The 71,895-nt window shown below is 46.4% G+C and overlaps 1 protein-coding gene and 1 pseudogene across 3 annotated transcripts; both read right to left on the reverse strand.

Annotated features, from left to right (window-relative positions):
* Nucleotides 1–2,608: 2,608 nt before the first annotated feature.
* LOC115083550 (zinc finger protein 271-like) lies at nucleotides 2,609–40,071 on the reverse strand. 3 transcript variants are annotated; one of them, XM_029587439.1, is made up of 4 exons: nucleotides 39,993–40,071; nucleotides 32,972–33,313; nucleotides 18,400–18,532; nucleotides 2,609–6,510 (listed from the first exon to the last, which is right to left on the reverse strand). In XM_029587439.1, the coding sequence occupies exons 2-4, from the start codon at nucleotides 33,296–33,298 to the stop codon at nucleotides 3,527–3,529; spliced, it is 3,444 nt and encodes a 1,147-aa protein (XP_029443299.1). In that variant the 5' UTR covers nucleotides 33,299–33,313; nucleotides 39,993–40,071; the 3' UTR covers nucleotides 2,609–3,526. The 3 variants fall into 3 exon arrangements, with proteins under 3 accessions (XP_029443299.1, XP_029443300.1, XP_029443297.1); XM_029587440.1 differs by lacking the exon at nucleotides 39,993–40,071 and adding an exon at nucleotides 39,869–39,992 and having other exon boundaries at nucleotides 2,609–6,507; XM_029587437.1 differs by lacking the exon at nucleotides 39,993–40,071 and adding an exon at nucleotides 39,869–39,992.
* A 30,062-nt stretch (nucleotides 40,072–70,133) lies between these two features.
* Nucleotides 70,134–71,895, reverse strand: part of LOC115083549 — a 14,778-nt pseudogene continuing 13,016 nt past the window's right edge.

Below are 71,895 nucleotides of genomic sequence, written 5' to 3' on the forward strand. Positions count from 1 at the left end.
GCTGATCAATCTTTATCTTTAAGAAGAGATACCGCCCGTTAGGATCCGCTATATGAGACAAGTAGTCATACGTGACTGAACTGGCGAGCAGAATACCCACCCCAGCATACTTATTGCCTCGGGTGCTTGCAGCCAAATACACATGGGGATAACCTGGTATCTGCAGTACACGTTCATGTCGCCTACGCAAGTGCGTCTCCTGAATGAAGGCTATAGAAACCCTCTGTTGGTGTAAGTCCCTCTGTAAGAGTTGCCTCTTTTTGGGAGAATTAAGCCCCTTAGTGTTTAGGGACCAAACCTTCAGCGCCATTCATAAAGCCCATCATCCCTCCTACGCTCCTCTATTGCACGGCCCCCCCACACTCTCCAGATAACTTGTACAGCATAGCGTGACAAGATACAACAACAGTATGAACTCATGGACCCAGTACCCTCCCTTCCCAATCCCCCCATACCAACAGTATCCCCGCCCTGGATACTTTCAAGTAGAGAACGTGAACGCACCATGGAGCAGGAAGCTCAACCGGCTAATGTTTTAGCAAAAGGTGCGCAATGTCCCGGCAGGCGTGATGCAGATCTGTACATGTCCAAATCCAAAGCTAGTCCTGGCTGGAACTTGCGCTCTGAAATAATATCCTGTACGAGTAAAGAGTAAGGCTTCTTAAGTTCTGAAAGCTACTGACGATAATCAGTCACTAAAAGTCAAGTATCAATCCGCGCTCCGCGGGTGCTGTTTGCAGTTGGAGATTTCTGCCGGGCCAGGCGTTTATTATTTCCCACTCTCTGCCATCCCGTATTGGTGGTCATCCTGAAAGGAATTTCTTCCGGTTTGCTGGTGGGGAGATCATTTGAGATGTTAGCCTTTGTAAAGGCCTCTTTTGCTTCAGCTAAGGATTTGACTCGATATGTGACCCCCTCAACGGTGAAGAGAAGCCCAAAGGGAAATGTCCAACGATAACGGATCGTCTTCTCTTGCAGGATCGATGTCGCAGTTCTTAATTCATATCGCTTGCGGAGAGTGGACGCCGCCAGATCCGTGAAGACGCTCACCTTATGGCCTTCCCAGGTCCATTCACGTTGCTTCCTGGACGTCATATATATTAGGTCCTTCTCCCGGTAGACTTGCATGCAGAGCAGTATGTCTCTCGGCCTGTCTCCAGTGCGAGGACCCTGAACCCTATGCGCTCTCTCAATATTATAAGTGAGAGGAATCTGTTCTCCTTCTGGGCCTGCGGGGGTCGCCGTTTACATAATAAAACGAAACAGTCGCGTCGCCACCGCCCAGCAGTCTGTAAATTCGGGCGTTTCAGGGATTCCCCTGAGGCGCAGATTGTTGCGTCGCGACCTGTTTTCGAGGTCTTCCAGTTTTTCCTCTAAATTCAGGCGCTCTGCCCTGCTTACTTTATGGATTTCAGTCGCGTGCTGCATGAATTCTTCTTGCCTGTCCATCCGGGTCTCAACATCATCGACCCTGCGGCCCAGGGATGCCAAATCCTCCTTAACGTCAGCTATAAGGGTTTGTAGCTCCTGTTTATGTTGCCGCATGTCCGCCCGGAGCTCAACGAACCACTCCCGAAGTTCAGAGTGTGATGGAAAGTCATGCAGCGACTGCGGGGCCGAGTGGTCGGGCTCGATCACCATGTCTCCCTCAGCGGCCTGGACCCCTGCACTAGAGCTGGATTCAGTCTCCGATTTCTTGAAGGAAAATTGCTTCAGGCTGATAGTTTTTCTCTTCCCCGCCATCTCGAACCTGCAGGGAGTCTAAATCGCCAAATTGCGTCGGTGAAATGGTGCGAATGCCGCGATTTATAGCATTAGGGTACAGGAGAGAGCCGGGAGCGTTTTCTTAAGCCGCCATGCTCGTCGGTGACGTCATCACGTCTTCTTTTTGTTTCTTTTGTCTTTTCGTTGTGCCAGGAATTATTTTGTTTTGTTTCTTTGTTACGTATTAATTTGATGGGGTTTATTTGCGGAACCTCAGTCTTTATAGTCCAGATCTGTAAGTTTTTCTTCTAATTTGTCTTTTAGCTTTTCAATATTATAAGGTGGTCGATACTTGAATTCTATAGGTTTTAAGTTTTGTTTTATTTGTGGTTTAAGGAATTTGATGTTGGATTGAATTAAGAAGTGGTCTGACCAAGAAATTTGTGTATAATCAGTTTTAATATGTTCTAAGCAGTTGTGGTTGATGAAAGTTAGATCAAGAGAGAGTGTCCTGCTTTGTGTGTTGGTTTGTCCATTATTAGTAAGAATCCTAGTGCTGCCATTGTGTCCATAAGTGTCTGGCAGGTGATTGATAAAGGGTGGATGTCCACTGTGTAATGCCACTTGCCATCCCTAACATTCACTCAGGGTAACCCTGTGGTCACTTGGAAGATCCCGCCAAGCACTGCCCAGACCAGCCTACACCTGCGCACATGCTTCTACACTGGCACCTGCCACCTGAATTCCCACTTGCCTCTGGGCAAATTGCCCACCCACAAGCTATTCCCTGGTGGTTTCTAGGGACACTGAGGCCCCTCACAACAAGGGTCACACAGTTCCTAGAAATACACCCACAGACCAACAATACACATTATTGGGATCATTAATTCAAGACAGGGAGAGCTAACAAACCAATAAGTTTATTAAGAAAAAGTAGGAACAGTGACCAGATAAAAGATTTAAACTGTAAACAGAAATAGGTAAAAAAGGACGATACTGCAAAAGTTAACTGAACACTTTTCAATACTTAGCTGGGGAGGTCAGGAAAAAGGCTGTCCACTCTCGTTTGTTTGGAACGGGTCCACAGAAGCTGAACAGGGCCTCAGCACAGAGATCTTCTTCCTCTTCACTGCTAGCTGAGGCTGGAGAGTTCCAGAACCCTCAGGGTAAGTTCTCTGTCTCCAGGGCCAATCAGGAAACACAGTATTAACAGTGAGCTTTCTGGCCAATAGCACTGCAGGGTGTGTTTTAGTGTTACATGTACTCAGGGCTGCTGGGACGTGAATGCTGATCAAGCCACCTTCAGTCAAGGCAGCATCCAAAGCCTCTTCCTGAACTACAGTGCAGGGGTCAAACACTACCTGCAAGCCAGCACACAGAGAATGAGCTCGCTGGGGAAAATTGTCACAGGGCAAAAAAAACAAACTACAAATCATGCAAAACCCCCATGTTGCCAAAATCACTACTTGGCTTAATAACTTATCCAGCTAAGTAGCAATGCTCCGATCCACCCATTGCCCACCCATAACTTACTCAGCCATTGAACATAACTGGATATTCAGTAGCAGTAAGATAGATGGATAAGTCCTACTTATCCAGTATTCTGACATCTGAATATCAATCTCCCTCATTCTTATAGCTTATCTGATGGAAATAGAGACGTTTTATTGTTCTTGCATCCAGCATTTTAATATCTGTATTAGGCCAGTCTTCTATTCCAAAACTATATGAAAGAATGTTAACTGAATTTGACTCCTGTGCATCTTTTCTGGTGGCTTGCAAGGTCTTCCTTTCTACTGAAGTTATTACCAGACACAGTACATTAACTTGATTTTCCTCCAGTATGAATTTTCTGATGCTGCATGATAGATATCTTCTGACTAAAGCTTTTACCACATTCAGTATGGATTCTCTGATGCTGCATGAGCGTTTGCTTGTAACTGAAGACTTTACCACATTCAGTACATTTAAATGGCTTCTCTCCAGTATGAATTTTCTGATGTTGCATGAGAGATGTCTTCCGACTAAAGCTTTTACCACACTCAATACATTTAAATGGTTTCTCTCCTGTATGGACTCTCTGATGCAATGTAAGAGATGTCTTGGAACTGAAGCCTTTACCACATTCAGTACATTTAAATGCTTTTTCTCCAGTATGGATTCTCTGATGCAAGATGAAATGCGCCTTCGTAGTTAATTTAATACCACATTCAGTACAATTAAATGGTATCTCTCCAGTATGGATTTTCTGATGCAGCCTGAGAGATGTCTTCCAACTAAAGCTTTTACCACATTCAATACATTTAAATGGTTTCTCTCCTGTATGGACTCTCTGATGCAATGTAAGAGATGTCTTGGAACTGAAGCCTTTACCACATTCAGTACATTTAAAAGGTTTTTCTCCTGTATGGACTCTCTGATGCTGCATGAGAGGTTGCATGTAACTGAAGCCCTTACCACATTCAGTACATTTAAATGGTTTCTCTCCAGTATGAATTTTCTGATGTTGCATGAGAGATGTCTTCCGACTAAAGCTTTTACCACACTCAATACATTTAAATGGTTTCTCTCCTGTATGGACTCTCTGATGCAATGTAAGAGATGTCTTGGAACTGAAGCCTTTACCACATTCAGTACATTTAAATGCTTTTTCTCCAGTATGGATTCTCTGATGCAAGATGAAATGCGCCTTCGTAGTTAATTTAATACCACATTCAGTACAATTAAATGGTTTCTCTCCAGTATGGATTTTCTGATGCAGCCTGAGAGATGTCTTCCAACTAAAGCTTTTACCACATTCAATACATTTAAATGGTTTCTCTCCTGTATGGACTCTCTGATGCAATGTAAGAGATGTCTTGGAACTGAAGCCTTTACCACATTCAGTACATTTAAATGCTTTTTCTCCAGTATGGATTCTCTGATGCAATATGAAATGCGCCTTCCTGGTGAATCTTTTACCACATTCAGTACAATTAAATGGTTTCTCTCCAGTGTGACTTTTCTGATGCTGCACAAGACTTTGCTTGTAACTGAAGCCTTTACCACATTCAGTACATTTGAATGGTGTCTCTCCAGTATGAATTTTTTGATGCTCCACAAGAGAGGTCTTCCGACTATAGCTTTTACCACATTCAGTACACCTAAATGGTGTCTCTCCAGTATGAATTTTCTGATGCTGCATGAGACTTTGCTTGCAACTGAAGGCTTTACCACATTCAGTACATTTGAATGGTTTCTCTCCAGTATGAATTTTTTGATGCTCCACAAGAGAGGTTTTCTGACTAAAGCTTTTACCACATTCAGTACACTTAAATGGTTTCTCTCCAGTATGAATTTTCTGATGCCGCTTGAGACTTTGCTTGTAACTGAAGCCTTTACCACATTCAGTACATTTAAATGGTTTCTCTCCAATATGACTTTTCTGATGCGCCGCCAGCGATGTCTTTCCACTAAAGCTTTTACCACATTCAGTACAATTAAATGGTTTCTCTCCACTATGTATTTTCTGATGCTGTATGAGACACTTCTGACTATAGCTTTTATCACATTCAATACATTTAAAAGGTTTTTCTCCTGTATGGACTCTCTGATGCAATGTAAGAGATGCCTTGGAACTGAAGCCTTTACCACATTCAATACATTTAAAAAAATTTTCTCCTGTATGGACTCTCTCATGCAATATGAGAGATGTCTTCTGACTGAAGCTTTTACCATATTCAATACATTGAAATGTTTTTTCTCCGGTGTGGATTCGCTGGTGGATTACAAGTTTGCACTTCTGGCTGAAGCTTTTACCACACTCAGTGCATATGAATTGCCTTTCTACTTTGGGGATTTTCTTCTGTTCTGAGTCAATTGCCTTACCACAGAAGTTTTTTTCAGACTGAATGCAAGACAATGGTCTTTCACCAGTAAGTTTTTTTCTGCCTCTTAAAATGACTTCCCACTCACATAAACTTTTATTGCATTCATTACTTGAAAATGCTCTCTCTCCTGGTTGGAATTTTCGTTGTCTTGTGAAGTTTCCTTTCTGATTGAAGTTTCTGTCACCATCAGTACTAATGAATAATTCTTCTCTCTGTATTTCTTGGTTTATTATTAGGTCTTGCATTTGAATGTTTTTTCCACTTTCAGAACATAAAAATGTTCTCTCTTCGGTCTCCATTTTCTGGTGATGTAATAAAGAGAACTCAGAGCTGTAAGATTTTCCATCTTGAGGGCAATGAGAGGATCTCTTACCCGTGTGCGTTCTTTGGTGTATTACTAAGGATTCCCTGCAAGAAAAGGTTTTCTTGCATTCAATACAAGTGAAAGTGCTCCCTTCAGTGTGGATTCTCTGGTGTAATTTCAGAGATAACTTCTGTTTGCATGGAAAAGGTCTCGCTCCTGGGTGATTTCTCTGGTGCAATACAAAATGACACTTTCTATTAAAGTTTTTCCCACAGGTGACACAGTGAAAGGATTTCTTCCCTTCCTCCTCTTTCTGCTGGAAGTCAGAAGTTATTTGATCACTGTTATTACTTTGGAAGGGATTCTCTCTTCTCAGATGACTCTGGTGCTCAGGGATGTCTATGAACTCCCTGTCACTTCTCTCACAAGCAGTGACTCCATCCGGTGAGTCTCCTGCAGAGTCTTGCTCCTTCTTCTCTGCTTCCTGCTGTCTTTGGCTAATGTCTCCCCCCTCAGTTCTCTGGGCAAGATTCTCACAGAAATTTCCTGATTGTCTTGGTGTAAGTGCTAATACTATAGGGTGTTCTTCTCGATTCTCCTCCCTCTTCTCTTTCTGTATGACCTCATTGTCTGCTGGATATAAAAAGAAGGAATTAATCATGTGTAAGTGACAATGGCATGGACAGCTATCAATAACCTGGGATGAGACGTTCAGAAGGATCACATAATGAACGCATGGTATCTCTGATATTAAAGAATTCTGTGACTTAGCAGAAAGCTTTATGTGATGCCTATGAAAACTTCTCTAAAATGTCTTTATAGAAATATTCAGAGAAGTTAAGAAAATCAATGGGTTCTCTCTACCATTTATTTATTTATTTATTTATTTAATAATATTTCTATACCGTCTTTCACAAACACAGTTTGACCAAAACGGTTCACAACAATTCCAACAAAAACAAAATTAAAAAAATATAAATAATTAAACATAAATCAACTAAAACAATTATTGTATAGAAAATTAGTAAACTAGAGTAAAAAAAAAAACAAAACCAGATAAGAAAAAAAATACAAAGTATATTTATATACCCTAATTCTAAAAGAAACTATACTATTTTTTACCACAAAAAGATAGTCAGAAATTTTAAAGTAAAAATAAAATAAAAATTTCGTCATTATTTTGCAAGTATGCACTTTAAACTGTTGACTAACAGGCAGATGGTGTGACTCTTAGGAGTTAACCAATCCTTCCGGGTAGTTCTCCGAAGGCTATCTTAAAAAGATACGTTTTTACTGCCTTCTTAAATTCTTTGTGGTTGGTAATTTGCCTTAAAGTGTTGGGAATTGAATTCCATAACAAAGGGCCTGCCACCGAAAAAGCTCTCTCTCTTGTTATATTTAATCTCGCCAGCCTAACTGAGGGAACATCATGCAAGTATTTATTCTCCGATCTAAGATGTCTAGTTGGCTTGTATAGTCGTAATGTAGTGCAGAGCCAAGTTGATTCCGGATCATGTATTAAAGAGTGAATTAATGATAATACTTTATATTTCACATGGAATTTAATAGGAAGCCAATGTAAATTACATAAAATGGGAGAGATATGATGTCTCATAGGTGAGCCTGTCAATAATCAAGCCGCTGAGTTTTGAATCTGCTGTAAGGGTTTTAGAGTGGAGTCAGGTAAACCCAAAAAAAGACTGTTGCAATAGTCCAAACCAGCAAAAAATGAAAGACTGGAGGACCGTTTGAAAGTCAGAATTGAATAATAATGGTTTTAATCTTTTTAAAGTATTTAGTTTAAAAAAAGAATTCTTTACTAAATATTGTGTAGGATGCAGAAATAAAGCTGATGCAATACAGGAACTTTGGAGATCACACAGGTCCCTCCTTTAGGATTCCTGTAGGTCTGGTTCCTCTGGGCTTATCTACTATTTATTTATTTAATAACATTTATAATCTGCTTATAGTAGATCTGCCAAACTAAACATTACAATACAAATTAAAATAATAATCATGGACCATTAAACTTCAGCGATCTAAAAACAAGGGTTAAAATTTAATCCACTGCTAGAGCAGCAACCGAAGTAATTCACGCAGCAGTAGAGTTGCATGATCCCAAGGAAAGCTTCTTATAACTAAACGGGCCGTGGACGTTTGGAGCGTCTGCAAGGCTCGCAGGCTAGAGTGAGGCAGACCAATACCTAACTTGATGCAACCATCAACAGTAGAGGGCAAAATAGATTGTACATCCAGATTGCCTCTCCCAGAGGATTCAGAAACCCAGGAATAAATGGGTTACAGTGGGCTCTGGTAGAACAAGACCTGTAACTCAGACACCCAATTTCCACAACTTTGCAGCATCCTGTATATCCACCCCACTACTCCCACACAGAAGTCAGACATCCAGGATTCAAAAACCCAGGAAGGTGAAATTACTACTCAGCTGATAATTTTCTTTCCTCTAGGACAGGCAAGCCTGTCCACATAAGTGGGTTATGCACGCCTACCAGCAGATGGAGACAGAAACCAACTGACTCGCTGATGTCACCCTCATATCATGTCACCCTGATATCAGTGTGCCAGTATTCCGCAAAAGCCGACTGTGGCAACTAATTAACACTAGAACTGTAAGTCCGGAGTTAAAAACACTTCCTCCCCCACTCATTCACTTTTTTTTTCTTCCAGTGAGCAAAGCACTGGACTCAGACGAGAAGGAAATGCAGAAGCCGTAACAGACAAAGAAGGCAAACACTTACAAGGATGCCACATCCACCGCTCCATCTAACAAGGGCAACAGTTTGGACAGATTGAAAGAAAAAGTCAGATACCACCTTGGACATGAAGGAAGGTACAGTCCTAACCTGTACTCTGTCCAGTGTAAGCACCAGAAACGGGAAGCTACCGAACAGGAAGAAATGTGGGGCCTGCCAAAAAGGTCAACACCAAGGTCAGGTCCTAAAGCATACAAGTGTCCACAGTGACAGTCGAATAGGCTTAACACCCTTAAAAAATCTAGACACTTCTGGATGCGATGAAAAAAGGTCTCCCTTGAACTCGACCCCTATACCAAGCCAAAGCTGCAACTTCTAACTTCAGCGTACTTAGCACCAGCCCCTTAGTCAAACCTTCCTGCTGAAATACCAAAATCAAAGAAATCACCGCTGTGGTGGGAACAGAGAACCATTCCCAAAGAACCTCCAGAGACGCACATTCGCCAAGGACACCGAACCTACTTCTCTGGCCGAGGTACGGACCAATTCACAGCCTGCATCTGCTAAAAAGAGGGCAGAGAGATCCATAACCGCTCTGGAATTCACTCCAGAATCATCAACTTCCTGAGAGAGGAGCAGACAAGATCGTGCCACTAGGGCGCAACAGGAAGCAATCTGTAAAGTCATCACCACTGCTTCAAAGGCCTGCTTAAGGATAGCCTCAAGCCCCCAATCATGCTCAACCTTCAAGTCCACTCCTCCCTCCACAGAGATAATCGTCCGATTAGAGATGGCACAGACAAGCGCATCCACTTTGGGAAAATAAACGCTCTCTCGCCGCTGGATCCAGGAGATACAGGCGTTCCAATGTACGACACCCTTTAAAATTTGCCTCTGCGGTGCCCCATTCAAGATCAATCATAGAAACATAGAAATGACGGCAGAAGAGGACCAAATGATCCATCCAGGCTGCCCATCAAGCTTATGGTAGCACCAGCCGCGCCATACAGGTTTCCCCCATAAAAGGGATCATCAGGAGGTGGCAACTGCCGTGGCATACAAGTTACCCCACACTTAGTTTCCCAAACTGCTAAACTCAGGGCCCTCGTTGGTTGCTGTCTGAGTCCAATTCCCTGTTACCTCTTGCCATTGAAGCAGAGATAAATGCTGGAGTTACATCACAAGTATAAGGCTTATCGGTTAAGGGTAGTAACAGCCACATCAGCAAGTTACCCCTGAATGGCATCCATAACAGGGAAAAAACAAGAGGCTTTATGCAAGGAAGACAAAATAGGATTCTTCTTCGGTTCAGACATGGAATCTGCACCAAGAACACTCGGCATCTTTAATGTCTGGGAAATCAGGGCCGGCAGTTCATCTCTATGTAAAAAAGGCAACATGGTTCGATACGGTTCCAGGGTCTGCCTCATCATCAGTGCCATCCAGGTTCCTGTCAGAAACACCCGCAGCAAACTGAGGCGAGCTCCGGCACTTAAACATAGAACTGGAAGAGGGAGGGTGAGGGTCCCACCTGACAGGATTGGGCGAAGCTGAGGATTGCAAATCCTGAAAAAAAACTCCACCCAAGAAAAAGCAGCCGGATCCAGGCCAAACCCGGAAGTAACAGGAGCAGGGCCCACTGAACCACCATCCCCTGCGGAGGAACCAGTCAAGGGAGCTCCAAGATCCGGCGTTCCTCCAGACAGATCCTTAACCAGATCATCTTCAGGCTGGGAGGATCCAGGCTTAGCAAAATCAGAGGAAGACAACTCTCCCTGAGCCTCTAAACAGCGCAGACACAGGTCAGAGGACACAGCAGGCTGAGATGCCCGAATATAACGGGCAGGACAGAGAGAAAGGCACTTAGGTTTCTTACTGACCAGCGCCATCCGTGCATAGACAACGGAGAATGTACGTCCAGCCAGCTCGCACCGAAAACTTGCAAGCGCACAAAATGTATGCGCACCAATAGAACGAGCCACAAACACACACACAAACTGTGCGCATCACCAAACGGAAAACCTTGTGCGTGCAAACGTCGCTTCCAGAATTGGGCGCACAGCACGTGTGCAGAGCCAGATGCACTGGAAGCACCAACGTTGCACTAGAGGGCAGTAAAGCAGGCACAAAAGCGGGCAAAAATGCAGCCGCGGCCTTCCATGCGGCGTGCAAGAAACAAGCCTTGCTGCGGGGCCTAGCCCACCGGTGCCACCCAACCTGCCAAGTTCCCCTAACACCAACGGGAACGGGAACAAACGCCGGAACGGCGCACCGAGCACGGAGACCGGAGAAAGTCCTGCAGAGCCCTCTGTCATCACTACATTTTTTATTATTTGTATTTTTTTTAAACTCACCTGAGCTCAGCCCTCACCGGTGAGTACAGACACCACCGCTTTCGGCCTCCTGCACCCGCTGCCTTTAAGCTGTACAATTGTTTAGCCTCAGCCTTACTGTTCCTTCTTCCAAAGGGTTTCAGTTCCCTAATTATCTTTATTTTTACATCAGACTGCTTGCTGTGGCTAAACCTTCGGGGGAGGCTTCTCTCCTGGATCCCTTTTCTGTAATACAAGTCTCAGGAATCTCACAGGAAGACTTTTTCTTTTTAGAATTTTTTTTTTTTTTTTTATACTAATAATTTTATTAGTTTATCAAGAGATTACAAGATATGCAGCACGACACAACACAACAGCGTAACATACAAAATAAAAGTTCTGCGCCGCTTGCCCCCCCTCCCCCCCAAGAACTCTTCCCCCCCCCCCCACCCTACATCCATGTGCTCTGAAAAATACAAGGTGCTAGGTCCAGAAGCAATAGCAGTCCAATAAAGAGTGGCAACACCGAAAGAAAAAAAAAATATAAAAGAAAAACTGGTGAGGATTGGCAAGTAAAATGTGTGTAGCTCAGGCTACCAACCAAGTTAAAGCAAAGTTTGTTGTTGTTCCCAATACAGATAAGGGGACCAAACAGCCTGGAACTTGGAGACGTCCGCATGGAGATCCGCCGTAATCGCTGCCAGCTTACAAGACAGATGTTGCACCTTCACCAGAGATGGCGCTTCAATTTGTTTCCAGGCTTGCGCAATTGTCAATCTGGTTGCAATAAAAACTTGATGGCACAAGAGTATGTGGTTTTTTCGTAGGTGCATGGGTGGATGATGTAGAAGCATGAAACTAGCCCTGTATAGTCCAGTTACTCCCAAAATGCTTTCCAGCCAGGTCGCGAGTCCATAGGTCCGCCACTTTCGAGCATTGCCACCAAATGTGAAAGAAAGTCCCTGGGTGGCCGCAGAGCCGCCAACACTGAGCGTCCAACTGAGGATACCGTCGGTGTAAGAGATGAGGAGTAAGGTACCAGCGGGTTATCATTTTATAACAATGCTCCTGGTAGAGGGCGGAGACAGAGCACCGACGGGCCTGGTTGTAGATATTGAGCCAATCCTTTTTAGTTAACGTTAAGCCCAGATCATGTTCCCAGGCTTCCGTATGGGGAAAAGGTCTCTCATCGTGTCCAGCCAGAAGGGAGTAAAGTTTGGATATCATCCCTTTAGTTTTGTCAACCGCCGCACAAAGATGTTCAAACTGAGATTTGCCCCTATGTATAGAGTCCTTCATTCGAGGTGCTCGAAGAAAATGGAGCATTTGACTGCCCGCCAGAAAATCGGTAGGGGGTAAATGATAGAGAGCCTGCAAGTCAGGCCATGTCATCAAAGTCTCGCCTTTAAGCAAGTGTTCAATGCGAGTAATTCCCTTCCTCCGCCAAGCGCTGAACACCCCATGTTGGCGACCGGCTGGGAATTGCAAATGGTTATAAAGTCCCGTAGAATGAAAGTAATAGCGATCTCCCACCAATTTTATCTTCCAGCGATCCCAGAGACGTAACATAGTTGTCAGGGCTCCCGTCTGCTTACCCGTCGGCAGCCAGGTACAGCGCGGCTGCCAAATAAGATCATTCAGTGGCATACCCCCGAGTACCTGCTCTTCAAATGAGGCCCATTGCTTCGGAGAACGGCGGCTGTGGGCATCAGGGATCGCCTTCAATTGGGCAGCCGCGTAGAGCCATGTTAAATTCGGGACCCCAAGGCCCCCGCGGTCTCGAGGCTGAAACAATAGACGCCGTGACACCCTAGGGGGGCGTCGCCGCCAGATAAAGTCAAAGAGTATTTTCTGCCAAGAGCGTAGAATCGCTGAAGTAATGTAGATGGGAATGGTTTGGAAAAAATACAAAAATCTAGGAATGACATTCATTTTTATAATCGCCACCCTTCCCAACCATGAATATTGTCTCCTATCCCAGAGGTGGAGATCCTGGCCAATCCGTTTCAGCAGTGGTGTATAATTGAGGCGAAAGAGCTCCTGAAAATCCGCTCCAATGTGTACACCTAAATATTTTAACACCTTATGGGAAACCCTAAAGGGATAAAGGCGCGCCAACTCTCCCATTACCGCTGAGTCCGTGTTAATATTTAATAATTCCGTTTTGTCCATGTTAACCTTGAGCCCAGATACCTCACTAAATGCCTGCAGTTCTTCCGCTACTCCAGCAATAGAAGTCAATGGTCGTGTGAGGGTGAGAAGTATGTCGTCTGCAAAGAGGGAGATTTTCATGGGGCTGGGCCTCATAGGCACTCCTTTAATGAAGTCAGAGCTGCGCACCCTGGTCGCCAGGGGCTCCAAATACAGTGCGAACAGTAAGGGAGACAGAGGACAACCCTGGCGTGTCCCTCGGTTTACCTTGAAAAGCTCCCCATATTGCCCATTGACCTTAATTCGGGCACCCGGCGTCTGATAGAGGCATTGGATCCAACGTAAGAATCCGGGGCCAAATGACATTTTCTCCAAAACTGCAAACAAAAAGTCCCAATGGACCAAGTCAAAGGCCTTCTCGGCATCAATGGCCATCAGTACCATAGGGACTTTCGCTGCCTTGGCCCACCAAATCGCATCTATCACCTTACGCACATTGTCTGCTGCCGTCCTGCGTGGTATAAATCCTACTTGGTCACTATGTACCAAGCAAGGGAGAATGGTATTTAGTCTGGCTGCCAATACTTTAGCCAGAAGCTTGACATCGACGTTGAGTAATGAAATAGGACGGTATGACCCGCATTGCGTGGGGTCCCGACCGGGTTTTGGGAGAACCGTTATGCCCGCCACATTAGTATGGAGGGGTAGTGAGGCTCCGTCCCGCAATCCATTAAAATAGTCAGTCAGGGGACCCACTAAATGTGCACTAAACTTTTTATAATAACCTCCGGAGAAGCCATCCAGGCCCGGTGATTTACCAGCTTTCAGATCCCGAATGGCCTCCTGTATCTCTATTTCCTGAATGGGGGAGTCTAAATAGGCTTGCTGGGACTTAGTCAAGGAGGGGAGGGACATGGTCGCTAAGTAATGGTCCACCTGAGCTGTAGTAATAGTAGGGTCTGCTGCATACAGCTGGGTATAATACTGAGTAAAGCAGCGTTGTATATCTTTAGTGGCTGTCAGCATAGGGCCCTGTTTATCCCTGATCTTGGCTATGAGGGTCGAATAAGTACGCTGCTTAAGTAGTCTCGCTAAAAACCGTCCCGCTTTATTATTACCCTCATAATAACGTTGCTTAGCCCGAAACATAGCATGCGTTATCTGCTCAGCATCTAGTAAATGCAGTTCTGTACGCTTAAGCCGGAGACGGGCCAGCGTGTCCCGAGCCCGGCGTTGGGAATGGTCCCGTGTCAGTTGGGCAATGTCAGCCAAGAGGGCTACGCGCTTGGCCTCCCTTAGTTTCTTCAAGGCGGAAGAAAGTGCAATCAGGTGCCCTCTCATGACCGCCTTAGAGCCCTCCCAGAAAACCCCCGCGTCCCGTACCGTCCCCCTATTCAGAGTCAAGTAGTCCCGTAAATGGGCTGTTAATTGTTCACTATGTACAGGGTCCCGAAGTAATTCGTCCCGGAGGCGCCAAAATCTACACCCCGAATCACGGTCCAGCAGGCCAATAGTGAGCCACACGGGAGCATGATCTGACCATGTAATGTCCCCTATCCCGGTGGTCAGCACCTGATTTTGAATCCCCTTATCCACCAATAGAAAGTCCAGGCGAGAGTATGTGCTATGAGGATGAGAATAAAAAGTGTAAGTTCGAGACGTAGGATTTCTCTGCCGCCATATGTCAATAAGGCTCCACCCCTGCGTTAAAGTCTTCAAGGAGGAGGTGGCTTTCCAGCTCCCCGCCTTTTTGGGATGGGAGGAGTCCACCCTGGGGTTCCGCACTACATTGTGATCTCCTCCCCAGATCAGCGATCCCTCAGCATAAGTGGACAGCACATCTTCCAGTTTAGCAAAAAAGAGATGCTGATCCACATTAGGAGCATAGACGCTCACTATAGTGTACAGGCGCCCATCCAGCCGGAGTTTCAGGAGAACATAGCGGCCCTCTGGGTCGGCCACATGTGACTGATAATCAAAAATAACAGATTGTGCCACCAGAATACCCACCCCTGCGTATTTAGAAGTAGGAGAACTAGAGGCAAAATAACCATGCGGATAACCAGCAAAGCGCAATAAATGTTCGTGATGTTTTCTAGTGTGAGTCTCCTGGACAAGAGCAACATCAACATGTTGATGTTTTAAATCTCTAAGAAGGTGTTGCCTTTTCAAGGGTGTGTTAAGGCCTTTCACGTTCATTGACCATATTTTCAAAGCCATAAGATGACCTGAAAAGATCGGTGTATACCACACTGCTGAAACAACTCCCGAGTGCCATTCCAGACCTTCCCCTTACGTGAAAACTCCCCAACTCTGTCCCCTGAGCACATGGATGAAAACCCCCCATCGCCCTTCCCTCCAATTCCCAATATATCCCTCATTGGGATAACTCCTGCACCGGGGGTCTTAGTAACCCGCGAGAAGAGCCCCCCCCCCCGGCCTTATAGTAATGAATCCTCACTGAAGTTCGGCCAAAACCCATGCATCACAAATTAAGATGAAACAGCATCTAAACTTTAAACAGAGTCAAAATATTCAAAACTCTTACACCCAATAAGATAGATAGGAAAGCTGCCAGTCCTTAATCGGGTGGGGCCTGTGGTGGGCACCAGACGACCCCCAGGTGGTGTTCGCCCCTGGCGCTCCAGGCGGCGCTTGTTGCCAACCCGTTGCCAACGGGGCGTCTTGGGCAAGCTGGAGGACTGTGGCGCTGCGGCTGTGGCAACCACTGGTAAGGGTAACTGAAGCTGAGCAAAAACCTCTGACGCTTCTTCCAGGGTGTGGACTCTGAAGGTCTTCCCCTGGGATTCGAACTGAAGGCCAAAAGGGAAGGTCCATCTATATCTAATGTTCCGTTCCCGCAGCGTGCTGGTTATGGGACGAAATTCAAAACGTCTACGCAACGTGGAAGCTGCGAGATCGTTGAAAATGCTTATTTTGTGGCCCTCCCAAGCCCAGTCGCGTCGTGTCCGGGTGCGGGCATATATCAGCTCTTTCTCCTTGAAGGTCTGTAGGCACACTAAAATGTCCCGGGGTTTTTCGGACCTCCTAGGGCCCAGGGTCCGGTGCGCCCGCTCAATATGGAAGCCAGGGCCTCCGTCCACTGCCCGTTCCCCCTCTGTCTCCCCCTCATGCAGAAGGAACTGAAAGATTTTTGCCACCACAGACTCACTATTGGCATAGCACTCCTCTTCAGGCACTCCTCTTATACGCAAATTATTCCGGCGGGACCGGTTTTCGAGGTCCTCTACCTTGTCAGCCAGTGATGCCTGTTCCTTCAGGCTTATACGGAGCTCGTCGGCCATTTTATGTACCGCATCATCATGGCCCTCTACCTTAGTCTCTACTTCGTCCACGCGGCGTCCGAGCGCCGCGAGATCATCCCTTAGCTCCTCCATATGCTGCAGTAGGTCAGCCTTATGCTGTTTCATATCGGCACGCAAGCCGATAAACCAGTCCCTCATCTCGGCCCACGACGGCAGGTCCGAGATTGCTGCCGGCGCCAGGTGCTCTGCCTCCCCTGCGGCAGTGAGGCCCGCAGGCACATGCGCTTCAGGCTCCCTGACTTCAGACCCCGATTTCGCGTACATGAAGCGGGTGATATCACAGCCCGACTTCGCGGTTGCCATCCCGGCGTCCAAGTCTGCAAGCTGCGGTGGTCCAGAGGGACTTTCAGGCGGCAAGAAGGTGGGTTTTTGGCATTTGCAAAAATGAAAGCCGGGAGCGCTCCGGTTAGGCGGCCATTCTCGCCGGTGACGTCAGCGCGCCCCTTCTTTTTAGAATTTTACAGATAATTCATCTTTTATTAGTATTGAATCACAACAGCAAGCATACGTTTCATTCTATGTAAATAGGTTATAAGTATTCCAGTATAACTGTAAGAATGGTCGTCTTCCTGGGAAGAAGGGTACAACGCAATGTACCTGCTGAGAGAGTGCAGGCCTTCTCCCAGTGTCCAGGGCTCCAACCACCCCTTATATACAGGTGTTTCTCTCTCTCTGACCTCAAGCCCTCTGCATGCAGTCAGCAGTCATCCTTCTGACCGCCAGGTCACACATTTTCCTTCGTTCTACAAATAGCTTAACTTCTCCCATCTGTTTCCCCTTTGGTGCCCTCAGGCACGGTTCCCACAGATAAAACAAAACTTTGGGGTCACGGTGATTCACAGGCACATGCACCCGCCCTCTGCCAGATCCCAGGTTTCCCTGAGTTGCTGCAAAGGAACAAGAACAGTACAAGTTTCCACAGTTTTGCAGTCCTTATGCCTCAAAAGGTCATAGGTCGTTGCAAAACTGTTACAAGGGTCAGGTCTTGTCTCTACATTTCCTTCTTGAGGAATTCCAGAATTAGGGATTCCTCACTATTAGGAAAAATGAAAGAGCAATGGGTGCACGGGTAGGCAGGGCTCTTCAGCAGTGATTATAGATTATTCAGAGGGGATCTGGGAAATCCCCACCACCACTTTTCTTCCCCTGGTGCTTCTGGTTTATCTCCCTTGCTACCTGCTCCATTGATGGCGCCGAGGCTGCAGTGATTGCCCCCGTGCTGTGAGTGTCCTTGCCCCTCCTTTGCTGCCTGTAGCCCCTCTTCCTGCTTTGGGTGATGTTCAGATGAGACGTAATGATTCCCAGAGCTCCAGTAATCTTATAATATATTGAGACAATAAAATAGGTTTCCCAGTCTTACTTGTGTCTGTAGAAATTCTCTCGCTTTTACTGGTTGAGGAAAAGGGACCTCAGGTATCAGCACAGGGAGGAGATCTCAGGGATGGGAGGGAGAGGGAAAGAGTATGAGAAGGCCAGGGATGGGGTGAGAATAAGGAGAGAGGATTAAGGACAGGAGATTAGAAAGTTTGAAAAAGAGGGGGAGGATTGGAAATCTAGGATGGGGAAGAGGGCGAAGGAGAAGAGAGGAGGATGGAGTAAGAGGGATTTCAGAGACGAGGATCGGGGAGCAGGGGAGAGGTAGGAAGGAGAGAAGAGGAGGTTCCATTACCTGCAGACAGAATCTGAGATCCAGGGAGGGAGATCCAAATTGCTATCGCTGTAGTGGGGAGTGGGAGAGTGGCCCAGAAAGGAGAAGGAGATACTCCATGCCGCAGGAGACGGAGGGCTCTGGGGATACACCGGGCTGCTTCATTCTTACAGCATCAGTGATAAGCTGCCAATTTCTTATCAGGGGGTTCACCCCAGCTCTGTCTGCCTCAATCCCGCCCTTCCTGTTCCCTACACAAGAGAGGAGGGAAATCCAGGGCTGTGTGCACATTTACTGTGAGGCGCTGACCCAATGATGTTTAGTAAAACATCCGCTGTGTAAACTAGAAATGCAGATAATGCAGTCCTTACCTAGACCCAGGGAGCTCAGGGTCTCATAATTCTCCTTCATCACCTCCCTGTAAAGCTCCTTCTGCCCTTCATCTAAATACTCCCACTCCTCCTGGGAGAAAGAGACAGCGATGTCCTCAAACGTCACCAGCACCTGAAACACAAACCAGAAACACTCAGGGACACGTGGAGGGGCTCAGCTGCCTTTAATCTCTTAACATTTTATCAAGGAAGAGAGGACACCAGGACCCCTCATCCCCAGGAACTGCCAGACTTGTTCCCCTGGAGTCTGTTTCCTTTCTGGACCTCGGGGTTTGCAAGTTTAACTATGAAAAGATTCTCTAATCCCAGAGACCCAGAATATCAAATCACTGTGCTCTCATCCTCCTGACTGCTCAGCCCCTAACCTTGGGTCATCTTTGATGCCGTTCCCTCCTTCTGCACATCCAAAACACTGCTAAAGTGAGTCCGTTCCTCCTCTATAACACTGCTTAAATCTCTCCCTTCCTCCTCGAGCCTGCCACCAAAACCCTCCTCCCTCTCTTATCTCCTCCTGCTTAGACTTCTGTAACTCGCTCTTTGCTGGCCTCCCGCTGAATCGTTTTTCTCCCCTGCAATCTCTTCCACATTCAGCTGCATGACTTCTCTTCCTTTAACCTCGCTGTGATCTTCTCAGGTCGCTACATTGGCTCTCTGTCCACTTCCACCTACAGCTCAAGCTTCTCTCCCTCCCCTCACTCTGCAGCTCCTCATTTCTTTCTTTTCTCTCCCTTCCTCGTGATCGCCGTTCATCAGGCAAGTTGCCCTTATCTGTCTCTTCTCCACCACTTTTTCAATTTCTGTGCTTTCCACCCTGCTTTGCCGAGTGCCTGGAAGAGACTTCCTGAGCCCATGTGTACTGCTCCCTCTCTGGCCATATTCAAATCCAGTTTAAAAACTCGCCTTCTTGGGGGCAGATCCAAGACGGCCGCTCGACAGACTCGCTCGGCATTGGATCCCTCGGGCGTGTTTACTTTGAGTCTCTTTTCTGGCTGAATTTTACCTGCGATGGGGAGAAAACGCAAACCAAGGTCTGAACCTTACCCTGCGGTTCCTCCGACATTGCCTTTCTCCAGCCCGATGGACGCCCATGTGGTGCGCAGTGCCACGAGGTCAGGGCTTCAGCCGCTGGAGAGTGGGGGAGGGGAATTCGAGCTCCCCTCTCTCCCTGGCTCAATATCGCCACTCAGCCCCGCCGGGTGAACGCCGCCGGATGACCCTGCCCCGATGAGAGGGGCCCCGGAAGCGAGGGGAAACGCCGCCAGACCACGGGCCCTGCAGGGAGCCCAGAATTATCCCCTGGTCAAACCGGCGTGGGAAGAGCGGCGCTGCTGGAGGCGCTGCTGGTGCTGCCGGAGAATCTCCCGTGCTGAGAATACCTACCGGGGGAAGAGCTGCAGGTTTCCCTCTTGAGACTCGATGGGAAAGCAGAGTGGAGATGAGAATTTCTATTCTGCAGCAGCTACTCCCAGTAAATACTAAAATTAAAGAGGTGGAAGATAAAAGAAAAGTGATGTCTAATACAGCTGAGAACTGGAAAAACAAGAGTCTGTTATCAGAGCTCAAGTTAATGGCATCCAGCGGGTCCAGGCAGCAAGGACTGGAGAAAGAAAACCTGTCCTTGAAAATCGAAAATGGGGTCAGAAATAGAAATGTGAGACTTGTACATTTTCCTCAGATCCCGTTCATCTCCCCTAAGGAGCTGCTCAGGAGATCTCTTATGGAAACGCTGCAAGTTACTGAGAATTTAATTCCACCAATCTCACAAAATCTTCTTTTCCCCAAAGTTTAAAACAAGGGAGGAACAAAGCGAAGGAACAGCCACCTTGATCCCAGTTCGAGAGCAAAACCTGGAGACTTCAGCTCTTTTGGAGACTTCGGGTGCTGAAGGGGCAGTTCCTGCAGCGTTGATAGCGACTTTAGCCCTTGAAGCGGATAAAGGCTGGGGAATGAGGCTGTGATTTAGGCACAGGAAGGATTGTTCCTGGGATGGAAAGTCAGAGGATTCCCAGGCGTCTCACGCCAGACTCAGAAGAGGAGGAAAGCTTTTCTGCTACTGAGGCCGCGGCTCTTACAAACTGGAGGGGCTTTTGTTTCCAAGGTAAACTATAACAAGAACAGGGAGGGATTTTCTGTCCCAGCACAATTACCACAGTTCTTCATAGGTGAAGCTCCTGGATACCAGCAGTGTCCCGTCCAAATGCACCGAGTGCCCCCATCGATGGAAACGGCCGCTGTCGTTCTATTGAGGAATTTCTTTGGTTAAAACATTTTTTCCTTAGGTTGGGGAAGTTTCGCTCCCCCTTATACGAGGACTTTATATTAGAGAAAGAAATAAGGAACTGACTGGAGAATTACTTGTGAGAAAATGTATCCTATTCTCTGTATTTCTGTATAAAGATGAATCTTGGAAATTTTGAAAATGTATAAATAAAACAATTTAAAAAAAAACCTCACCTTGGTTGAAGTGACGTCACCCGAGGCGCATGGACGGGTAGTCTCCGAGCTCCGTGTAGCTGCGGGGAATAAATGAGATAAAATATAGCGAAACGACTCGCACAACTGCCCCGAGACGATCCCTGACGCGGGTAAGCAGCATGGCTACGCGGCGCAAGAATGTGGACCTCTCAGAGTTCTCTTATGGAGGCACGGCCGCGAGAACATCGACGGAGCCGGGAGAGGAGGAAGGCAAAATGGCGGACGGCACAGCGCGAGCAGTGGGATCGCTAACGGAGGCCAGCGGCAGTAATAGCGCTGACGGGCACGAAATAAGAACCTGGCTGCAAGAGGTAAAGAAAGAGATCATCCAAACCCTGAAGGCAGAAATTAAAGAAAGCATCGGGGCGCTGCGGACTGAGGTGGAAGATCTGGGCGAAAGAATCCACGTGGTGGAGCAAAGCACCGACGAACAGGCCATCATTATCATGCAGCATTCTAAAGAAATTCAGGCTCTCCAGCACGACCGGGAAGAGCTGATTAACAAACTGGAGGATTTAGAGAACAGACAGCGGCGCTGCAACATACGAATCAGGGGGATCCCAGAACAAGAGGGGAACACGGACTATGTTGAGCTGGTGCAGGCAATCTGTAAAGCGGTGCTCAGCATGGAGGCCCAGGAACCCTATACACGGACTATAGCAATTGAAAGAGCACATCGTACCCTAGGTAAGTCCGCTAACAACAAACCTAGAGATATTATTGCCTGTCTGCACACTTTTGCAGTAAAGGAGCTTATTATGGCTAAGGCACGCACGCTCCGCCAGATGCAGTGGCGGGGGGAAGACGATTCAGATATTCAATGACCTCTCTTCCGTGACCCTGCAGAAGCGCAGGGAGATGAAAGCTATCACAGATTCATTGCGGGCTGAAAATGTGCGCTACAGATGGCTATACCCGTTTGGCATTTTATTTACCGTGAGTGGAGACACCTGTGTGGCGCGGCAGCCAGGGGATGCGGAAAAGTTCCTGCGACAGCGGGGCATCGAGCCAAAAGGATCGGAAGCAGGAAAACCAGCAGGAAGACCAGGGCTGGGACCCCGGTGGCAACGAGCGGGTAAAGGAGGAAAGCGCCTACGCAGGCAGGATGGTGCTACGGAGGGATCTGGGACCCCTGCAGAGTGATTGCTCCAGAAGACTTGAGCTGCTAAGCTCGGGCAGGGAGCGAGTTCTATGGTGGGTGCCCCTGCTGCGGAGGGCACACTGGGTCACTAGCGGGTATGGTTCTTGCCCAACTATCTCCCGCGCAGCCTGGGGGAAGAGTACGACCACATAAAGAAAATGATGGAATTGGAGTGGGAGGGGGTCGGGACAGGGTGAGGGAAGTTTCTAAACAGCAGTTGTAATTTAAGTTGATAACATGATGTTTCATATATGCTACACGGGTTGATGTTCTTTCTCCCTTTTGTTGGAGGTGAGGATGCACACCTCATTAAGAATGGATGGGGATGGTGGAAGGGGGGAGGGGAGGGAGGGATATGGCGGGGGATATGAGGCACAAATGTACAAATCACTACAGAAGGTGGTAAGAGGGGCGGATGACACTGAGGAGGGCAGGATAGAGCACAGCCAGTTCTTCTTTTTCTTCCCTGAATATGGCTGATTTACGGTTTATTTCCCTAAATGTTAAAGGCCTGAATCACCCGAGGAAACGCCAGTTGCTATTTAAAGATGCGAAGGCGCAAAGAGCCTCCATTTATTTTGTGCAGGAAACACACCTGCGGAGAAAGGATGAGAAATTACTCCGGGATAAGGAGTTTCCCACTATCTTATTGGCATCTAATGGGGAAGGGAAAAAGACAGGAGGGGTGGGTATTTTGTTTGCTAAATCTCTTAAGGTGGAAATTCTGGACCGTAAAAAAGACCAGCAGGGAAGATACCTTGCTGTGGTGGCTAAACTTGATAATATCCTGGTAACTTTGCTTAATATCTATGCTCCCAATCAAAATCAAGGGGCTTTTTTCACCCAAATGGAACAAGCCCTTGATGGGTTCATTCAAGGGTCCCTGCTGATGGGAGGTGACTTTAATACTATTTTAAATCCTCAACTAGATCATAGTCAGTGGCCAGGGGGAGGGAGTAAAGAGCATAGGGCCAGACTCAAACTGGTGATGACCCACTGGGGTCTCGTAGATATCTGGCGCCAACAACACCCACGGGGAAGGGATTACTCCTTTTATTCCAGAGTGCATGGAACATACTCGCGTATAGATATGTGGCTGGGGAGTAAGCTTTGGTACCAGGGATGTCGGGAGGCTACGATTGGCAATATAATATGGTCTGACCATGCACAGGTACAGGGCACCTTTCGTTTGGTGCAGGAGGTAATTGGGACTAAATACTGGCGATTGAATAATGGTTTATTAGCAGATTCTCATTTCTGTGAATCACTTTCCCACGATATCCAGGAGTATTTTGAATTTAATGATGATGGCGAGGTGTCCTCCCGGATGGTCTGGGATTGTTTTAAGGCTGTAATACGGGGAAAGCTCATCGCCAGAGCAGCGGCCAAACAGAAAGAGAATAGGAAGACGAGGGAGGAGTTGCTCAGGGCTATTGAGACCTTGGAAAAGAAATATAAACAATGTGGAGGGAGGCGTACATTACGAGATTTAGATAAAAAGAGAAATGAATTACGTATTTTACTGGACAGTGAAATATTGGATAAGCTGGATAAGAATAGAGGGTTTCGCTTTCTAGAAGGGAATAAGCCGGGACGCTTTCTGGCCAGACAGTTAAAACAACAGATCACCCAGAGCACGATCTTTAAAATTAAAGACTCCAAGGGAACCTGTATATTGGATAATGAGGGCATCCGGAAACGGTTTGCCCAATTTTATACTGAGCTCTATTCGGCAGGGCCTCCTGTCCGACCGGAGCGAATTGAGGCCTATTTGCAGGAGTCCCAGATGCCCACTTTAACAGCCGCCCAATCCCGAATTTTAGATATGCATATCACTAAGGGGGAGATTTCTGATGCTATAAATGACCTCAAACCCTTTAAAGCGCCCGGTTTAGATGGCTTTACGGGCCTTTTTTATAAGAAATTCAAGGATCTCTTGATCCCACGGTTACAGGTAGTTTACAATGATTTGCTCATAACCCATGTTTTGCCTACTACTATGGAGCTTGCTGGCATCACGGTGATCCCTAAGCCAGGGAAGGATAAGTCAGTGTGTGGGTCATATAGACCCATCTCCCTCCTGAATTTGGACCTGAAGATACTGGCTAAGGTCTTGGCCCATAGGCTGAATATGGTGATACAGGAGCTGATACACCCGGATCAAGCGGGGTTCATTCCGGGCAGACAAGCCGGAGACAATATTAGAAAAGTGGTCAACTTAATTTGGACGGCGCAAAAGTATAATATTCCGGCTGTGTTAATAGGAGTTGATGCCGAAAAGGCATTCGATAGGGTAGACTGGGATTTCCTGTTTGGAGTGCTGCGGAAGGTGGGGATAGGGGACAATTTTCGGGCCTGGATTGCAGCAATGTACTTGTCTCCCAAGGCTTGCATCAAAATCAATGGCTCTTACTCTCCCAGCTTTGCCTTGGGTCGAGGCACTAGACAGGGGTGTCCCCTATCCCCGCTGCTTTTCGCGCTGTTCATGGAACCATTTGCGGCCAGGGTGCGCCAAAATCAGGATATTAGAGGTATAGCGAGTGGGGGAGTTCAGTATAAGATCTCACTATTTGCAGATGACATCTTATTTTCTATTGCATACCCCCAGCTGACTTTGCCCATACTGGTACGGGAAATGGAGGGCTTTAGTGCTATATCGGGATTCAAGGTCAATTTGTCAAAGACGGAAATATTGAACCTTACGCTTACGGAAGCTCAGAGACTTAACATCCAGGCCCATTTTCCTTTTAAATGGTCTACCAAGGGCTTAAAATATCTAGGTATCACACTCACTGAAGACTGGAAGCAGTTGTTCTCCTTAAATTACGTACCTTTGATGTTGAAAACAGCAAGGGATCTAGAGATTTGGGGCCCCTACCGGCTCTCTTGGTTGGGGAGGGTGGCCACCATTAAAATGACGGTGCTCCCGCGTTGGCTTTATTTTTTTCAGACCCTGCCCATAGAATTACCCACTACCTTTCTGAAAAGATTACACACTAGGATCTTTCACTTTATCTGGAAAAGGCGGCCACCCCGCATTACTAGACAGGTCCTCCACAAAGCCCGGGAGGAGGGGGGACTGGCGGTTCCGGATTTTGGCAAGTACTATCAGGCCGCCCAATTACGGGTGCTCCCGGAATGGGTGGGGGGAAAGGTCCTGAAACAATGGGCCAAAATCGAACAAGACACGGGGGACAGGGTGCCATTAGCGCATCAAGTGTGGGGTATGCCTAGGATAACTAAGATTCAGACCACGGTAAACCCATTCACGCAGGTGACACTGCGGCTATGGCGGAAGTCTAGAGTGCGCCTAACTGGGTCGGTCCTGGTCTCCCCTCTGTTGCCAATTGGTTTATACAAATCTAATCATTGGGTACTTAGTGCGGGCGGACCGGTGGATCGCTGGGGGAAATGGGGACTCTGGTATTTTGGACAATTGATAAAGGACAAACAACTGAGACCTTTTCGGGACTTACAAATCCACTATGGTCTACCTGAGACAGAGTTTTACTATTATTTACAACTAAGGCATTGTCTGTTGGACTTATCCCAGCGGGATGACGTGCTTAGAGAACAAACGCCCTTTGAAGCTATGTGCGGTGCATCTGCGGGACTGAAGGGGAATATTTCCAATATCTACATTTGGTTGGGGTCTCTTGCGGGTTCGCCAGCTCGCTATCAGCGGGAATGGGAAGGGGAGCTACACCTCAATTGGTCCGCTACGCAATGGAAGCAATGTTTTGGATTTTTGCTACGACATTCCATTTCGGCGAATATACTGGAAACCAATTACAAAGTGCTGACCAGATGGTATCTCACACCGGTTAAGTTACATAAAATATACCCCATCCAAGGGGCGCAGTGCTGGCGGCAATGTGGACATGAGGGGACTTTTCTTCATGTTTGGTGGAGCTGTCCCAAGCTTGTGCCTTTTTGGAGACAGGTACAGGCTATGATACACCAGATGCTGAATATACGCTTGGAACTACTACCAGCAGTATGTCTGCTGTCCGCATACCCGGACTCATGGACTGCGTTGAAACGGACTTTAATTCATCATATCCTTTGTGCGGCACGACAGGAGGTGGCGGCTTGGTGGCGGTCCACTGGGGTACCGACGGTGAACACTATGTCACATAGACTTTGGCAGATGCACTGCTGGCATTATCTTCGGGCACAACAACTCGATAAGATGGAGAAACATGTCTTGATTTGGGAACCATACCTCCGTTGGTATAAAGACTTGTGAGTGAGCTGTGCCACTGGGACTGAGGGGCTGTACCTTACTGCTCATGGGGGACTGATCCAGGTCTGGTGTCGTCTGAGGTAGTTTTGAGTAGATCACAGGGGAATATGGGATAGAGAATTGGTTGTGCTGAGTAATGGGCTTAGTAGTGTCGATTCGCACTGTAAATGTAGCGATCTTATTTAGCAGGGGAGGGAGGGAATGGGATTACTAGGGAATAAGGGGGGGGTGGAGTGGGGGGGGGGGGAAAAGAAAATTGCGGGTACTCAGGTATTCACTTGATAGTTTATTGTTCGGTGTTTAATTGTTTCATCATCAATTACTGATACTGTATTGTTTATTATACAATGTGCCAATAAAAATTTAAATTTAAAAATAAAAAAAAAAAAACCCCTCGCCTTCTTGATGCTGCTTTTAAATCCTAAGTTCTCTCTGAGACGCTTCTTCAATATTGACGGATACAATACAAAGGGGTTTTGATCAGAATAAATCTTATCTTCTAATTTTATTAGATATTTCAGCGGCTTTTGATACCGTTAAGCATGAAGTACTGCTAACAAGGTTACATGAAATAGGATTAAAAGACTCAACTCTAGCATGGTTTAAATCATTTTTAGCTAATAGATCTTTTAAAGTCAGATTAGACATAACAGAATCAGATTCAGTATCAATGTCTACAGGGGTCCCTCAGGGTTCCTCGTTGTCACCTACACTTTTTAATGTTTATATGGCACCACTCTGTAGATTTTTAACTGGCTTGGGATTGGTGCATTTTCTTTTTGCGGACGACGTCCAAATTTTGTTACCTATTGATGATTCTCTTCAAGCTACTTTGAAACTTTGGGAACTCTACTCTTCATCTATAACTCAACTATTATCGCATATGTCTCTTTCGCTAAATAGATCCAAAACGGAAATCCTATATTTGAGTAATAAAGTTACTGAGAAAATGGATTGTGAGATAAAATCCCTCTCACCGTCATATAAAATTAACTATGAAGTAAGAGATTTAGGTCCTATTCTAGATGCTGAGTTAAATATGAAAGCTTATATCAAAGCTATTAATAAAGATGGTCTTTTTAAACTTCACATTTTAAAAAAACTAAGACCGTTTCTTCATTCTGAGGATTTTCGCACAGTGCTTCAGGCTTTGATTTCTCCAAAGTTGGACTATTGTAATGCGTTATTGTTAGGAGTACCAAATGTCACTCTTCGCCCTTTACAGCTACTTCAAAATGCGGCAGCCCGCCTTTTGTCTAATAGGAAGAAATTTGATCATATTACTCCAGTTCTGATAGAACTCCATTGGTTGCCGATTCATGCAAGAATTCAATACAAATGTCTGACTCTTATTCATAAGACAATATATGGGGATCATTCTGAATGGCTTAATGCCTCTCTCAGGATCCATACTCCGGTTAGAAATTTAAGATCTCTGGGAAAAGCATTGCTTACAGTTCCTTCTCCAAAAGCGGCACATTTGAATTCAGTTAGGGATAGGACTTTGTCTTTGGCTGGTCCTAAAATTTGGAATTCCCTTCCTGTTGATATTAGAACAGAAACTTGTATCCAGAAATTTAAGAAATTGATAAAGACCTGGCTATTTGAACAGGCTTTTTTAGAGTCAAGTTGAGTTATTTAACATCTTAGATTCTCTTATTGATTATATAGAATTTTAGTGTTATTGTTTTTTAAGTTTTAAATTAATCTATTTTTAGATGTTTTTAGTAATATTTTATGTTTTAAGATGTACTACATGTGTGTTAAATAGACTTAGAAATGTCTTTTAGAGAGATTATAAATGTATGATTTATTTTATCATTGATGTTAATTGACAAAAATGTGCGTCTTTATGATCGTATAGATCTGTATTGACATTTTACTCTGTTAACCGTCTTGATTTCTTTTTGAGGAAAGTCGGTATATAAAAATTTGTAAATAAATAATAAATAAATAAATAAATATTCTGGTTTGTTGTGCATGTTTGCCTTGATTAGACTGTAAGCTCCCTGGAGCAGGGACATCTCCTGTGTGTGTCTATACAGTGCTGGGTACACTTAGTAGTGCTTTAAACATGATAAATAGTAGCAGTAGTGCTAAATCCTAACATAGAGTTAGACATTTCAGTGTCTGACTGCACATCGCTTTAAGATGTTTCTTTCAAATTAGGAGACGATCAAAATACAATCAATCAATCAAGTAAAGAGCAGGGCAGGAAGAGTTTGGGGTCCTGGCCAGTAACCTGGATCCCATTTCCAGTTACTTCCATGGCTCACATGCCGGTTGATTAAGTGACGCATCCCATTTCAATAGAGCTTACAATCTAATCAAGACAAAGAGACAGGACAAAAAACACTTGGGGAATTTATTTTATTAACAAAATAGTTAAAATTAATGAGGCTGTAGAGGGGCTTGATGGCTGCCTGAGCCACAAGCTCCGCAGCTAATTTTCTACAAAAATCAAAAACGGGAGTGAGAAAGAAATTTAATATTGCCGAAATGCACACGAACCCGGTCTGAACACTTGGGCGATGGCTGCAAAACGAAAAACGGTAGATTTTCAATGGTTTTCATACCGGAAGATGGGAGACCGAGGGGACGAGACTGCCGGCCAGGACACGGGAGGAGAACCCTCGGAGGAGGCGCCTACAAGAGCAGAATTTCGAGACTGGTTCTGCAGCCTCCGCCAGGACCTAAAAACCTGCAAGACCGAAACACAAGAAATGCTGGGCGAGTTCCACGAAGAATTAGATGCACTGGGGCAAAGGGTGGATGACAGACACTCGAATGGATGCACAAGCAGAAACCAGCAAACGGCTTCACGAGGCCTATTCTGAACTACAGGAAGAAAATCTGAGTGTGCGTGCCAAGTTGGCTGATCTGGAAAATAGGGCCAGAAGAGGAAACGTACGTTTCAGAGGATTTCATGAATCGAAGGAGAACGCTGACTGTACAGATACCATCCGCAGGTTCTGTGCATTCTTGCAAAAAGCTTCCCCAGAACATGAGGGGGGCCCAGCAGGCAACCAGGAAAGAAGAGGCCCAGTGGTCCTGCCTCAGAAAAGAGGTTCAGCGGGGCTGAAGAAAAAAAACCCATAAGAGAGGAGGAGGAGGCCTGGAGCGAGAGGCTGAGAGGGAGCAAGTGTGAGAACAGGTGCGTGTGAGAGAGAGAAGGAGCATGTGAGAGCAGGTACGTGTGAGAGAGAGAAGGAGCATGTGAGAGCAGGTACGTGTGAGAGAGAGAAGGAGCATGTGAGAGCAGGTGTGTGTGAGAGAGAGAGAGAAGGAGCGAGTGTGAGAGAGGAGCAACTGTGAGAGCAGGTGCGTGTGAGAGAAAGAGAAGGAGCAAGTGTGAGAGCAGGTGCATGTGAGAGAGAGAGAAGGAGCGACTGTGATAGAGAGGAGCGAGTGTGAGAGCAGGTGCGTGTGAGAGAGAGAGAAGGAGCGAGTGTGAGAGAGGAGCAACTGTGAAAGCAGGTGCGTGTGAGAGAGAAGGAGCGCGTGTGAGAGCAGGTGCATGTGAGAGAGAGAGAAGGAGCGCGTGTGAGAGCAGGTGCGTGTGAGAGAGAAGGAGCGAGTGTGAGAGCAGGTGCGTGTGAGAGAGAGAGAGAGAAGGAGCGAGTGTGAGAGCAGGTGCATGTGAGAGAGAGAAGGAGCATGTGAGAGCAGGTACGTGTGAGAGAGAGAAGGAGCATGTGAGAGCAGGTACGTGTGAGAGAGAGAGAGAAGGAGCGAGTATGAGAGCAGGTGTGTGTGAGAGAGAGAGAAGGAGCGAGTGTGAGAGAAGGAGCGAGTGTGAGAGCAGGTGTGTGTGAGAGAGAGATAGAAGGAGCGAGTGTGAGAGAGGAGCAACTGTGAGAGCAGGTGCGTGTGAGAGAGAGAGAAGGAGCAAGTGTGAGAGCAGGTGCATGTGAGAGAGAGAGAAGGAGCGACTGTGAGAGAGAGGAGCGAGTGTGAGAGCAGGTGCGTGTGAGAGAGAGAGAGAAGGAGCAACTGTGAGAGCAGGTGCGAGTGTGAGCAGGTGCATGTGAGAGAGAGAGAAGGAGCGCGTGTGAGAGCAGGTGCGTGTGAGAGAGAGAAGGAGCGAGTATGAGAAAGAGGAGCGAATGTGAGAGAGAGAAGGAGCGAGTGTGAGAGCAGGTGCGTGTGAGAGAGAGAGAGAAGGAGCGAGTGTGAGAGCAGGTGCATGTGAGAGAGAGAGAAGGAGCGCGTGTGAGAGCAGGTGCATGTGAGAGAGAGAGAAGGAGCGCGTGTGAGAGCAGGTGCATGTGAGAGAGAGAGAAGGAGCGCGTGTGAGAGCAGGTGCGTGTGAGAGAGAAGGAGCGAGTATGAGAAAGAGGAGCGAGTGTGATAGCAGGTACGTGTGAGAGAGAGAAGGAGCGAGTGTGAGAGCAGGTGCGTGTGAGAGAGAGAGGGAGAGAAGGAGCGAGTGTGAGAGCAGGTGCGTGTGAGAGAGAGAGAAGGAGCGAGTGTGAGAGCAGGTGCGTGTGAGAGAGAGAGAGAGAGAAGGAGCGAGTGTGAGAGCAGGTGCGTGTGAGAGAGAGAGAGAGAGAGAAGGAGCGAGTGTGAGAGCAGGTGCGTGTGAGAGAGAGAGAGAGAGAAGGAGCGAGTGTGAGAGCAGGTGCGTGTGAGAGAGAGAGAGAGAAGGAGCAAGTGTGAAACCCCCTTCCCTTGTCCCAACGGGATCGTCATCGGTTCGGCGCGCCGAGCGAGAGACCAAAGGAAAGACTTACCGGAGCCCTTCCACGTCTCTGAATCAGAGGGTTACCCCCTACTCCGTGGGGTAGACTGGCAGCCTCCGCCAGCTGCCGACAGCCTGCCTACCGTCCAGGCCTCCCGGGGCGGCACAGACGCTGTTGACCGCTATCTTGTCGTTGGAAGTCCTTAGGCGTGTGCACAGGCAGTCTTAAAGCCGTCATGGCAGGAACCTCGGGGGCATCCCCTCTGGATGACATCAGTCCTCCAGCTGGCCCTGCCTACCGACGACTTGGCAAAGAGAACCATTCTTGCTAAATCCACCTCGCTTCAGAGGACCTGCATTCCAGTTCCTGCTTCCAGACATAGACGTCTTGGGGTACCCGCTCCTCGGAGGGCCTTTCGCTTGGGACGTCTGCCTGCCCCATTCCCCGGAGCTTCCCTGGAACCTTAAGCCACGGTTCCGTGAGTACCCCGCTCCGCAGACTACTTCCTGTGTTACCGAGGATTCCTCTGGTGTACCCCGCATCGCGGACCATTACCATCCCTACTGAGGTCCTCACCGGTGTTCCCTGCTCAGCGGATCACTATCATCTCTACTGAGGATCTTCACCGTAAGTACCCTGCTCTGCGGGCCTTACCACCTCTATTAAAGGGTCTTATCAGCGCGTCCTGCCCTGCGGACCACTACCGACTCAGCTGAGGACCTTCTTCAGGTGTACCCGATCCGCGGGCCACTATCATCTATACTGAAGACATCATCAGTGTACCTCACTCTGCGGATCCATCATTTACACTACGGAGGTATCCACTCTGGGTATTCTCCTATCCATGGACCCTGTGTCTCTGAGACCTTCTCTCTGACACCCCCCGCTCTGCAGGTTGTGTCACCCTTTCTCTTTAATACAGACTCTAGCCTGATACTGTGTCTGACGTCACTGTGATGGGGAGGCTCACAGGGCTCTCCCTGTGGGCGGTACCATCTCTCACCTTGGCCCAGGGCCCACACACGAACTAATCCTAACACAGAGGAGTTCTTCTCTACTTACCCGGGCTCAGCGCTTACCGACTGAGTACAGAGACGGTCTCTGGCTGAGGAGGGAGAGGGCTTAGGCCTTCACCGCCGCACTCAGCTTCCTGCACCCGCTGCCTTTCAGCTGCTTCAGCAGCAAAGTCCACGCTAGGAACCAGCTACCGGACCGGGCTCGATCTTTCTTCAATTGGTACGGGGATAGCACCTCCACATCTGCTAGGAGACGGAGATATTCTGGATGGCTGAGGTCACTGCAGGGATGTATCTAGGGTGACGTCAGCTTTGAAACCTGACTCCGTCTCCCATCTGCTGGCAGGGGAGCATCACCCATTGGTCCTGAGTCCATCTGGCTACACGCTAGGAAATTTATGTTTTTTAAATTGACTTTGTTGTTCATTTTAGTTTATTATCCATAGATGTTTTTATTTTTTTATGTTGTAATATTTATATTGAATTAAATGTTTTGTTTTTATGATCATTTATAATTTTTAATTGATTTTATTTATATTTATACTGTGAACTGTTATGACTGTTATCAGAATAACATTATATACAATAATATAAACAAAATAAATAAATAAAGCAGGGGAGGTAGAGGTATTGACGTGACCTGGCTGAGAATTGAAGACTAAAAATGACCAAGGTTTAGAAAATTACTTTTGGGGTTCAACTTCTTCTTCCTTGAAATTTGTGGATCAGCAACAAGAGACAGAAGATCTTAATACATTTAGTTTTCATTAGAAAAGAAATTTGGTTAATTGGAAGAAGAGATTCCTTAGATATTTGCAGAGCCTCCCCCCTAAATAATGATTAATCGTCTCCCCTGCTGAAACATCCCCTCTTGGGAAAGTTTTAATTCTAAAATATTTCTCTTTTGGCAACATTTTCCATATTCTTTATTTTTCTTCTAACAAACTTTATCCTGAATGAACCCAGGAGAATTAATGAGTACATTTCCCACCTTGTTCTCCAGCGCCTGCAGCCGCTTAGCATGAGCAGAGATTTTCTTCTCCCGGGTCACTGAGGAGATTTCCTCTTCAGTCCTTTCCAACTCGCTGCTCATTGTTGCCTCCGGCCGCCCCACAACCAAAGTCCTGGGCTGCAGTGGATCCAGAGCCAGCCCTGCCCCCTCCTCTGAGCCCGGGGGCTCTGCCAGAGGCTGCACCGAGGAGGGATCTGGCTCCACTGAAGTCCCAGAACCCATTAAGCCATCCATCGGCTCGACAGGAACATCCATAAGAGATGGGCAAGATTTAGACTTTCCCTTTCTATTCGATGTAGTCAGCATCAGAGACAGGTCGGGCTGAGGACGCGAGAAAGAGAGAATTTGGAGAGTTAATTCCCTCCTGTACCGGGCACTTTGTGAATTAACAGAAAACCCTCTCAGCACCTTTGTATCAAACCCATCCCATTTAAACAGCGCTAACTCCCAAAACTCACATAGCAAGAATCCTATCTCTGAAATAACAAAACCGGAAAGGAGGTAACATGCCCTAAAGCAGAGATATAATGAACTTTTTGTAATGCAGAAATTACTTACCTGATAATTTCGTTTTCCTTAGTGTAGACAGATGGACTCAGGATCAATGGGTATTGTGCTATCCTGATAGCAGATGGGAGACGGAGTCAGATTTCAAAGCTGACGTCAGCCTACATGAACCCGTGCAGCGTGCTTAGCTCTTCAGCATTCTCCTCGAAAAGCCTCGAAGAGGGTGGATATATGTTGCTTAATACTTGATTAACTTTGAACAGCTTCAACTGATTATATATATATATATATATATATATATATAAACATGTTTTGGCACTGGAGACCGCCGGTACGCTGAAACAATAAATGCCGACACCTAGGTAACTGCGGGTGTCTTAACAGAAAGGTAGGCTGAGGCTTACCCGTACAGTCTCGAGATTGATAGAGGTTCTCTATTTCTGGAGCAGCCGTGGGTGGGGTACTGAGTCCATCTGTCTACACTAAGGTAAACGAAATTATCAGGCAAATAATTTCTCCATTTCCTAGCATGTAGCCAGATGGACTCAGGACCAGTGGGATGTACAAACGGTACTCCCCTACAGGGTGGAAGGCTGCCCGTGGCCCACTTAGTGCTACCCTTGCAAAGGCTGTATCCTCCCTGGCCTGGACATCCAGGCGGTAGAACCTGGAGAAGGTGTGTAGGGAGGACCATGTTGCTGCCCGACAGATCTCGGCTGGTGAAAGCAGCCTGGTCTCAGCTCAGGAGACTGCCTGGGGCCTTGTAGAATGCGCCTTGATCTGTAGAGGTAATGGTCTTCCTGCCTCTATGTAAGCAGCATTAATGACTTCTTTGATCCAGCGGGCTATGATCGCCCTTGTTTCTTCCTGCTGTGGAGAACGAGCAGGTGATCGGCTTTGCGCAAGGATTCCGATCTCTTGAGGTATTGGACTAGGATTCTGTCAACATTCAGGTGGCAAAGGAGGCATGAGTCTTCCGAATCTCTGTGCTCATCTGGTGATGGTAAGGATATGGTCTGGTTCATATGGAAATGGGAAACCACTTTCGGAAGGAAGGATGACACCGTACGCAGCTGTATGGTGCCCGGGGTGAACCTGAGGAACGGTTGTCGACAGGATAATGCTTGAAGTTTGGAGATGCGCTGAGCTGAGCATATTGCGATCAAGAATGCAGTCTTTAAGCTCAAGAGGCGTAGAGAGAGGCCACTTGTTGGTCTGAAGGACTCCCCTGCTAGGAAGTCTAGTACTAGGTTGAGGTTCCATAGAGGCACCGGCCACTTTAGAGGTGGCCGAAGTTGTTTAACTCCTTTCAGGATGCGAAACACATCAGGATGAGTTGAGAGTCCGATGCCGTCCGCTTCGGGCCTAAAACAGGCCCGTGCTGCGACTTGAACCTTGAGGGAGTTGAGAGACAACCCCTTCTGCATGCCGTCCTGTAGGAATTCTAGGATCCTGGGAATCTTGGCTGTCCTCGGAAGGAGGGCGCGGTTTTCACACCACGTTTCGAATACTCTCCAGATCCGTATGTCAGAGATGTGGAGAACCTGAGTGCTTGGAGCAGGTTGTCAATGACTGGTTTTGAGTAGCCGCGCTTCTTTAGGTTGGTCCTCTCAAGGGCCATACCATAAGAGAGAATCGAACTGGGTCTTCGTGGGAAATCGGTCCCTGCTGAAGGTGGTCCCTGTATGCGGTAGACACAAAGGATTCCCTGCCAATAGTCTTCGCATATCCACCCTTCCATGGTCTTCTTGGCCAATCTGGGGGGACTAGTAGGACTAGTCCCCTGTGGTGCTCTATCTTGTGAATGACCCTGCCCAGTAGTGGCCAGGGTGGGAAGGGATACAGGAGGTCTTCCTCTGGCCAGCTCTGGAAGAGAGCGTCGATTCCTTGAGACTGTGGTTCTCGCCTGCGGCTGAAGAATTTGGGGACCTGGGCATTGTGACAAGTTGCTAGGAGGTCTATGGCTGGGGGACCCCATTGATTCACTATCATCTGGAAGGCTGTGTTCGCCAGTGACTATTCCCCCGGGTCTAGGCTCTCTCTGCTGAGGTAATCCGCTGAGAAGTTGTCTTTTCCCGCGATGTGGGAGGCAGAGATCCCTTGTAAATTTGTTTCTGCCCACTTCATGAGAGGGTCTATTTCCAGAGACACCTGCTGGCTCCTGGTTCCTCCCTGGCAGTTTCCTTCTCCTTGGAGGGGGGAAGGTAGACCTTGTCCAGCTTGGTATCGAACCGGACTCCCAGGTATTCTAGTGGCTGCGATGGCTGTAGGCAGCTCTTGGCTGTGTTCACGACCCACCATAGCTCTTGTAGTAAGTTCTTGACTCTGGTGGTCGCATGGCAACTCTCCTCCGGAGACTTTGCTCTGCTCAGCCAATCATCCAAGTAAGGATGTATCAGAACTCCTTCTTTCCTCAGTGGAGATGCTACTACCACCATAATTTTGGTGAAGGTTCCGGGAGCGGTGGCTAGTCCGAAGGGTAGCATTCGAAATTGGTAATGATTGCCCAGTATCACGAAGCGCAGGAAGCACTGGTGGTCCTGATCGACCGGGATGTGAAGGTAGGCTTCGGATAGGTCAAGGGAGACTAAGAATTCTCCCCGTTGCACAGCCATTATGACGGAGCATAGGGTTTCCATGCCGAAGTGTGGTACCTTCAGGTAACGGTTGACGGCCTTGAGGTCCAGGATGGGTCGGAATATTCCTTCTTTCATGGGAACAATAAAATAGATGGAATAGTGACCAGTATTTTGTTGAGACATAGGCACCGGAGTTATTTAGGCTGAGTAGTCTTGCTAGCGTGGTTTCCACTGCCAGACTCTTGGCGTGAGAGTGGCACGGTGATCTCAAATTTGTCTGGAGGGATGCTTTGGAATTCCAGGGCGTACCCCTCTCGAATGATAGTTAGGATCCACTTGTCCAATGTTACTTCGACCCATCTTTGGTAGAAGAGGGTAAGTCTACCCCTATGTCTTCTTCCTGTGAATGGGTCTGCATCTTCTCATTGTGGGGCGTGGCCGGAGCCTGTCCGAGCTTGCTCCTTTCTTAATGTGTTTGTTCCGAAAGGACTGAAACCTTCCTGAAGTACGAGGTGCTTGGGACTGTGTGTTTCTGTAAAGTTTAAAATGCTGCAATCCTCTACCCTTGGTTCTTCGAGGGGAGGAGCCCTGATATGTTCTTTAGTTCCTGTCTTCAGGTAATCGGGGTATTGGAGATTCGCCCCATTTGTTGGCTAACTTCTCCAGTTCGCTTCCAAATAGGAGAGATCCTTTAAAAGGCATTTTTGTGAGATTCGCCTTGGAAGTCGTGTCAGCCGATCAGTTTTGGAGCCATAATTGTCTTCTGGCCGCCACTGCTGCGGTGACACCCCTGGACGATGTGCGCATGAGATCAGCGGTAGCATCAGTGAGGAAGGAGACTGCAGGTTCCATCACTTCTCTGGGTGTGGTAGCATCTCTGGAGAGGATCAAACAGCAACATGCTACCAAGGCGCAGCAGGAGGCAATTTGTAGAGTCATTGCTGAGACATCAAAGGACTGCTTAAGGCTGGCTTCCAGCCTTCTGCCTTGGGCGTCCTTCAGTGCTGCTCCTCCCTCCACTGGGATCGTGGTGCATTTTGAGACTGCACAGATCATAGCGTCCACTTTAGGGAAGGGTAGAAGTTCCTTGGCTGTGGGTTCCAGCGGGTATAGGGCTTCTAATGCCCATCCCCCCTTTAAAACTGGCCTCTGGAGCATTCCATTCCAGGTCAATCAGTTCCTTGATGGGCTCCAACATAGGAAAATAGCATGAGACTTTACGGAGGTACACCAACATGGGATTCTTTTTAGGTTCCACTGTAGGGTCCGTGCCTGGGAGACCCGGTGTCTTCATATTTTGGGACACGAGGGTTGGTAATTCGTCTTTGTGGAAGAATCGGAGCATGGTCCTTGGTGAGGCCTCACCTGGAGTACTGTGTTCAGTTCTGGAGACCGTATCTACAAAGAGATAAAGACAAGATGGAAGCGGAACAGAGAAGGGCGACCAGGAAGGTGGAGGGTCTTCATCGGATGACATACTAGGAGAGATTGAAGAATCTAAATATGTACACCCTGGAGGAAAGGAGGAGCAGGGGTGATATGATTCAGACTTTCAGGTACTTGAAAAACTTTAATGATCCAAAGACAACAACAAACCTTTTCCGTCAGAAAAAAATCAGCAGAACCAGAGGTCACGAGCTAAGGCTCCAGGGAGGAAGACTAAGAACCAATGTCAGGAAGTATTTCTTCACGGAAAGGGTGGTGGATGCCTGGAATGCCCTTCCGGAGGAAGTGGTGAAGTCTAAAACTGTGAAGGACTTCAAAGGGGCGTGGGATAAACACTGTGGATCCATCAAGTCTAGTGGGCGTAAATAAAGAGGAGGCAGCAAAACACTGCACGGAGCGGCAGTAGCCACAGATGCATTCAAACACTGCACGGAGCGGCAGTAGCCACAGAGGCATTCACGGAGCGGGATGCCAGTGGCCAGTGGTTGGTGTTCCACCTTCACGGAGCGGAAGGATGGAGGGCTGCCATCTCAAAAAACAAACAAACAAACAAACAAACCAGGGGTAGGTAAGAGTATGGGGCAGGGGTGTGGCCTGCTTGTTGCGGCGGTTGCTACCCCTGATTGAGCTGGATGTTCACTAGGATGCGGATACAGCGCTGCTCTCTGCATTGGTGGAGGGGTGGAAGGGAATTGGGGCCGGAGGGTGCTGGAAGCCAATAGTGACAGGTGGGAGGGAGAAAAAGGGGGGGGGGGGGGGAATGGATAAACTGCGTAGCTTGCAGGGCAGACTGGATGGGCCGTTTGGTCTTCTTCTGCCATCATTTCTATGGTCCAGTATGGCTCCATCCCTGAGGAGATTTCCCCTTCTTCCAGGGAGTCTGCTTTCTCCTCTGCCTAGCCAGATGAAGGCTGCCCAACCCGATTTAAACCTCGCCGGAGGAAGGTCAGTACGGCTGTTCGAGCCTTGGAGACCGGAAACTTAGAAGAAAAGGGTTCTACCTTACCTGGACTCGGCGCTTACCGGTCACGTGCCGGGCGGTCTCCAGCTACCGGGGGAGAGGGAAATACCTTCACCGCCACGCTCAAATCTGCACCTGCTGCCTTTCAGCCACCCTGGGGGCTACGTCCACGCTGGGAATCGGCCGGCGGACTAAGGCTCACCTCTAAGGGATATCGAATTGACCTCAGGAAAGTCTCGACTGGGGGAGGGACCGTTAGGTTTCACCGCAGGAGAAGCAGGGCTCTCTTCTTAAAGGTAAATTTTCCTCTTTCTTGTAAATGTTACACTATTCTTTTGGGTAGTGTCCTCATCTGCTATGGGAGACAGGGAAATACTGAAGAGCTAAGCATGCTGCACGGGTATATGTAGGCTGAGGTCAGCTTTGAAATCTGACGCCATCTCCCATCTGCTATCAGGAGAACAGAATACCCATTGGTTCTGAGTTAATCTGTCTACACTAAAGAAAACGAAATTATCAGGTAAGTAATTTCTCCATTATCTGGTCGGTGTGTCTTTATTTATTTTATTTAACATTTTTATATACCGGCATTTGTAGGAAATTACAATGAACAGGGATGGCTAACTGGGAGGAAGTAGGATAATAAAGAATCTGGGTAAATAAGAAGGTACAAGAGAGAGAGTCAACAAGCAGGAATAACTTAGTTGAACGACATGGAAATTATTTATCCATGTTAGGATTAGATATGCATATGCAATGTTAAGGTGGCGTGAGTGTGCACTTATAAAGTTACGTATGTAAACTTATTTACAGTTTAAGTGTCTTGTAAGCTGCATGGAGCAAGGACCATCTACATGCTAGGAAATATGTGAATTAGAGATGTTTTTAAATAAATAAATAAATAAAAATATATTCCCTGCTGGAAAACAAACCAAACTGGACTGATACAAATCTTACACAAAAACTAAATGCTAGCAGAATCCCTCCCCTCAGTCCCACATGGAATATAGAGACAGATCCTCACCAAATACAGGATAAGGGAATATCAAATTGAAAAAAAAAGTAATACAATTTATAAAATAACAATAGTAAAGCAAAATTACAGGTTACAGAGAGCACAAAAGATAAATCTCAGGTTTCTGTGTGCAAGTAAAATAGTGACCTTTGAGAGGAGTCTCCTGCAGGCTAACTCCCCTCTACTCTCTTTACGGGGTGGTGCTTAGCGCCCCCCACCCCCAATTCAAGCTTTGACCCCTAAATCCTAACATTTCAATGCTCAAGTTTCTGAAAGTCAAATTATTGTGAATCCTAAGGGCAACAATCAGAGCAGCTCATAAGAATGGCTGCAAACACAGAGTGCGACTTAAAGACCTGGATTGCCACCTTGATTTCCTTTCCACGCTCCCGGTGCAGAGCCCCGCCCGGACCCCTTTACATTCAGTCCCGCTGCTTGAAGAAAACGTCACAGGGACACCAGAAAAAAACGGGTTGGAAAGACACCGCTTACCCTCCGGGGCCGAGCTTTAGTGCAGTCGCTAAAGAATCATCACTCTGCGACAGCACCTGGAGCTCTGCTGCCGATGAGTCATCACCGTGCGTCTGCTGCCGATGAGTCATCACTGTGCGTCTGCTGCCGATGAGTCATCATTTTGCGACTGCACGTGGAGCTCTGCTGCCGATGAGTCATCACTGTGCGTCTGCTGCCGATGAGTCATCATTCTGCGACTGGTGGTGAAGCTCTGCTGCCGTTGAGTCATCACTCTGCGACTGGTGGTGAAGCTCTGCTGCCGTTGAGTCATCACTCTGCGACTGCTGGTGGAGCACTGCTGCCGATGAGTCATCATTCTGCGACTGCACGTGGAGCTGCTGGAGGGGTTTGTACAGCAAAGGAAAAAGCAAGTTTGCTTACCGTAAACGGTGTTTCCGTAGATAGCAGGATGAATTAGCCATGCTGTCATGGGATCTGTCCATCAGGCCCAGAGGGCGGAGCTTGACAAAGCAGAGGTTAGACTTTTAGTCCCTCTGCGGCTGCGCGTGGGTTCCCGCGCAGGAAGTACAGATTCTCCTCAGTCTGTGATTAAGCTAAGGTAGTTGAAGACATATGGACTGCCAGGGAGGAGGGTGGGTCAGCATGGCTAATTCATCCTGCTATCTACGGAAACACCGTTTACGGTAAGCAAACTTGCTTTTCCCGTCGATAGCAGGGCTGAATTAGCCATGCTGTCATGGGAGTCCAAAGCTCCCGATCACGGTTGATATAAGTGGTAACTGTTCGTGATCAGATTATAGTGGCAGTCCTTGAGGATCAGATGATAAGGAATGGAGTACAGCTTGCCCCAGCTTTGCGTCCTGAGTGGTTTGCTGATGGAGGCAATAATGAGCAGTGAATGTGTGGAGAGTAGTCCACGTTGCTGCTTTGCAGATATCCGTTGGGTGGACATTATTAAGATGAGCCCATGAGGTGGACCAAGCTCTGACCTGATGAGCGTTAGGAGTGGAGGACAGTGGTATGTTGCTAGATCTATAGCAAAACTGAATGCACTGTACAATCCAACTAGAAATGGTCCGTTTAGAGACCGGCAGACCCGGTGCTTTAGGGTCAAAGGAAAGGAACAACTGTGAAGGTCTCGATACTGCTTGTGTTCTGGAAAGATAACACTGTAGTACTCGTTTGCAGTCCAGGGTATGAAGCAGCTTTTCCCTATCATTGGTATGAGGTGGTGGAAAAAAGGTTGGAAGCTCAATGGTTTGGTTAAGGTGAAAAGACGAGACCACTTTTGGTAAAAAGGAGGGGTGTGTCCTGAGCACTACTTTGTGTGGGTGAGACTGAAAGTAAGGAAAGTAGTGTACCAATGCTTGTAACTCACTCACCCTTCTCGCCGATGTTACGGCTACAAGAAAGACTACCTTCCAGGTTAAGTATTTGGGATGTGCTAATTCCATTGGTTCAAATGGGGGAAGCATTAGACGTTCCAAAACCGTGTTAATGTCCCATGGTATGAGTGGTTTGGATGTAGGTGGACGTATGCGATAGAGTCCCCTGATGAAACGTGAAAGGAGTGGATGAGTGGAAATACTTGCGTTGTTACACAACGTATGGTAAGCTGCTATGGCACTGAGATGTACCCGAATTGAAGAGGCAGCAAGCCCAGTGTCAAAAAGCGTACATAAATAGTCCAGCAGTTTGTCTGGAGGGCAATCTTTTGGATGTAACCCGTTGTTTGTACACCAAACAGCATAACGTTTCCATTTATAATTATAATTACGTCTGGTCGATAGCCTCCTGGATTCTAAAAGAATGAGTTGTGCCCGTTCAGAGACGTTGTAATCGGTGAAATAGCTCCGTTCAATAGCCATGCTGTCAAATGCAGAGAGGCATGCATGCGGTGTAGCAGTGTTCCCTGATCTTGAGCTAGAAGATCGGAACGTTGTGGGAGATGAATGGGAGGCTGCTGCGACAAGCGGAGTAGAAAACTGTACCACGGTTGGCGAGGCCACGCAGGAGCTATTAGTATCAGAAAGGCCTTGTCCTCTATACATTTCTGGATGGTCTTGGAAATGAGAGGAATGGGTGGAAATGCGTATAGGAGATCGTGCGACCATGACAGCAGGAACGCATCCTGCGCTTCCCTGTATTGGCTTGGCCGAAGGGAGCAAAAACGTGGAACCCGTGTATTGGTTTCCGTAGCGAAGAGGTCTATTGTGGGGGTTCCCCACTGTGTGAATACATGTTGGGCGACTTCCATATGTAGAGTCCACTCGTGAGGGTGGAATACTCGGCTCAATCTGTCGGCCCTCGTGTTGTCCACTCCTGGTAGATATGTTGCTTGTAGATGAATGCAATGGAGATGAGCATGCTGAAATATCAACAACGTTTCTCTGCAAAGGGTCCAGGATCCTGTCCCTCCCTGTTTGTTGATATAAAACATGGCCACCTGATTGTCCGTGTAAATCATTACTCTGTGGCCTTGTAAGTAGCTCTGAAATGCTAAAAGCGCTTTCCTGATGGCTCTGAGTTCCAACAAATTGATTTGAAGGTCGCGTTCGGACGGAGTCCAGAGACCTTGTGTCTCGTATATGTCCAGGTGCGCTCCCCAACCTTTTCTTGAGGCGTCTGTAGTTAGAACTAAGTCGTGAGTGGGAGTGCGAAATAACGCTCCTTTGTTTAGAACAGTGGGTTTCATCCACCATAAAATGTCTTGTCGCATGGCTGCAGTAATTGTGATCATGTGTGTAAGTGGTTGGGCGTGCTGTTTCCATTGACGCTTCAACCCCCACTGAAGATGGCGCATGTGAAGCCTGGTGTTGGGCACCATGAAGTTGGCCGCCGCCATATGACCCAAGACTACTAACAATTGTCTCGCTGTCGATGAACGAATCTCGGAGAGATGGAGGAGGAGAGGTTTGAAGAGAAGTTGCCTTTCCTGTGGAAGATAAGCTCTGCAACGAGTGGTGTCAAGTTGCGCTCCTATGAAAGTTAATTTCTGTGTCGGCTGGAGATGGGACTTTGAAAAATTCACTACCAGGCCGAGCTCCTGTAGAAAGGGTATTATCACTCGAAGTTGATTGAGTAAAGCGTCCTTGGAAGAGGCTACTACGAGCCAGTCGTCTAGATATGGAAAAATCGTTATTCCACGCTTTCGAAGATGAGCCACCACTACCACCATGCACTTGGTGAATACTCTGGGGGCCGCTGAAAGGCCGAAGGGGAGTACTTTGTATTGATAATGTATGCTCCGATGTTTGAAACATAGGTATTTCCATGACTCTGGATGGATTGGAATGTGAGTGTAAGCATCTTTGAGGTCGATGGAACACATCCAATCGTTGGGTTGCAGTAAGGGGAGAATGGTCTTTAAGGATACCATCTTGAATTTCTCTTTCACAAGAAATTTGTTGAGCTCTCGCAGGTCTAGAATGGGGCGATGTCCTCCCGTCTTCTTTGGCACAAGGAAATATGGGGAATAAAATCCCTGGTTGATCTGTGCTTGTGAGAGTTTGTTGATGGCTCGCATTTGAAGGAGAGAGGAGATTTCTAACTGTAGTTGAGTTTCCGAACTCGGAGCCCGGGGTAGGGAAAGAACCGGGAGGTTCGGTCTGTGTTGAAATTGTAACTGATAACCGGTTTGTACTATCTGCAGTACCCATTGGTCGGACGTAATGGATTGCCATTTGGGAAAACAAGTTTGAATTCTGCCCGGAGGAGCATGGAGGGAAAGTGGTGGCTGCGAAATCAAAAAGCCTGTGCAGGTTTTGTTGTTGTAGTGGAAGATTGTGGTTGAGAACGTTGGTTACGAGGGCGTCCTCGTCGTGGCTGTTGAGTTTGCTGAGACTGTTGCTGTGGCCTCTGGTAGGTGGGATAGGTAGGAGGTCTATAGGGTTGGTAAGACCTATAAGGTCTGCGGTTATAGTTTGAACGGCGACTAGATGTGAAATTGCGCCTGGGGTATTGAGTTGAAGCAGAAGATTGTAGAGACTGCACCGCGAGTGCCTCATCTTTTAGCTTCCCCACCGTTTCCTGGAGTTTGGTGCCAAATAGATTATCTCCAACACACGGAAGATTCGCCAATTTGTGATGGACATCTTCTCTTATGGAACTAGAACGAAGCCATGCGGTACGTCTAGCCGCTATGGAAATTGCGGACGCCCTCGAGGAAGTCTCCATGCCTTCGTATATGGAGCGTAATAAATGCCTGGTGCACTCCTCCATATCATGGAGGGTCTGAGGGGTAGTAGTGGCTGAAGTGGTCAAGAGACCTTTAGTCGCCTGGATACACTCATAAAGATATTGAACCATGTAAAACTGGTGGTTCAATATCCTAGTACTCAACATGGAATTTTGAAAAAGCTTTCTACCAACTTCATCTAGATAGCGGTTATCTTTATTTGGCGGGTAGGAAGCGTGAGTTCTCATTTTCCGAAACCGCTGCATAGCTGACTCTACCACAATGGAGTCATGTGGAAGCTGTGGAAGTGCATAAGGTGGTTCTTTCTTTATACGAAATTTGAGGTCCGATTTTCTTGAAACCGATGTAATGGATTGAGGAGTTTCCCATGATTTTAATAGAACTTGGTGAAGCAATTCGTGTGGCGGTATAGCCAGAGGTTCACCGGGAGTTTCAAAAATACGAAGGAGGCCAAGGGTTTCAGCCCGAGGGTCCACTTCCTTCTGTAATGGTAAATTTAGAATCTTTCCTATCTTCTCCAAAAACCTTGGATATGTAAGATCCTCTGGTGGAGAATACGGTTCAGCAGGTACATCTAATGGGTCGGAAGGGAACCCCGTTGAGGAGGACGGTGACAGAGATGGGGACATCGAAGGAGAACCACGATGTGTATGGTGTCTAGACGAAGGTGATAGACTGTGACTTGAAACTGGAGACTGCAATCGTCGCTGATGAGAAGCAGTTTTCAGTGGAGATGCTGATATAGCTGGTGGTGGTTCATTCTGAGTAGGCATCAGAAAAGCGGATTCTATGGTTTCATAGAAGCCAGTCAAAGACTGTGACAGCTGGAAAAACGCTTCTTTAGCGTGAGATGGCATTGTTGGCCTTTGATTTGCACGGATTTCTGGTTGGCTCGGAGGCAATTTAGAAACCGGGGTAAGAGATCTGCTTCTAGAGAGAGAACGTTGAGAAACAGAAACAGAAGTTGTTGACTTGGTAATAGACTTAGAGCGAGATGACGAAGTCGAGGAAGAAAGCTTTCTTTTACTGGCTCCAGAGACTCTCATATCTGAAGGGGAATGATGAGTATGAGTTTCCGCACGGTGTTGATGAGTCCGAAGAACTGGACTACGACTTCTTTTCCGTGTATGAGACGAATTTTTGGAAGGATGATGAGAGCCAGAAGAGTTAGCGGAATGAGATGAATGACGCTTCCGTTTGCGATGAACTTTGAGAGATTTTACTCCATGTGTAGTGTCCTCAGATATGGACTTCCTGGAGAGAGAGTACCAATCCTTCCTATGAGACTTCTCTATTACGCTTAGTGTGCGGGTGGAATCTTTTGCAGGAATATTTATCCCCCGTATTATTTTGTCAGATTCAGTTAAAATAGAATGGTGCTGCTGCGCCGTTAAGCCACCAGGAGGTAACGCTGACGGCGCAGTAGATGGACAAGGCGCCGTCTGCGCCGAATCGAAATGCAGCGCCGAAGTGTAATGGGAAGAGGACCGCGCCGGAGAAGGAGTCTGTGGCGCCGTCTGCGCAGATGGTAACGTAGTCTGCGCAGGAGGTTGCTGCGCAGTGTGCGCCGACTGTGCTGAATGCTGCGCTGTCTTCGTTAGGTCCACAAACGGTACCGTCTGCGCAGTGAGGGATCTTGGCGCTGACCGCGCCGTAGAATGCCTATGCGCCTTTAATTTTTTCTTGTCCTGCGCCGCGGTCGATGGCGCCGTTGTGTCCTGCGCCTTAGTATGGCGCACATTGCCATGTGCCGACTTACTTGGTCGGGTGGCGCGGTCCGCGCCATGTTTGGCATGTCTGGAAGTGGACGGTTGCGGATTTCGGGCGGGTGAGCGGCCTCTTTGTTGTTTTGGGCTCTGACCGTTACCCGATACGTTATCACATGAAGATGGTCTTCTCTTCTTTTGTTGGTTGGTCTTCACCGGTCCCGGTGAGGACTGAACCTCTGAAGGATCAGAGGTAGTAATTAATTCTTGAATGCGGTAAGCTCTTTGTGGTAGCGCCCGAGGCGACATTTTTGCACAAAATTCGCATTCTTTTGGTTTATGATGAATGCCGAGGCAGCGATAGCAGCGGTCATGACCGTCCGTTTTTGCCATCACTCTGCCGCATCGGCAACGTTTAAAACCCGATTTTGATGACATTTTTGTAGACATTACAAGCTCCGCGTGCGTTCTGGCGCGCGGAAAGAACAGACTGAGGAGAATCTGTACTTCCTGCGCGGGAACCCACGCGCAGCCGCAGAGGGACTAAAAGTCTAACCTCTGCTTTGTCAAGCTCCGCCCTCTGGGCCTGATGGACAGATCCCATGACAGCATGGCTAATTCAGCCCTGCTATCGACGGGAAAAGCCGCAACAACACACAGGGTGATCCAGTAACGAGCGGTAGGAAGAGCTGCGTTAGTGCCTACGGCACCCGCGGTTACCGCCCGCACAGTGCAGCTCACCTACCGCTCGATCCTGAAGCCTAATTGTATGTAAATGTAAGCCGCGTCCGAAAAGCCTTAGGCCCGCGCAACCCAGGATACTGGATAGAGCGCCTATACAGGATCCTGGGTGCGCGGGCCTAAGGCTTCACGCCGCGCTGGTATCTGTCATTTCAAATGACAGATACCAGGAAGCAACGGCGAAGACAGCGCAGAAGCAACGGCGAAACGACTTCTCAGTGTCCCCACTCCTCCCGGAGCAAGGCGGAAAAGCCGCCTTGCTCCGGGAGGAGGGGGGACACTGACAACGGCGAAGCTTTCCCCCAGCCCGGACACCGGCAGAAAACTTTTCAGCGGCAAAACTTACTGTTTTGTAGCCAGCAGCCCTGAGCAGGAACACGATCTGCCTCCCGTAGCTCCTCCCGAAGACAAAGATGGCTGCCTGCACGGGGAAAGCGTACAATTGGCCGCTCAAGACGTGACATCGTGACGTCACGTCTTGAGCGGCCAATTGCGCGCTTTCCCCGTGCAGGCGGCCATCTTGTCGGGAGGAGCTACGGAGCCAGGTCGTGTCACTGATGATGGCTGCAAAAAAGTAAGTTGTGCAGGCGTCCGAAAGCGACTTACTTTTGGGATCTTGACAGATCCCAAAAGTAAGTCGCTTTTGGAAAAAAACCAAAATTGTCAATTTTGAAAAAAAAAAATTGCTTTTCTTTTTTTTTTAGCTTCACCGCTCAGTTTCGTCGTTCAGTTTCGCCGCTTGTCTCTTCTCCCCCCTCCCTCCGGGAGGGGGGAGAAGAGACAAGCTTTTGGTTTTTTTTAGTTTCGCCGCTGTCATCTCTTCTCCCCCCTCCCGGAGCAGGGCGCGAAAAGCAGCCTTGCTCCGGGAGGAGGGAGAACAGACTGACAGCGGTCAGGTCGGGTCCGGGATTCGCCGGGTCGGGTTCGGGCTTCGCTGCTCAGTTTCGCCGCTTGTCTCTTCTCCCCCCGCCCTCCGGGAGGGGGGAGAAGAGACAACTATATCTTTATTGAGACTGGAATTGCACACAGATTCAAGGAGTGGTCTCACCATAGAGCATTATGACATTTTCCATTTTATTCACCATTCCCTTCTTAATAATTCCTAACATTGTTTGCTTTTTGCATTGTATGCTTTTGACTGTCACAGCATACTGAGTTGACAATCTCAATGTATTATTCACTCTAATGCCGTTTTTTTCCCCGCGTGGTAACTCCTAATATGGAACCTAACATTGTATAACTATACCATGGGTTATTTTTCCCTATATGCATCACCTTGCATTTGTCCACATTAAATTTCATCTGCCATACAAACGATCAATCTTCCAGTCTCGCATGGTCCTCCTGCATTTTATCACAATCTGCATGAGATTTAACTACTCTGAATAATTTTGTGTCATCTGCAAATTTGTTCACCTTGCTTGTCGTACCCCTTTCTAGATCATTTATAAATATATTAAAAAGCACCAGTCCAAGTACAGATCCCTGAGGCACTCCACTGTTTACCTTTTTCCACTGCTAAAACAGACCATATAATACTACTCTGTTTCCTGTCTTTTAACCAACTTGCAGTCCACAAAAGGATATCACCTCCTATCCCATGACTTTTTAATTTTCTTAGACGCCTCTCATGTCAAATAGCTTCTAAAAATCCAAATACACTACACTTACTGGTTCACCTTTATCCACATGTTTATTAACCCCTTAGAAAATGTACCAGATTTGTGAGGCAAGACTTCCTTTGGGTAAATCCATGTTGGCTATGTCCCATTAAATCATGTCTACCTATATGTTTGGGGATTTTGTTCTTTGGAATAGTTTCCAGGATTTTTTCCAGCACTGAAGGCAGGCTCACAGGTCTATAGTTTTCTGGATCCCTCCTTGAGCCCTTTTTAAGTATTGGGGTACATTGGCCACCCTCTAATCTTCAGGTATGATGGTTGAATTTAATAATAGCTTACAAATTACTTGAATTGATCTGAAATTTCATTTTTTAGTTCTTTCAGAATCCTGGCATATATACCATCTGGTCCGGGTGATTTGCTATTCCTCAGTTTGTCAATTTGGCCTACTACATCTTCCAGGTTCACAATGATTTGGTTCAGTTCATCTGAATCATCACCCTTGAATACCATCTCCAGAACTGATATCTCCCCAACATCCTCATTAGTAAACACGGAAGCAAAGAATTTGTTTAGTCTTTCTGCGATGGCCTTATCTTCCCTAAGTGCCCCTTAAATCCCTTCATCAACTAATTGTTCAATTGATTCCCTCGCATGCTTCCAGTTTTGGATATATTTTAAAAAGGTTTTATTATGAATTTTTGCCTCTACAGCCAATTTCATTTCAAATTTTCTCTTCACCTGTCTTATCAATGTTTTACGCTTAACTTGACGATGCTTATGTTTTATCCTGTTTTCTTCAGATAGATCCTTCCGATTTTTGAAGGATTTTTTTTGGCTAAAATAGCCTCTTTCCCCTCACCTTTTAACCATGCCAGTAATCGTTTTGCTTTCCACCTTTCTTAATGCGTGGAATACATCTGGACTGCACGTCTAGGATTGTATTTTTAAACAATGTACATGCTTGTTGAACACTTTTAACCTTTGTAGCTGCACCTTTCAGTTTCTTTCTAACTATTTTCCTCATTTTATCAGTTTCCCTTTTGAAAGTGTAGTGCTAGAGCCGTGGATTTACATATTGTCCCCCTTCCAGTCATGAATTCAAATCTGATCGTTAATTTCATTATTGCCAAGTGGCCTCTCCACCGTTACCTCTCTCATGAAATCCTATGTCCCACTAACAATTAGATCTAAAATAGCTTCCATTCTTGTTGGTCCCTGAACCAATTGCTCCATAAAGCTATCATTTATTCCATCCAGGAACGTTATCTCTCTAGCGTGTCCCGATGATACATTTACCCAGTCAATATTGGGGTAATTGAAGTCTCACAAAAAGACGTCGCAAAAACCAAAAGTTTTTAAATTTTTTTTGTGCATAGAATTTATCTAGAAATGTGGACCATCATACCACCCTTGGTTGATTTAGGCAGTAAGCCACGCTTTCAACCACAACGGGTCATGTTTAATCATCGGTCCAATAAAGTCTTTTGAATTACTTCAATTCACTGCTTTATTAAATTTTCTCTTTTTCTCTTTTTTTCTTGTTCATTTATGATAAAATATTTTTGACGGTATTAGAGTAAATATATTTGAAGCGGAATTTCCTTACTTGTACGGAGCGCCGCCGCACTTCCAAACCTTTATCTTCAATGCTGCCGTACTTTATAGGTGCAGATACTCCAATGGTTGTATTTGAATAGATGAAATGAACTTCCGATAGAGGGTGCTCATACAACTAAGAGCTCCTGTAGTCCGACGTACGTTTCGCGGTTGCGCTGCTTCAGGGACTATGTCCTGATCGGAAAGTTGTAGTATCTGAACTTGAAATAGTGCAAGGTTAATTCCCGCCAAAATCGCTTCAGTATTTAAATGCCTTAATATTTGCTTCCGTCTAATTCATACGGTGTTTAATGCCTATGGAAATGACAATAGATATGATACCACATGTATTTTTTGCACAAACACTTCTCAACATAAAATATGCACTTTCCCAATGGATTACAAAACGGACATGGTTACAGTCTTCTCTTACCGCATTCAGTCGCCTAATCCTCTTACCGGCGTTCTGCTGAATTGCCGCGAGATCTGGCATGGTTTTATAGAATCACCCTACTGCACCTGTGTGCAGTAGGGTACTGAGCCATACCTTGCTCCTGGCTTAAATTGAGGAGTTGCTTGATGGTGAGCATCATAGTATCTTTTGGCCCGATGTCCTGCCTTATGAAGAAGATCCTTGGTTTGAGCCAAGAGTTGATGAATCTCATCAGCGGTAGCTTGGGCTACTGGTGACGTGCCAGACAATGGTATAGGACGTGGTGGAAGTGGCTGATGGCCATAAACAATTTGAAAAGGAGTGGATCCTGTAGCAGATGCCGGATGTGAGTTCAAGAAAAATAAGACATGCTATGTAGGAGAATCCTGATTGTGATCAAGTATGTACCTTCATACGTAGCTGAAAATGATTATAGCTATCGTGTCTGTGAGCCAATTACTCTGAGGCTTCAAAAATCATTAGGTACCTTGATCATTTACAGATGGTGATTTTTTCACTCACAGTACTCCAGGTGAGGCCTCACCTGGAGTACTGTGTTCAGTTCTGGAGACCGTATCTACAAAAAGACAAAGACAAGATGGAAGCGGTACAGAGAAGGGCGACCAGGAAGGTGGAGGATCTTCATAGGATGACGTACGAGGAGAGATTGAAGAATCTAAATATGTACACCCTGGAGGAGAGGAGGAGCAGAGGTGATATGATACAGACTTTCAGATACTTGAAAGGTTTTAATGATCCAAAAACAACGACAAACCTCTTCCGTAGGAAAATAATCAGCAGAACCAGGGGTCATGATTTGAGGCTCCAGGGAGGAAGATTCAGAACCAATGTCAGGAAGTATTTCTTCACGGAGAGGGTGGTGGATGCCTGGAATGCCCTTCCGGAGGAAGTGGTGAAGACCAGAACTGTGAAAGACTTCAAAGGGGCGTGGGATAAACACTGCGGATCCATAAAGTCAAGAGGCCGCCAATGAAGAGTGGGTGACTCGCCAGAATGATGGCTATTGACACAATACCCTTATTAAATAAACATACACATGCTTACTGTGACTCCTACATCGCTCTAAGCTTCAACAGCAAGAGGTAATGGAAAAAAGGATTTGCACTCACAAAGAGGGGAGTAGCTGGCTTGTTACGGCGGTTACTACCCCAAACCAAATATGCCTGATACTTCACTTTCAATGCATATACAGCATAGCTCTCTGCTTCAATGACAGGGGAGAAGAATAACTGATACTTCACACATCCAGCAGAGCTCTCTGCTACAACGGCAAGGGAGAAGAAAAAGGGTTCGCACTCAAAACGCGGGGAGTAGCTGGCTTGTTACGGCGGTTACTACCCCAAACCAAATGTGCCTGATACTTCACTTTCCATGCATATCCAGCATGGTTCTCTGCTGCATCGGCATGGGAGAAAGACTGATACATCACGCATTTCCAGCATAGCTCTCTGCTTCAACGGCAGGGGAAAAAAAAATTAACAAACAAACAAACAACAAACAACGGCAGGGGGAAAAATAAAACAAAAACAAAAAACTGATGCTTCACGCATATCCTGCATAGCTTCAACAACAGGGGTGAAGAAAAAAAGGATTCGCAATCACAAAGCGAGGAGTAGCTGGCTTGTTACGGCGGTTACTACCCCAAACCAAATGTGCCTGATACTTCACTTTCAATGCATATCCAGCATGGCTCTCTGCTTCTACAGCAGGGGAGAAGTAAAAAAAAACCAACAAGAGCTGTACAACATAGTCTAGGTAAAACAAATAAGCATGGGTGTAGCTTGCTTATCGCGGCAGTTACTGCCCCTACTACCCCTAACTAATCAAGCTAGATATTTCACTTGCATGCAGCTCCATCACTGCTCTCTACATTAATGGTGGGGGTGGAAGGGGAATAGAACAAGGAGCTAAGAGTAACAGATAAGAATGAGAGAAAAAATGTGTGAGGCTTGCTGGGCAGACTGGATGGGCCATTCGGTCTTCTTCTGCCGTCATTTCTATGTTTCTATGTTTCTATATTGGTTTTGACTTGTCTGCTTGCACTCACTGATGCGGAGAAAATGATTTTTTCATATGTTACTGTATGCCACTTATCTTTTGTTGTCCGATGGACACAACTGAATGAGGTAAACTCTGGCGAAGATTTATAAAGCCTTTATAAATGGCTTAGGATGTGAGTTCAAGGCTTAGGATGTGAGTTCAATGGCTTAGGATGTGAGCTCAAGGCATATTCTGCCCATGGTAGTAACTCCACTCAATCATTCTGCCTGGAGTTGACATAGGCACGGAAAAGAAGAAAGCATTGGAGTACCTCATTTCTTGGGAGGCATTAAGGACCAGAGGAAAACAGCTGGGAACCTGCCATCAACATTTTGGATAAAGACATGATACACCAGTTCCATCGTACTCATCCTCAGAAGCCAACCCCCCCTGGGAGGGGCCCTAAGAAGGGGGTACTGTTGCGCCTGTCGGTCACAGACAGCTGCGACCTTTGCTGCTCACCTCTTTGCTACCCACAGTTCCTAGTCTGGGGAGAATGGCCGCCTCTGCCTCACCACGCCGACCTCCATGGTGTTCCCGGGACAGTATTGGCGCTCCTGGCAGCCATCTTTCTTCTGGGGTTACCTAAGGCGCATGCGCGCCTGCCCCCGTTTTGACCATGTCATGGCGGGAACCTCAGGGGTGTCCCCACCGCATGACGTCATCAGCTCACAATACTTAAACCTAGCTGACCTTCCAAGCTATGAGTTAGCAAGGATTCCCATCCTGCTTAATTCTGCCATTCTGGGACTTTGCTTCTCTGTTCCTGGCTAAATGTTCTCGGTACCCGCTCCTCGGGGTCCTTGTTGAACTCAGGGCTATCCACTCCTCGGAGAGCCATTTCCTTTCGCCTCACTTCCACTACCCCGTGAGTCTCTTCGCCGTTCCTTCACCGGACCTACGGTGCTTTCCACTACGGCTACCATGTCTGCTCTGAGTGAGTACTGGATCTGCTCTACATCTCTGCTTCGCTCTCTGTGTGGATTCTCAGGTTACCCCGCTCTGAGGACCACTACCGGATCCATACTATCTTGTGCAGACCTTTACCATCTACCTCCGGCCTACCCCGCATATGGACCACTACCGGATACATTCTGCACATAACGTCTGCAAGGAGAAGTATTCTTCGGGTTATCCCATGCTGCGGACCACTACCAGAGACAGCCTGCACTACGCTTCTAGAAGAGGAGGTTTCCTCCGGGTTACCCCACGCTGCAGACCACTACCGGAGAGACCAGCTTGCAGACCACCAACTCAAGACTGATTCTTTTTTTTTTAATTGATAATTTTAAGGTAAAAGAATATTGATACAAAACAGTGAGTTATGGCTAATACAATGAGAAACCATACACAAAATAAACTTTCAAAAAGAATGTATAATACAATATAAGGAACTGCAGAGTATCTACCGTCAACGACTGCAATAAACAATAAACTTTATCCTGTTACAAGTGAGTTTTGTCTTTATGTCCAGAACTCCCATCCCCTTCCCTCAATCCTCTCCCTCACCCCTCCCCACACTAGTGATAGGGTATCAGCCATAACGACGAACGACTACTAAGCGCTACTGCATTTGCCAGGTTATCCATGGTTGCCATTGGGTGTCAAATTTAGACATTTGATTATGTCTCACTGCAGTCAATTTGTTTAAATAACAGACCTTTATCAGTCTCGTCTGCACTTGCCTCAAGGAAGGAGCATCTACCTGTTTCCATTGGTAGGCTATTTCTGCCCGTGCTGCCAAAAGCTTTTGGCGGATAAGATACATAGGCGGGTATGTTGGTGATGTTGCTGAGACATTTAATAGAAAGAAGGCCGGGTCCCTGTTAATACGGACACCGACTACCTCGTAGATCAGCTGTGTTATACCATCCCAGTAATGTTTAATTATAGGACATTCCCACCACATGTGTAGATAGGACCCCTCAGCCCCACACTCTCTCCAGCAGGGTCTGGTAGGCTTGGGTAAAATCTGTGTAACTTGACAGGGGTGATGTGCCATCGATAAAGCATCTTATTCTATTAAGGCCGCCGAGACTGAGCATTTTCTGATGGATATGAAACAACGGCACCACGGTGGCGGGGATATAGTAATGTAAAGATCCTTTTCCCAGTGGTTGATATGTGCTGGGGGATGTGAAAGATCAGCGTTGAAGAAAGCATATATCCGAGATATCCACCTTTTAAGTGTCCCTGCTTGGTCACCATAGCCTTCAAACAGTGATTTCCCCCCTGGTTAAATCCGTTTGAACATATTTCTGGGATAGATAGTGCCGCAGTTGGCAATAAAAGTAATGATCCGAGGCAGGTAAATTGTAGTTTTTGCCTGAGCTCTGAAAAATCCATTAACTTACCGCTGTACCAAAGATGCTCTAAGCGAGAACATCCTTGTCTCCCCATCTCACTGCCCTGCTTCTAGAGGCACCAGGCGGAAAATCTGGATTATAAAATATCGGAGTCCTAGGGAAATATTGCCTGTGACCCACCAATAAAGTCTTCCATTGGTCCCTTAATTTCAATGTGAGAGCGACCGAGGGGATGGCTCCCGTGTCTTTCTGTCTGTCCTTACTTGGTAGCCATACTTGGGAGGCAGGTGACATCCCGCGTAGCAGGTCCGTTTCCAACCGCACCCAGCGCTTATTTGTCCCCTGGTTATGCCAATCAATTACCCTGCGCAGTTGGGATGCGACATAATAGCATTGAAGACATGGATCACTCAGACCTAGAAACAATGCAGCCCTGCTCACTGGAGGTGGGCGTCTTATTTTTTTTTTTAATTATATTTTTATTTTATTCATTTTCAACCATTACTACAAGTACAATGCACAAATAATCAAAATAAATTTACAAAGCATCAAATTTTAACTTATGAAATATTCCTCATATTTTCACTTAAATGAATGTATAATATTTTAGGCAAAATAAAGTAATCGGGGCTTGTAAAAAGCGGTAAAGGAAATTAATTACATTTGCTATCCTAGCAACTTAGCTGGCTGGCAGTACAGTGGCCTCTTTCTACAATGCATCCAACTTATCAGTAATTTCTTTCGGGTGGCCTTCCAAAAACTTATGCACATCTGCAGGTTCAAAGAAAACATATCTAATTTCTTTCTATGTTAATATACATTTGCAGGGATATTTAACAACAAATTTACCACCTCCTCTTTCTACTTCAGATTTCTTCCTCCTCTCTTGCGTAGTTCTCGATAAGTCAGGATAGACCCATACCTTGGTACCATAAAACAATTTTAAACTATTGCGCATAAAGTGTTTAAACACCAGCTCGCTATCCGTTATCAAGGTAAATGAGACAAATAATGTTCTTCTCTGTTTAATATCAGTTTCTGAAGGTGATGGGCATCTTAAACTGAAATAGTTTCCGTTGTCATCTCCGAAAGGTGAGATTAGGTACTTCGATGGGTAGTGTCTGAAACAGGTATCCTAATCTAGGTAGAATATTCATTTTAATAGCGGCAATACTACCAAGCCAGGATAAATCCGTACGTTCCCACTTTTGAAGGGCCACAAGAATTTTCCCCCACAATCCCTCATAATTTATCTTATATAAGTCAGCAAGGTTGGGGCCTATTTTCACTCCGAGGTATTTTAATGCGGTTTGTACGATTTTAAAAGGAAACTTCTTTTTAATCTGCCGTAGGTGGTCGCCAGGGAGGATGACATTCAGAAGTTCAGATTTATCTATGTTCAGTTTGTACCCAGAAACCGCACTAAAAAGTTTAATCTCCTCTATCAACGGCCCTGGGGAATGAGTCGGCTGGGCTACAGTGAACAAGCTGTCATCCGCAACCATCGTGAGTTTGTAATCATACCCTCCTACAGAGATCCCCTTTCTCTCCGCCTCCCCTCGAAGTTTCATGGCCAGGGGCTCTAAATATAGCGCAAAGAGTAGGGGTGACAAGGGGCAGCCCTGCCCAGTGCCCTGTTCAATCCCAAAGGATTTTGAATATCCCCCAGTTACCTTAATACAGGCACTAAGGGAGGAGTAAAGCCTCTTTATTTTTTTCAGAATCATTTTTATTTCCAGGAAATACAAGTCAGGACACCAAGTGAGCAAAACAGCAATAACAATAAACTGTGGGACAACGTCCACCACTCAGGAGCCCAACCTGCAAGCCCTTTTCTTCAGTTAGGGGCAGATTTTAAAAACTTGCGCAAGTACGCTGGATTTTATAAGATATGCGCGTAGCCGCGCGTATCTTATAAAATCCGGGGTCGGCACGCGCAAGGGGGTGCACATTTGAGCAACCTACGCGCGCCAAGCCCAGCGCGCACTGCCTGTTCCCTCCGAGGCCGCTCCGATTTCGGAGCGGCCTCGGAGGGAACTTTCCTTCGCCCTCCCCCCACCTTCCCCTACCTAACCCACCCCCCCGGCCCTATGTAAACCCCCCCCCCTTACCTTTGTCGGCTAAGTTACGCCTGTCGGCCGGCTGCCCCGCTCCGTGGTCCGGTCCCGGGGGCTGTTCCGGAGGCCACGGCCACGCCCCCGGAACGCCCCTGGGCCGAAACCACGCCCACATCACCGCCCCCGAAACACCGCGTCATCCCGCCACGCCCCCGACAGGAAGCCCCGGGACTTACGCTCGTCCCGGGGCTTTACGTGCGCCGGCGCGTGAGGGCCTTTTAAAATCCGCCCCTTAGAGCGTAACCACAAACATAACACATCCCCCCTACAAATGTAACCCATACACACACCCACATTCATACCTCACACACCCTTCAGTCCCTAATGAGTCCCCCGCCTCCCCTCAGGAGTCAAAGTAATAGAGACCCTATGGCCTCGTAGAGAAAGTGCACCGGTAGTGTCCACAGTGCTACCAGAGAAGGCGAGGGGAGCAGTGTCGCTATTAAGAGTCAGCGCCAGGCTGTTTGATATCCAGTTGCTGTTAAACTGGTTTGTATATCCTGGGGTAGTAGAAGGAAGCAGGCAGACCAATAGTCACAATAAGATTTATCATACGGGCGTGAGTGTGCGAGAACGGCAAGGCTCTCCATTTGCATAGCCGAGGCAAGTCGAAGGTACCAGGCGTGAAGTGCAGGGCACGTAGCCGGTTCGATCCATGGGGAAGGGGGAGTCTCTTCCGAAGGGATGGGCTCCACCTTAACCAGGGTGGAACCAGACTGCTGGCGCTAACCTTTAAAAAGGAGATAGAGCAGCTTTTAAACTAGAACAAAGGGGAAAGCCGACAGTCGCTCAGCAGCGCATGGTTCGGAGAGATGTATCTTTAAAGGATACTAATGATGCATTAGAATTAGGGCATCCCGACAGTGAGGTTCCAATAATTAGAAAAGTAGTCCAAGTGCCTGTAACTAAAAACTCACCTGAGCTAAAAAATTCTAACTTATCCCTATCAATTAAAAAGCAGAATAAAAATACAATCAAAAAACAAACTTTGAAATGTTTGTATGCTAATGCCAGAAGTCTAAGAAGTAAGATGGGAGAATTAGAATGTATAGCAGTAAATGATGACATAGACTTAATTGGCATCTCAGAGACATGGTGGAAAGAGGATAACCAATGGGACAGTGCTATACCGGGGTACAAATTATATCGCAATGACAGAGAGGAGCAGTCGGGAGGAGGTGTGGCGCTTTATGTCCGGGATGGCATAGAGTCCAACAGGATAAACATCCTGCATGAGACTAAATACAAAATTGAATCTTTATGGGTAGAAATCCCTTGTGTATCAGGGAAGACTACAGTGATAGGGGTATACTACCGTCCACCTGGTCAAGATGGTGAGATGGACAGTGAAATGCTAAGAGAAATTAGGGAAGCTAACCAAATTGGTAGTGCAGTAATAATGGGAGACTTCAATTACCCCAATATAGACTGGGTAAATGTATCATCGGGTAACGCTAGAGAGATAACGTTCCTGGATGGAATAAATGATAGCTTTATGGAGCAATTGGTTCAGGAACCGACGAGAGAGGGAGCAATTTTAGATCTAATTCTCAGTGGAGCACAGGACTTGGTGAGAAAGGTAACGGTGGTGGGGCCGCTTGGCAATAGTGATCATAATATGATCAAATTTGATTTAATGACTGGAAAAGGAACAGTGTGCAAATCCAAGGCTCTCGTGCTAAACTTTCAAAAGGGAAACTTTGATAAAATGAGAAAAATTGTTAGAAAAAAACTGAAAGGAGCAGCTACAAAAGTAAAAAATGTCCAAGAGGCGTGGTCATTGTTAAAAAATACCATTCTAGAAGCACAGTCCAGATGTATTCCACACATTAAGAAAGGTGGAAAGAAGGCAAAACGATTACCGGCATGGTTAAAAGGGGAGGGGAAAGAAGCTATTTTAGCCAAAAGATCTTCATTCAAAAATTGGAAGAAGGATCCAACAGAAGAAAATAGGATAAAGCATAAACATTGGCAAGTTAAATGTAAGACATTGATAAGACAGGCTAAGAGAGAATTTGAAAAGAAGTTGGCTGTAGAGGCAAAAACTCACAGTAAAAACTTTTTTAAATATATCCGAAGCAGAAAGCCTGTGAGGGAGTCAGTTGGACCGTTAGATGATCGAGGGGTTAAAGGGGCACTTAGAGAAGATAAGGCCATCGCGGAAAGATTAAATGATTTCTTTGCTTCGGTGTTTACTGAAGAGGATGTTGGGGAGGTACCCGTAATGGAGAAGGTTTTCATGGGTAATGATTCAGATGGACTGAATCAAATCATGGTGAACCTAGAAGATGTGGTAGGCCTGATTGACAAACTGAAGAGTAGTAAATCACCTGGACCGGATGGTATACACCCCAGAGTTCTGAAGGAACTAAAAAATGAAATTTCAGACCTATTAGTAAAAATTTGTAACTTATCATTAAAATCATCCATTGTACCTGAAGACTGGAGAATAGCAAATGTAACCCCAATATTTAAAAAGGGCTCCAGGGGCGATCCGGGAAACTACAGACCGGTTAGCCTGACTTCAGTGCCAGGAAAAATAGTGGAAAGTGTTCTAAACATCAAAATCACAGAACATATAGAAAGACATGGTTTAATGGAACAAAGTCAGCATGGCTTTACCCAGGGCAAGTCTTGCCTCACAAATCTGCTTCACTTTTTTGAAGGAGTTAATAAACATGTGGATAAAGGTGAACCGGTAGATATAGTATACTTGGATTTTCAGAAGGCGTTTGACAAAGTTCCTCATGAGAGGCTTCTAGGAAAAGTAAAAAGTCATGGGATAGGTGGCGATGTCCTTTCGTGGATTGCAAACTGGCTAAAAGACAGGAAACAGAGAGTAGGATTAAATGGGCAATTTTCTCAGTGGAAGGGAGTGGACAGTGGAGTGCCTCAGGGATCTGTATTGGGACCCTTACTGTTCAATATATTTATAAATGATCTGGAAAGAAATACGACGAGTGAGATAATCAAATTTGCAGATGACACAAAATTGTGCAGAGTAGTTAAATCACAAGCAGATTGTGATAAATTGCAGGAAGACCTTGTGAGACCGGAAAATTGGGCATCCAAATGGCAGATGAAATTTAATGTGGATAAGTGCAAGGTGATGCATATAGGGAAAAATAACCCATGCTATAATTACACGATGTTGGGTTCCATATTAGGTGCTACAACCCAAGAAAGAGATCTAGGTGTCATAGTGGATAACACATTGAAATCGTCGGTTCAGTGTGCTGCGGCAGTCAAAAAAGCAAACAGAATGTTGGGAATTATTAGAAAAGGAATGATGAATAAAACGGAAAATGTCATAATGCCTCTGTATCGCTCCATGGTGAGACCGCACCTTGAATACTGTGTACAATTCTGGTCGCCGCATCTCAAAAAAGATATAATTGCGATGGAGAAGGTACAGAGAAGGGCTACCAAAATGATAAGGGGAATGGAACAACTCCCCTATGAGGAAAGACTAAAGAGGTTAGGACTTTTCAGCTTGGAGAAGAGACGACTGAGGGGGGATATGATAGAGGTGTTTAAAATCATGAGAGGTCTAGAACAGGTAGATAACTGTGGTAATCTAAAAGAACTATATGCGTTGGGAGGTGAAGGGCTGATGTGCATGGAGCAGGAGAGAGACCTTGGGGTGATAGTCGACAAAGCAGTGTGACACCGCAATAGCCAAAGCCAGAAGAATGCTGGGCTGCATAGAGAGAGGAATATCTAGTAAGAAAAGGGAAGTGATAATCCCCTTGTACAGGTCCTTGGTGAGGCCTCACCTGGAGTACTGTGTTCAGTTCTGGAGATGGTATCTCAAAGGAAACAGAGACAGGATGGAGGCGATCCAGAGAAGGGCGACAAAAATGGTGGGTGGTCTTCATAAAATGACTTATGAGGAGAGATTGAAGAACCTGAATATGTATACCCTGGAGGAGAGGAGGAGCAGGGGTGATATGATACAGACCTTCAGATACTTGAAAGGTTTTAATGATCCATTGTCGCCAACAAAGCTTTTCCATTGGAAACAATTTAGTAGAACTAGGGGTTATGATTTGAGGCTCCGGGGAGGAAGACTTAGAACCAATGTCAGAAAGTGTTTCTTCACTAAGAGGGTGGTGGATGCCTGGAGGGCCCTTCCGGAGGAGGTGGTGAGGACTAGAGCCGTGAGGGATTTCGGGGGGGCATGGGTTAAACACTGTGGATCCCTAAAAGGCTAGAGGATGGGAATAATTGAAAAAGCTTAACCGGCACGAAGCGGCAGTTGCTATCCTTGAGAGAAACATGGGGGTAACCTGCACAGAGCGGCGGTTACTACCCTTGAGAGAGACGTGGGGGTAACCTGCCCGGAGCAGCAGTGACTGCCTTGGGAAGCTTGCTGGGCAGACTCGATGGACCATTTTGGTCTTTTTCTGCCGTCATTACTATGTCATTACTATGTAGATGTGAATCGGTTATTTACTCTTTCGGATAGTAGAAGGACTAGGGGACACTCCATGAAGTTAGCATGGGGCACATTTAAAACTAATCGGAGAAAGTTCTTTTTTACTCAACGCACAATTAAACTCTGGAATTTTTTGCCAGAGAATGTGGTTCGTGCAGTTAGTATAGCTGTGTTTAAAAAAGGATTGGATAAGTTCTTGGAGGAGAAGTCCATTACCTGCTATTAAGTTCACTTAGAGAATAGCCACTGCCATTAGCAATGGTTACATGGAATAGACTTAGTTTTTGGGTACTTGCTAGGTTCTTATGGCCTGGATTGGCCACTGTTGGAAACAGGATGCTGGGCTTGATGGACCCTTGGTCTGACCCAGTATGGCATTTTCTTATGTTCTTATGTTCTTAGTATCATGCAGCAGGCTAGAAGGATGGCGGTGCGTCCAAACCTGTCCATTGCCCCTTCTACCGCAACTACGCTTCCCCGTAGCCCGGCCAAAAGAAGACGGCCGGACCTTCGGAGATTAATCCGTAAGCATTGGGCTATGAGTGTGAAGATGCCATCCCAAAATACTTGCAAGGTCGAGCAATTGAAAAGTCTGTGAGCCAGAGTGCCCAAGTCCAATCCGCATTTAATACACTGAACAGATGGCAAGCGGCCCATTCAGTATCGTAGCACATCAACACAGATAAGATGGTGTAAGATGCAAAATTGTAGCTCGCGGAGGGTAACATCAGGTATTGCTTTATACAGTGATTTAAAACAAGTGAGGAGAGTTGAAACCGAGAGTTCCTCCTCCCAAGCTTCAGTCCAATATCGCGCCACTGAGCAGACATGATTAGGTTCCCTATATTCCTTGCCCATTGTACTCCATCCTTTGATTGAGTTCTGTCTGAGAGCAACATCAAAAATCCGTTGGGCAAAGGTCGATTCCAGACGAAAGCTCTCCGGAGTCCACTGAAAGGAATGAAGGTAGTGGCGAGCCTGGAGACAGGCAAAGAAATGCCGGTGGGGGATGGCATAGTCCCGATGCAGAGAGGCAAAATCCACCACTGTGGGCGAGTCACGTTGGGAAGAGTGAAAAAGGAATGGCCGTCCTCTTTGCAACCAGTCATCAAATATGGCTCGGTAATCCCTTCCCGGTACAAAGTTCCTGTTGCCCTGGAGTTTATAGAGTAATTTGGGAATGATTGCCATCTTAAGGAAGGCACAACGTCCAAAAATCGAAAGTGGAAGAGGGCCCCAGGCCTTCAACTGGGCCCCCAGACCAAGCAATGTGGTTTTAATATTGAGGGCATAGAGCTCCGACAAGTCCTGTGGGATCCATACCCCCAGGTATTTCATCTTGCCAGGCGCCCAAGTGAAGGGGAACTCCCCGGGCCAGGTATGCGGCAAGTGGGGGTCAAGCGAGAGGGCTTCTGATTTGTAAAAATTTATGGTGAGTCCCGCAATCTCTTTAAAGAGAGCAAAGCTCTTAAGAATATTCGGGACACTCTGCCGTGGCTGGCCCACAAACAACAGTATATCATCTGCAAATAGCGCTATTTTCATTTGATGCCTCCCAATACGAAGGCCCCAAAACTCCTTGTCCTGGCGTAGGAGAATAGCTAGGGGCTCCAGGGCTAACACAAATAAAAGGGGGGACAGGGGACATCCCTGGCGGACCCCACAGTGTAGGGGAAAGGGTTCAGTCAACACGCCATTAATCAGAATCTTGGCACTGGGGCCCGCATACAAGGCCTGAGCCAAGTCAGAAAATTCCCCTCAAAGCCATCATTTTGTAAACCCCAGAAAAGATACTCCCAGGAGAGAGAGTCGAAAGCCTTTGCGGCATCTAGACTCAAAATAAGGGCCTCGACGCGAGGATGGTAGCTCAAGGCCGCAATCAGTTGCCAAACGTTTTTAACCCCCTGACGTCCCCGGATAAATCCGGTTTGATCAGAGCGTATAAGGGTAGGGAGAATCACGTTCAGCCGGGCTGCCAACACTGCTGCGAATATCTTTACATCATTGTTTCTCAAGGAGATGGGGCGGTAAGAACCCACCTCCTGGGGATCTTTCCCAGGCTTGGGGAGCAGGATTATGGTGGGACTGGTTTTCTGCTGCGCTAACCGCCTGTCCCAAGAGTAGGCCATTAAGGTATTGCCCTAGAACAAGGAGCACTGGGAACTTTTAAGATCTTATAAAAATTCAGGACCCAGGCCGTCAGGTCCCGCCGCCTTTCCGGGCTTCAAGCCGTGAATGACCGCATGGAGTTCCCTATCTCGAATAGGGGCCATTCAACCACAGCTGGTGATCACGTGTCAGCCTGGGCCAAGAAAAAGCTTTAAGCAACTGAGAGGATGCTTCTAAACTGCTAGGTTTTGCCACGTATAAGCCCCGGTAGTATCTAAAGATCTCTCAGCAATATCCGACACCGTAGATTTAGGGACCCCCCTCCCATCCTTTATACAGGTAATAAGCAACTTAGGCCCTCTCGCCTTGATCAGCCGCGCCAGCAGCTTACTGGGCCGGTTCCCATGTTGATAGAGTTGAAATTTATAGTAACAGAGAGACTTCGAGGCCTCTGGGGCAGCAGAGTATTTAGCCTTTCTTTAATGCCATAAACTATCTGTTTAGTGGCGGCCGACAAGGCTTGCATGTGCCGTACTTGCCAGGTTCTTGTGGCCTGGATTGGCCACTGTTGGAAACAGGATGCTGGGCTTGATGGACCCTTGGTCTGACCCAGTATGGCATTTTCTTATGTTCTTATGTAATTGGGCTCGTTTAAGGTCAGGAGTGAGGGCCAAAATCTCCTGGTTACGCTTTTTGTTTTGGGTCGCAACGTAAGCAGTAATAGCGCCCTCCTAACTGCCTTCCCTGCGTCCCAAAGCACAGCAGGGGAGACGTCCGCTTGTGAGTTATTGGGTATCTATTCCTCCCGCTGCTCAGTATTGATGAAAACCCCTATCCAGCATGAGACCCGGGGATACGCGCCACGAAAAGGGGGGATTCACGGGAGGCCCAATCCCTATGCTTACCGGAAAGCGCTATCGCGGCTCCCCAGCCTAAGCTGCCAGGATCAAAAAGAGTAGTAGCCACGGTCCGGCATGAAAATCTCGGCATACGCATGGTGCAACACTTTACATGATATACTCCCCCCTCCTCTCCCACCCTCTCCCTTCTCCACCCATCCCCCGCAACCATACATACATCTCTGCAAAACAGCCATTCATACCCATGAACTCCAAGAGGCACAGGCCACTAGCGCTGCCCCTTGGTGAGTACCGGCAGCCCCCTCTGACCCCCCGCCCACAGCAGATCAAAAACACAGAAAAGTGAACAGTGACAACGAAATTTAACCAATTAATCTTGATAGACAACTGGAAAACAAGGGATGAACTGAGAACCCCTCCGCAGATAATAGAGGCCCGTTCCAAACAAACGAGAGCCGGGACAGAGTTCAGGCCTTTCGTGGTTCCATCGCCCTCCGTCTCTCTGCGCAAATGGAGAGACTTAGGAACTTTCCCTCAACACAGAAGGAGATTCAAAAGTCAGTAAAGGGAACCCAGGCAGCACGTGGCATGTAACAGGAGTAATAGTGACCAGGAGCCTACTGAACGCGGCAGGGCTGAAGTACGTCTTGTCTGTAGTATTCCACATTCTCAGTATCTCCAGACCGGAGAAGTCAGATGCTCACGCAGGGCCCTCTGGTGGCAGAGTGGTTAGGAAGTGAGACGCTTCCTCCTTGGTAGTCAGGAACAGTGTCAGATTTGTGTGCTGTATGCGCCGCCGTGCCGGATAGAGCAGCGCAAAAGTGATTCCACATTTATGTAGCTCTGTACACGCCAGGGCCAGCGCTTTACGTTGTACAGTTACCGCGGCCGAGAAATAATTGAAAAGAAGTATTCTACTGCCCAAATACTCCAGGACAGGATGTTTCCTATATTCTCTCATGATATGAACTTTATGACTCCAATTCAGAATGCGGTCCATCACAGGACGCGAGCGTCCTCCCACCTCGTGCGTCTGTCCCATCCTGTGGACCCACGAGCTGTGCCAGGCCCAATTTATTTGGAAGCCAGTCCTCCAAGAATACATAAATTTCAGGATCTGACACCTATTCCAGCAAGCCCACGATTCGAAGATTATTGCAGCGATTTCTATTTTCTTGATTCACTATCCGCTCTAGTACAGTATTTTGTTGACTAAGCAAAAGCTGTACCTGCTGTTCCGAGGCCACGAGGCGATCATCTTGTTCCCCCACGTGCTGCTCCACGCCATCCAGCCTCTTTGCCTGGCCCTCTACTGCACCCTTTACATCATCCATGGCCGTTTGTATTTTTGTTAGTCTGTTGTCGAGAGCCGCGGAGACTCTCGACAAGATCTGGAGCAGTACGTCTTCAGAGATAGACGCTAGCTGTTTCGGGCTGTTGGCCCCGGCCGCCGTAGCAGTGCCGGCACGGTGATGGCACATACCGCGTTCCCCGGCGCCGATTTCGCCCGGAGACACGGCGTTTCAACGCTCCAGGCGAGAAGGACCCTGCCGGTTGCCACCGGGTGTACAGGGAATCATTTTACACGGCGATGGTAAAGGATTTGGGGGAGAGGGTCGCGGAGCTCGTTCCTTAGGCTTCCACCGCGGGTGACGTCGTCCCTGGAAGTCAGAGCCTCTTAATCCATGTTAAGAAATTACCCCCATTACCATTTTTTCTAAAACCAAAAATAAATATTCCCAATGGACCAAGTCAAACGCTTTTTCTGCATCTACTGTGAGTAAGATCATAGGAAGCTGAGTTGCCTTAGCATGTCCTAGGATATCTATTACCCTTCTCACATTATCTGCTGCTAAGCGACCAGGCCCAAAGCCAGTCTGATCTGGGTGATAGCTTGATTTAGTGTCCCAGCTCGAGATTCATCCAAACAAGGAAGTGGTATAACAGCTAAATAGTTTTATTTATTTATTTATTTATTTAAAGTTTTTATATGCCGACATTCATCAAAGATATCACATCGGTTCACAGTGTAACAAGAACAGACGCCTGGGGCAGCGTTTTTTTACATCGAACAGTATTCAGTTATAACACGGCAACAAGATAGTAATTAAGGGAAGGGGAAATAGTAGGGGAGATTTGAATATAGAACTGAACGATTAAGAACAATATATACAAATATATACATTATGAGCAGAGTACAAGGTATATTGGGCAATATTTGATATGAGATAGAGAGGGGGAGAAGGGGAGGAGGGTGGAGCGGCTGGACAGAGGGCAAGGAGGGCTTAGGTGTATGCTTTAGTGAAAAGCCAGTTTTCTATGCCTTGTTTGGTGATATCAGATCTCCCAGTGTACAGTTGCTGATAAAACTGGGTAAATCGATTACATATACGATCATTGTCTGTGACCACTTCTCCGGTTTCCAACCAAATTTTCAGTATTTGATTATGAATCATCCTAGCTCTCAATTTCCTAGCTAACTGGCTTCCTGCCTTATTACCCCCCTCGAAAAATACTTGTTTAGCCTTGTCCAATTGAAAGGCAACATCCTGTAAGGATAAATCCTTTAATTCACTGCGTAAATGCGCTGTTGGTCCATTCTAAAGTCCCCTCTTGTGTCTAATTTCTAATTTACCAATCCTTTGTAGTAAACTTAAATGTTTTTCATTTGTTTTTTTCTGCAAATATGATGCCCTTGCTATCAGTTGACCCCGAGCCACCGTTTTAAAGCATTCCCAAACTATAGCTGCTGTTACATCTTCCATAGTATTTTCCTGTAAATATTGAGTCATTTCCCGTTCCAAAACGTCACAATATTCTTAGTCGTTTAGAAGGCTTTCATTAAGTCTCCAATATCGCTCCCCAGATTGAACCCCCAAGCCCTTTAGTGTGATCCAGATGGCTGCATGGTCTGACCAGGTTATGGGCGCTATCCCCGTATCCTGTACTTTATTCATCAGAGCTTTGTCAACTAAGAAACAGTCAATCCGGGAATAAGACTGGTGCAACTTAGAATAAAATGTATAGTTACAGTCAGTGGTATGTAATAGACGCCATGCGTCAATTAAGTTCCATTCTTGCAGGAGGAATTTTAATTCCTTTCTGTTAGCTCCTGAATAACCACCAGGTCCCTTACTAGAATCTAGGAACAGATATCTAGTCAAATTAAAATCACCTCCAATTAGGAGTTTGCCCTCCACCCATTGCTTCATAGTATTGGATAGTTGTATCAAGAATGGCCCTTGCCCAGAATTTGGTGCATACACGTTAATCAATGTATATATGGCCGAGCACAACATAAATTTAAGGATAAGGTATCTACCCTCGGTATCACGCACAACCGAGAGTACGTTCACAGTAACAGATTTAGCAAAAAGGATCCTTACCCCATCATATTTATTATCCTTAGTTACCGCTGAGAAATATTGATTGGGAAAATGGGTGGAGATCATTAATATTTTATATTTTTTCCTCAAATGTGTTTCCTGGCATAACAGGATATCTACCCGATCCCAGATTGCATCTTGTAGTAGGCATTTTCTCTTTCGTTGGGTATTTAGACCTTTAACATTCCAAGAACATATTTTGAGTTCTCCCATATTAGCGGCAAATTACATAGTACGCGATTCTGTCACCCACTGTACAAAGCACAAGATACACCATACCCCATATATACATAATGACAATCCTTCCATTATATAGACACTCGTAGCCTCCCCAATAACTGCCCTACGATCCTGCTGTGGTGAGTCCCCACAAGGCTCCTCCCTGTGGGTGGAGTCAACTCTTGCCACAGTCTAAGGGCCCACTTTCTAGTTCAACACACACAGAACGTAACACTCCTAACCCTGCCCACAAAACTGAATGGGGAAAGGGACCCTGTTACTGCTGCACTCGTTCACTATGCTCTGAACCACTTAATGAGTGATGACACTCACTCCACGCACTGAGCCTGATGATGCCACCTCTGCCACCAGAAAAACAACAAACAGAGGTCTATTGTGTAACGCCACTTGCCATCCCTAACATTCACTCAGGGTAACCCTGTGGTCACTTGGAAGATCCCGCCAAGCATTGCCCAGGCCAGCCTACACCAGCATGGCAATTTCTTATGTTCTTATACTGGCACCTGCCACCTGAATTCCTGCTTGCCTCTGGGCAAATTGCCCACCCACAAGCTATCCCCTGGTGGGTTCTAGGGACACTGAGGCCCCTCATAACAAGGGTCACACAGTTCCTAGAAATACACCCCCAGACCATCATTACAGATTATTGGGATCATTAGTTCAAGACAGGGAGACCTAACAAACCAATAAGTTTATTAAGAAAAAGTAGGAACAGTGACCAGATAAAAGATTTAAACTGTAAACAGAAATAGGCAAAAAAGGACGATACTGCAAAAGTTAACTGAACACTTTTCAATACTTAGCTGGGGAGGTCAGGAAAAAGGCTGTCCACTCTCGTTTGTTTGGAACGGGTCCACAGAAGCTGAACAGGGCCTCAGCACAGAGATCTTCTTCCTCTTCACTGCTAGCTGAGGCTGGAGAGTTCCAGAACCCTCAGGGTAAGTTCTCTGTCTCCAGGGCCAATCAGGAAACACAGTATTAATAGTGAGCTTTCTGACCAATGGCACTGCAGGGTGTGTTTTAGTGTTACATGTACTCAGGGCTGCTGGGATGTGAATGCTGATCAAGCCACCTTCAGTCAAGGCAGCATCCAAAGCCTCTGCCTGAACTACAGTGCAGCGGTCAAACACTACCTGCAAGCCAGCACACAGGGAATGAGCTCTCTGGGGAAAAGTGTCACATGGCAAAAAAATAAACTACAAATCATGCAAAACCCCCATGTTGCCAAAATCGCTACTTAGCTGAATAACTTATTCATTGGCCGATCCACCCACTGCCCACCCATTACTCAGCCATTGAACATAACTGGATATTCAGTAGCAGTAAGATGGATGGATAAGCCTTATTATCTAGTTTTCTGACATCTGAATATCAACCTCCCTGATTCTTATAGCTTATTTGATGGAAATGGAGAAATTGTATTGTTCTTGCATCCAGCATTTTAATATCTTTATTAGGCCAGTCTTCTATTCCAAAACTATATGAAAGCATGTTAACTGAATTTGACTCCTGTGCAACTTTTCTGGTGGCTTGCAAGGTCTTCCTTTCTACTGAAGTTTTTACCAGACACAGTACATTAACTTGATTTTCCTCCAGTATGAATTTTCTGATGCTGCATAAGAGATGTCTTCCGACTAAAGCTTTTACCACATTCAGTACATTTATTTTTTTTGAAACTTTCTTTATTAGGTTTTTCAAAGATTTACAAAGCACAATTCTCATAAAGAAATAAAAGTATTGTTACACAACAATGAATGATATTGAACAAGCAAAACCTAGAATTTTAACCTCCCCCTTCCCCTTCAAAAAACTCCAGCCCTCCCTATTTCCCCTCCCCCTCCCACTCTACCCACCCACTGTACACTGGATTAATAAGTATAAATGTCTTTATGCCAGTATTCCAAGATCCTTATGTCGTGTTCTCTGAGTAATAAACTTGTCCGCTGGTGAAGAAGGCTCATTGCATCGTCTGGCAGTTGTATGTTGTCTTTTCCAAAGCCCATGGATCTCGATAATTTCCAATGCGTGGAGTTAAATATTTTGTAAACGCTGCCCATATGAGCTTAGACTGCAAAGACCTCTTTGGCGACTCTGGCTTAATAATAGCGTGCTCCATAGAGCAAAGGCGAATCATTTTCTGGAACCAATTGTCATAGTTAGGGGGGTAATTATCTGTCCAATTTGCAAGAATGACTTGTTCCCCCACCTTCAGTACATTTAAATGAATTTCCTCCAGTATGGATGCTCTGATGCTGCATGAGAGATGTCTTCTGACTAAAGCTTTTATCACATTCAGTAAATTAAAATGGTTGTACTCCAGTATAAATTTTCTGATACTGCATGAGAGATGTCTTCTGACTAAAGCTTTTATTACATTCAATAAATTTAAAAGATTTTTCTCCTGTATGGACTCTCTGATGCTGCATGAGAAATGTCTTTCGACTAAAGCTTTTACCACATTCAGAACATTTAATATGTTTCTATCCAGTATGGATTCTCTGATGCAGCATGAGAGATTGCTTCCGACGAAAGCTTTTACCACATTCAGTACATTTAAATGGTTTCTCTCCAGTATGCGTTCTCTGATGCAATGTAAGAGATGTTTTGTCACTGAAGCCTTTACCACATTCAGTACATTTAAATGGTTTCTCTCCGGTATGGATTCTCTGATGCCTCATGAGAGATTGCTTCCAATTAAAGCTTTTACCACAGTCAGTACATTTAAATGGTCTCTCTCCAGTATGGATTATCTGATGCAATATGAGAGATCGCTTCCAATAAAAGCTTTTACAACAATTAGTACATTTAAATGGTTTTTCTCCAGTTCGGATTCCCTGATGCAATGTGAGAGATGTTTGGTCACTGAATCCTTTACCACATTCAGTACATTTAAATGTTTTTTCTCCAGTATGGATTCTCTGATGCTGCACGAGAGATCGCTTCCGATAAAAGCTTTTACAACAATCAGTACATTTAAATGGTTTTTCTCCAGTATGGATTCCCTGATGCAATGAAAGAGATGTTTGGTCACTGAAGCCTTTACCACATTCAGTACATTTAAATGGTTTTTCTCCAGTATGGATTCTCTGATGCTGCATGAGAGATGTCTTCTGACTAAAGCTTTTATCACATTCAGTAAATTAAAATGGTTGTACTCCAGTATAAATTTTCTGATACTGCATGAGAGATGTCTTCTGACTAAAGCTTTTATTACATTCAATAAATTTAAAAGATTTTTCTCCTGTATGGACTCTCTGATGCTGCATGAGAAATGTCTTTCGACTAAAGCTTTTACCACATTCAGAACATTTAATATGTTTCTATCCAGTATGGATTCTCTGATGCAGCATGAGAGATTGCTTCCGACGAAAGCTTTTACCACATTCAGTACATTTAAATGGTTTCTCTCCAGTATGCGTTCTCTGATGCAATGTAAGAGATGTTTTGTCACTGAAGCCTTTACCACATTCAGTACATTTAAATGGTTTCTCTCCGGTATGGATTCTCTGATGCCTCATGAGAGATTGCTTCCAATTAAAGCTTTTACCACAGTCAGTACATTTAAATGGTCTCTCTCCAGTATGGATTATCTGATGCAATATGAGAGATCGCTTCCAATAAAAGCTTTTACAACAATTAGTACATTTAAATGGTTTTTCTCCAGTTCGGATTCCCTGATGCAATGTGAGAGATGTTTGGTCACTGAATCCTTTACCACATTCAGTACATTTAAATGTTTTTTCTCCAGTATGGATTCTCTGATGCTGCACGAGAGATCGCTTCCGATAAAAGCTTTTACAACAATCAGTACATTTAAATGGTTTTTCTCCAGTATGGATTCCCTGATGCAATGAAAGAGATGTTTGGTCACTGAAGCCTTTACCACATTCAGTACATTTAAATGGTTTTTCTCCAGTATGGATTCTCTGATGCTGCATGAGAGATCGCTTCTGACAAAAGCTTTTACTACATTCAGTACATTTAAACGGTTTTTCTCCAGTATGGATTATCTGATGCTGCGTGAGATATCGCTTCTGACAAAAGTTTTTACCACATTCAGAACATTTAAACGGTTTTTCTCCAGTATGTGTTCTCTGATGCAAAA

This window comes from Rhinatrema bivittatum, chromosome 2 (genome assembly GCF_901001135.1).
Source record: "Rhinatrema bivittatum chromosome 2, aRhiBiv1.1, whole genome shotgun sequence".
Lineage (NCBI taxonomy): Eukaryota > Metazoa > Chordata > Amphibia > Gymnophiona > Rhinatrematidae > Rhinatrema > Rhinatrema bivittatum.

Coding starts and splice junctions, on each gene's coding strand:
- LOC115083550 (XM_029587439.1), bottom strand. CDS start 33,298: ATGCTGACTACATCGAATAGAAAGGGAAAGTCTAAATCTTGCCCATCT. Junction 18,533..32,971: donor TGCAGGCGCTGGAGAACAAG/GTGGGAAATGTA, acceptor TTTGTGTTTCAG/GTGCTGGTGACGTTTGAGGA. Junction 6,511..18,399: donor CCTGAGCTCCCTGGGTCTAG/GTAAGGACTGCA, acceptor TTTTATATCCAG/CAGACAATGAGGTCATACAG.